The sequence below is a fragment of the Phytophthora cinnamomi genome (assembly GCF_018691715.1).
Source record: "Phytophthora cinnamomi strain GKB4 chromosome Unknown Contig60, whole genome shotgun sequence".
Lineage (NCBI taxonomy): Eukaryota > Oomycota > Peronosporomycetes > Peronosporales > Peronosporaceae > Phytophthora > Phytophthora cinnamomi.
In genome coordinates, this window is record NW_027150993.1 from 543,792 (window position 1) to 607,885 (window position 64,094).

Genomic DNA, 64,094 nt, shown 5'->3' on the forward strand with positions numbered 1-64,094 from the left:
GAAACCATTTGCGATTATTGTACATGCAAACCCATGGGCAGCTTGCGCTGTGCTGGACCAAGAGTATGATGGAGTTATACTTCCGGTTCGTTTCACTGGACGTGTCTTGCATGACCAAGAGCTCAGATACCATCCGGCTGAGAAGGAGGTGGTGGCGCTGATCAGAGTTCTCAGCGTTTTCTACACTATGCTGGCTGGGACGAAACTGATCAAAGTCTATACCCGACATTCGGTGTTGAAGTGGATATTCACGTCACGATCACTTGAGGGACGCTGCGAGCAATGGGCGACCCGCTTAGCACCTTGGCCTTTGGAAATTCACAAGGTCCAACGAGATGAGGACGGCTTGGCAGCGATTATGGGAGCTGGGATTACCCCCCGTGATCAGCTGGATCAAATAGCTGAGAACCTTATCCGGGCCAAGGGGCGAGTCATCAGAGCTCCTCCTATTAATCTTGAGATGCTCGAAGCCGATTATGAAGGCTGGTTGCTCAGCTTTGATGGAGCGGCTAAGCTATCAGATCGTCGAGGCTCAGCAGGATGTATTCTCTGGAAATTACCGTCCTGGGATGTGGTCGAAGCTTGCGGTTTTCATTTTGAGGATGCTACGGTGAATGAGGCTGAGTACCATGGGTTGATCGAAGGCGTGAAGATGGCATTGGCTAGAGGGATCTCAGAGCTGGTCATTGTTGGTGATTCTCGGATTGCAATACAACAGGCTCAGGGTCTCATCCAGTGTCTGAATTCGAGACTTCAGATGTTGCTCAACGAATTTGAGAATCTGCGCCCAAAGTTCAGATCAGTCAAGCTGGTTCATGTTAAGCGCGAGTTCAATGCGGTAGCAGATAACCTGACCACGAAGACTGTAGCTGCTCTGTAACAATTGATGACTCGGTCGAATTGGCTCAGCTGAAACAGCTGAATCGTATTCCTGAGAAGTTGGTCAAAGAACAGAGGTCTGAGGCTGAACAGCTCGAGCCAGATCTCGAGCAAGAATCCGAAGTCAAGCTGGATATTGTAGTCGAGCCTACGATGCTGGCTGAAGCAGCTGAACCTTTGTCGCCTGAAACTAGGATATTTGTTGTCACAAGAAGCCGTGCCCGGGCTGAAGAAACTTCAGCTGAAGCCAAAAGGGGTGATCCGGACTCAAATGCCGAAGGCGATTCTCGGATGGGAGCCGAGGAATCTTCTAACCGCTTTTCGCCCTGGGCTACGACACCAACTTTAGCGATTGCCGAGAGGTGGCGGCGAATATTAGCCCAGCAGGAAGCTGAGCCGTGGATCAACAGGCTCCGAAACTACTTGAGTGGGGATCTGACGGAACTGTCCTCTGCTGAAGCTGAAGATGTGGCCAAAATTGCTATTCAATTTTTGCTGGACTCTCGTGGAGCCTTGTATTACCTGAGCAGAGCTACGCCAAGACGCCCTCGGAATGCGGCCAATAGCCTGAGACTAGTGGTGCCAAGTTCGCTCCGGACTGAGCTGCTACACCTGAATCATGAAGACTTTCAGGGTGCTCATCAGGGAATCACCCGGACGTTTGAGCGGTTGCGCCAAGAGTATTACTGGCCTGGAATGTACGCTGATGTATAGCGCTTTGTCAAAGAATGCGTGGATTGCGTCACAGCCAAAGGAGCTCTGCCCAACCCTGGGCCGTCACCAGGAAATATCCTGGCGACTCGGTCGTTTGAGGTGGTCTCCATGGACTTTGCTACAAATCTACCAAGGTCTGATCGCGGCAATACGTTCTTATTGCTATTCCAGTGTCTGTTCTCGGGTTATGTGATTTGTAAGTCGATGGGTCCTACCACAGCTCAAGAAGTGGCTGAAGCCTACATGGATCGAGTGTTCCAGCGGTTTGGTGCAAGTGAGGTGATCCGCCATGGCCGAGACCCTAGATTCATGGGCGAGGTTTTCCCGAGGTTCAGAGACATGTTGGGAAGCCGACAGAGAGCTACGCTGGCGTACAGGCCTCAGGCTAACGGCCAACAGGAACGATCCGTTCAGACTGTGATCCGAGCTATCCGAGCTTACGTGGCTGAGCCAGATCAGAGTGACTGGAACGACCGTGTCCAGCTGAGAGGAGAGCGAAAAGCCGAGCTTTGGATCTCGCGTGATCCAGTAGCAGGGGTCTCGGGGAACCACCCAGAGACTCGGCTCGTACCAGATCTTCTTGTCGTAACCGTCGATCTTCTTCAGGCTGGTCATCAATTCCTTCCGCCTGGCGTCGAACTCGGAACCCCGCTCCTTGCGGTCTCGGTACATCTCAGCCAGACCAGGGATGCCACGCATCTCAGCTGAGGCCTGGTAGTTGTGACTGGGATCCATCGTAACCCAGTGGAGCCGCTCCCAATATTCGCGTCTCCAGCGACTCATGAAATTGGCGATGACCGTCAGTGCTTGGACCAGGCCGGGCTGCATGTCGTCATACTGGAAGAAGACAAGCGAGCGAACCCGGCCCTTCCACATTTCGTCCCAGGGAGAAGTCAGCAGGAGCCTCCAGTATTCGAGCGCCCTCCAGCGGAGGTGCAGGTGCTTCATCATGGACTTGACGGGCATGTACCGCGGAAAGCCGAAAGTTTTCTGGAGCAGCTCTTAGACCTTGATCCCGTAGTGGAACCAGCTACCGCGCCGAGGTCGCTCAATGACTCCGTCGTCCTCAGCGGGCTCAGGGATGTTTAACTTAGCTCGGCTGGTTTGCCCGGCTGAGCGCTGAGCCGAAGCCTTGGTTGCCTTGTCTGAACCGCTGCTGGACCCTGCTGAGCCGCGAGAACGCTTGCCACCAGACGAAGGCTGCTGCCCGCGAGTCTGTACTGCGCTGGGACCCTTAGCGGCCTTGCCCTGGAAAGTCATGTCGGTCTTGGGATCGTCCTCAGAGTCCGAGGAGAGGAACTCGAAGATGGAGTCGTCTTGGCTGGGCGGAGACCCCGGACTTGGTCCAGCGCGGCATCCAGGATCTGCTTCAACGCCGCCTCGTAGTAGATGCCTGGGACGTACGAAGTCCACGGTGTCCGGTCCAGGCCCTCCCAGTAAATGGTCGAGACCAACATGCCCACCAGAGCACGCTTGCCGAACTGGTCGTGGGGCATTTGGCGTTTGCGGACCTCATCGACGGCATCTCAGAACGTCAGCCCGTTGAGCATCAGCTCTCGAACGTCGGCACGTAGGTCCTCCCACTGATATGGCTTGGGAACGCCGCTGAGGGCCTTGGCCTCAGTGACCCGCGACGGAGACTTCTTCAGAGCCCGAACCTTCTGAGGCTTGAACATCTTCGGCCGCTGGTCCAGCCTGACATGGTCGACGTACAGCATCACTCAAGTAGAGCTTGGAGTGCTTGGCACTGAGTGGGTCAGGTCACTGGTTGAGCGGCCCGCTGAGCCAGCCCCTTGGCCCGCCGAAGTGTCAGCTTTCTGCGACCCCGGTGTAGATGGGCCCCCAGACAACGGCAACCTTGGTAGCTTGCGACTTGCTTTGCCGGACGAGGTCGCCGCCGGATGAGTCTTGCCGAGAGGTGTCCGCTCGTATCCAGCTTTAGCTTGCGGAGGCGATGTGCTGCTCGCCTGAGCTGACTTTGGCACCACTGCCTTGCTTTCTTGAGGCACGTAGGGGCCACAGTCGTCGGAGTCTTCGTCACGAGCTGAGACCTGGAGCAACGTCCGGTACTGAGCTGGGACAGTGTGTCCTCGCTGGTAAATACGAAGCAACTCGAGCAACCACTTCCAGTGGCCGCTGAGGTTAGCGTTGTCAGCCTAGAAATCCATCAAGCCATCAGCTGAGAGTGGCTTCGCAGCCGCGAGCCGGGTTTCAAGCTCAGCAATCTGCTTGTCCCGGAGGTCTTGCACAAGTTGGAGCTCGGTCACCTCGGAAGTCGACGCCACGAGCCGATCCTGCAAGTCGGACTTCTCGGTACTGAGGCGCCAAGCGACATCTCGGAGCGCGTCGATCTCAGCTTGGAACTTGTCCGACGTGGGAGAGCCCGATCCCGAGTCTGGGAGGTTCAGAATTTGCTCAGCATGAGCAGCTTCCAATGCCGCCACACTGGCAGCATGATCGGCCTTCTGCTTAGCGAGCCTGGCAGTCAAGCGATCGCACTCAGCCCTCAGACGGGCGGTCTGAGCCGAGGCGTCCGGCACTGAGCTCTCCTGCTCCACGGTCAGCAAGCGCTGGACCACGGCCTGCAAGTGCCGAGTCGTGTTCACCGTCCGAGTCGCAAGTTCTGCGACCCCGTAGACCTCAGCGAGTGCGAAAGCTTCACACTGCAATGTCACCTGGACTCTGAAGTCCGTGAGATTCGCCGGACGTCTTGGTTCGGGGCGCAGCACTTCAGCGACCGCGTCACTGCCGAGCAGAGAACTCAACCGCACGAGCTCCGTGTCCGTAAGCCGATGGATCGGGACCACTCGCGAAAGACCATCGACGGTTCCCGCGAGGACACTACCGCGATTTATATTTTGTATCGGGCACCGTCGTCGTTGTGGCTACTGGGATGGAAATTGCGGTACTGCTGTCGATGGAGGGGTCTGGCCGGATGAATGACGGCCCCGTGCGCGCGTAGCCACTTGCTGCCGCTGTCGTGAACTGCATAACGAGAGCAGACGCCGCACTCAACGCGTCGGACGATGGGAGCGACGCTCGCGACTCTCCACCGCCCGATCCTGGCCGCGGCCCCGTCGAAGAAGCGCCTGCAGGCGCCTGGGGCTCCCCAGGAGCCGCCAGTGGCGTACTGGTGGCCTCCGGCAGCTCGTGGGACGCCGCAGAGGCGCTTGCAGGTGCCGCCGTCGCGCTGGTTGTCGTCGCGAGGCTTGCAGTCGTCGTCGCGGCGGTTGGGAGCGCAGTGGAGCTGCTGCCGGGGGCCCGGAGGCGCCGTCGGGCGCGAGAATGCTTCTGCCGTGGCTTCCACCCGTTGTAATACTGCCGGATGTCGCTTGTGTGGTTGTGGAGGTTGCTGGAAGGTGCGCGGTGGTAGCAGGAGCCGCAGGAGTGCCCTGCTGTCCCCCACAGTCTCCCCAAGTGCTTGAAGAGGGCGCCAGAGGCGAGTGACCCCCTTTAATACTGCCTGGCATCTGTGGTTGTGCAAAGCGGAGGCGGCGGAGGCGTCGCGCTCGCTCGATGCTGGAATTTGCTAAATGTCCTGGTAAGACAGACCACAGGTTCGGCAGGATCCGACGAGGGCAGGACGAAGCGATTGACGGCATGCTTGGTTATGAGGGCTGAGCCCAAATCGTGATTGAGCTCTTTGGACTCGGTCCTCATAAGGGACGGTTGTAACGAGGCTCGCTCAGATCTTTCCGGCGAACCCGTCAATTGGCTGCCGCCAACGCACTCTATGTCCCACGCACGACCCTTAGTGGATGGGAGAGGGCAGCTGGCTTCAAGGAACCGCCGCTTCAACAAGAACTGGCTCGGAGACCATGGACACACTCTCGGCCGAAGCCCCAGGTCTCAGCTGGGAGGCTCAGCTATTTCGCTGAGACTATTGCGACTCTGAAGCCACGATGACTGAAGTTGACTATGGATTGGCTTGACTCCTGTGAAGTTTGGATAGCGGTCACCCCGCTGAGCTACGCTGAGCTCGAACGTCCCGGATAGACACCTGTTGATGGCTGGATGCGCGGCAAACAGAGCCGACCTGGTCTCAGCTGAACTCGCTGCGGCTCGGCTGAGAGTCGGTCAGCTTTGGTGGTGAAGGCGCTGAAGTCTCCAAGTCTCAGCTGGAAGAACTGAAGTCCTCGGGTCTCAGCTTGGATCACTGAGACTAGATGGTCTCAGCTGAAGCCAGTTAGTTTCAGATCTCACAACTCTGAGCTTGGGTGGTCTCAGCCGGAACAGCTGGAATCTGTATGTCTCGGCTCAGATGTTTCAGCGGGATGTGCTTGGGCACAGCGGACGCTCCGGAGTCTCAGTTTGGCGACCCAGGTCTCAGATGATGCGGACACTGGTGGACATTTATGCTGGGTGTCTCAGTTGGAATCTCGCCTGAGACTATGGGGGCTCAGAGTGACCGATGGGTGGGTACACGGTGAATGCGCGCTGCTGGAGGGTCCCGTCATCAATGATGACGGACTCATATATCAGCCGGGATGGGACCAGCTGTACCCAGGTTACGACACACTTTCGGCCAATGAGTCACCGGGGATCAGCTACTCCTCACTGAAGCTTCGTTGAAGATCTGCTGAACCCATGCCTGACCACGCTGGATTTTGCTGAGCTCGGCCCATTATTGGCTAAAACTCAGGTTGAAGCGCCGAATGCCTTAGGCACACTGGCACCTCTCAGGATGGTCTTAGCACCCTTTGTGGGTGCTCTCTGAACGGCGCTGTGCGCCCCCACTTGATAGGTCTTTGTTTGCATGTGTAATAATTGAATCAGAATCGAATTTGCCCCGAAGGACGCAAGTGCGAGTGTTTCCTTGTGTAAAAGGGTGCCGAGGACCGGTTCCATCAAAACTCAACCCCATATAGTCTTTTTGGGTGTGCCTCGGTGTGAGGAGGAGCTTAATTAGCTATTTTATATTATTACGTGATCTGGACGACATTACCGACACGTATTTCGTATTTTCGGGGAGTAAGTGACTCTCCTGAGGTTTCGCCGGAGCGACTACGCGGGGGCTGAGATAGGCTCAAGTCTTCAGTGCGGTTGCTGAATTTCGCTCATTTTGGAGCGTGGTGCGCGGGCGTCCCTGGGTGCAGAGCGAGAACCCAGACTACGGACAGGCTCAAACCGAGCCAATTTTCTCGGGGCCACTCTAGGTCTGAGGGGCGAGTGAAGACCTGTGGAAGCGGCTCTCGGCTGGAGCCGCCGGAGGAAGTGAAGAAGCTACGGAGACCAGGTCCGAGGTCTCGGAAGAGGTGGACAAGTTACGTGTGGAGTGTCGTGTTTTGTATTGGAGAAAACCGGGGGCAGATTGGGTTGGACACGTGCGAGCTGAGACCTGTTGAGTGGGGAGCAGGTTTCGTTTGGAGAGCGCTGGAGACATCTGAAGTGGGAGCAAGGTTGCTGTGGCTGGCTGACGTCTGGGCCCAAAGCGTAGCCCTAGGAAGAACCGTCAAGGGGATCGCAAGGGAGGTGCACACGCCGCGCCTGACCAAGGACCGGAGCTGGGAAGTTTCATCCGAGCCGTTGTTGGGCTCGGCTGAGGTATTTCAGCTGAGACCCCGAAGACTCTGAGCCTTCTGAGCTCTAGTCCGACGTTCGGTGGTCTACGTTTATTCAAGGTTCGATCTGGAAAGCCGGGAATTGGCCCGCACCTCGCCACACATACGCCGAGCGATACTAACCAATGAAGGTCCGCTCGAGCGAAACTCCGCGCAAGTTCTTCTACAGGTTGAATGCAGCGCAGACAAGTCCGGGATTGAATTCCAGAAGTCATCCAAGTATCGCGAGCGATACCTTCGTCGCTTTATCAAGAAGCTGAAAGACACCCAGCTGAAGACCGCGCTGCTATACTAGAAGTCCAAGAGCATCAGCGAAGTTGAGCATGCACTCAGGTGACACGAGGATATTTGGCGCGAAGAAGGTTACGACACACCTCTGCCGAGGAGCCGCGATTTCCACGCTGACAACGATCATTAAGGCCGCTTCAAGCCTCGCAGATCTGGCCGTGCGTTTGTCGTCCAAGACTCGGAGCTCGGTTCAGACTTGGAACCTGAGCGACATGTCCAGTTTGAAGAATTAGATGATGAAGGAAAACGAGTAACCCCCGCTGCTCGGGTGGCGTTGGCCCAGGGACGCGAGAATCGTGCAACCAAGGCCCCGCGTGCTGAACAGCTATGTGTTCAAGATCGAAGATGTTGCCAAGGAAGTCTACCGCGTCCTGGAAGCTGACGGATGGCGTCCCCCAACTCAGAAAGTTGACCAGCGTCCAGACCCGGACACGAGATTAAGGCCCATGTTACCGCGTTCAGGTAACGCGCCATGGCAGAGGACACGCAAGAATTGCGGGAAGTATGGAAACTCGAAGGACAGTTGCTGGGCGGACTTGATTTGTGATCGATGCCATCAGCAAGGCCATCCGACGGAAGCTTGCCGGACGATCCCATGTCCAGGTTGCAGACAGTTTCATCGTGGAATTTCGTGTGAAGATTGGAGAGCGGTTCAAGCCATGAAGAAGCTCACGCACCAAGGTGCACTCAAGGACCAGACCCTGGACGCCGTCCAGACTGGAGAAGGTGACTCTGGGGAGAAGTCGTTAAACTACTAAGCCCGCTGGAAGGGGTTCCAGAACGCGTCGGGCTGAAGAAGACCCCATAGTTAAGTGCCTTAGTGGGCGTCGGCCCAGAGCTGAGAAGAAGAAGAAAAGACCAAGATAACCAACAATGCATGAATGTATTTCAAGATTCATCCCATGACTCAGCCAACTTGAGCTCAAGCCCTGTGCATTCAGACAATGTACAGAAGGATACCTCGGGCGCGGACTCCTGGGTGGAGTGCCGACTACACCCAGGCAGGCGCTATGGATGGTGGGAAGATCACGAACCAGATGAAGCGCATGAGGTTGCCGTAGTGCACGGTGGTGTGAATGACTGTCGGACCAAGATACTCCTGGACTCTATCTGGTGCGTCAATTAGTATGCTGAGTTTTGACTTTGCACGTAAGTTGAAGATCAAGCTACAAACGCACAAGAAGATGAAGATTTCAAGACTGGGAGGTGTTCCGACATATATATCAGCACATGCCGAGGTCAAGATCACGCTTGGTCCAAGCGTGGTCTACGTTTTCAGGCTCTGGGTTGCGAATATCGGTGAAGGGGTGGATGTGTTGCTTCGTATGAAGTTCATGTACAGCGGTGGAGTGCGACGTTCGATACGAGAAGGTTTAGTTCAGCTTCCGGATGAGGACACGATCTTGATGTATGGCGGACCTGACCGCACCCGTGTGGGCCTGGGCCTGCCTGTGAGGCCAAAGGCGAGTCTTTACCTATGACCAGGGCAGAGTGCGACTATTCGGATTGACTATGGGCAGTCCAACCCCCAGCGTGAGGTGATTTGGGCCGGACGCGGTGATCGGTGGGTGACCAAGATCATCTACTCGGACGGATTGTGGCCGACTGCGGTCAAAGTGGTGAACATTTCTGATAGGCTGGTTTGGATTGACACACGTACCGATGTTTTGCTCGAATTGTGGAGGACGGTTTCTTCCCTCGTGCTGGCCGGTTCGTGCGTCCAGGCAAGAGGCAGTACCAAGAGTGGCATCAACTCATTTATGAGAGCACACTGTCTGTCCAAGCCCAGATTCAAGCTGATCGGCTGGCTCAATTATTGTACGACCAAGAGCCGCCCTGTGTACAGACGCCGAGTCATCCGTGGCCGTCCAAGACCATGCTACGAGCAACCCCCGGCACTGCTCAGGTTCGGATGGTGCGAGTAAACAAAATGCCGAGGAAGCTGAAGGTCACGTTTAGTGAGGTGGAGCCAAATGTGCGAGTACCTGCTGACCCTGGTCCAAGGACTAGGGACGCCGAAGTGCAAACTAATCCGGTCGTGGAAGTGACCCGCGCTCAAAGCGTAATCGCAGTGGGGAGTGCTCCTGTAGCCCCTGCAATTGCTGGAGATGAACAGCCTTTGAACGCGGAGGGGGCCCCTGATGCACCTTCAAGCTCTTCTGCCCAAGGTTTTGCGAATACACTAGTACAGCGATTGGAAGCGGAGTATGCACGAGTCATGCGAATCTCAGTGGAGGAGTTGGACCTGGAACCACCCGTATACATCCGAGAAGGCAGCGAGTTGATGGCTCAATTGCGCGATCAACTCACTTGTTGCCAGAGATTCAAGACTTGAGCCCAGAGTGCAAGATTGATGAAGCGGATGCCGGCGAGCCAGGTGTCACGACTCCTGAAATGGAGGCTCAGCTGAAGAAGACCTTGAAGTACCACCGCCGGATTTTCTTGGGTGATGGAAATGCAGCTCCCGCCCCTGCTCGTGGAGTCGTTTGTGATTTGGATGCTGGAAATGTGCGTCCAGTGGCTCAGCGCGCCAGGCAGATTGCCCCGCATTTGCTGGTCAAGGTTTACGAGTTGCTCAAGACACTCCGAGAAACGGGCCTGATTGAGCACTCTGAGTCATAGTGGGCTTCACCGATCGTTATCGTGCCCAAGAAAAGTGGAATTGATATCCGGATGTGCATTGACTGTCGAGCCGTTAACGAGTTTATCAAGTTATCACGGTACCCTCTTCCCCTCATGGATTATCTCCTTATTGGGTTCGAGCTGGGGATGTGGTTTATGCGCTTGGACATGACCAGTGGCTTTTGGGCGGTGTTGATGACTGAACGCGCCAAACTGATTTCAGCGTTCATTTGCCCGTTTGGGCACTGCCAATGGATCAGAATGCCGTTCGGACTGAAGAATGCGCCGCTCGTCTACCAGGCAGTAATCAACAACTGCTTGTGGGGATTTGTGCGTTTGCCGCCCGAGGAGGAAGCTTTCGTTGATCGTGATGTGTTGGAATTCCTGAAGCTGGGCATCCCCAAGCTCGATCGCACTAATGCTCAAGGTCTATGTGATATCGATTTTCATGACCAAAGTGCTGAGGTCGAAGTGGAGCTCTCAGCCGCGGTTTCAGTGTTGACTGACGAGATGACAGTGTTCAAGCTTAACATCCCTGCACCTCCTCAGATGGGTCCGGTACTCGGACGCAGCTCGTACATTGACGACATTGCGCATGGAGCACCGACATGGGACCGCCTATGCGAGGACTTGAATACGCTCTTGTTCCGTCTGAGATATTGGAACATCTCCGCGAGTCTCCCGAAGAGTGCGTTTGGCAAGTTGACCATTCCGTACCTTTCGCATGAGATCCGAGCAGAAGGGATCCGAACCATGCCCAAGATTGCTAAGTCCGTTCAAGATCTGTCGTTCCCGTCCACGCTCAAAGGAGTTCAGAGTTTCTTGGGGAGCTTGAACTACTACAACAAGTTCATCGAAGATCTCCCTGTGGTGGCCGCGTCACTTTACGAGTTAACCGAGGATCAGGTGCGCTCCGGACGAGACCTTGAGCGAGCGAAAGAAGCATTCGAGATCCTGAAGCGCAAGATCGTCTCAACTCCCATGCTACGTCACCCTGATAGCGGAAGGCAGTTCATCATCATACCACACGCCAATCCTTGGGCCACATGTGCAATCCTTGACCAGATGTATGATGGTGTGATTCAGCCTGTGCGATTTTCCGGCCGCATTCTGAACGAGTTTGAGCTACGCTACCACATTGCGGACAAGAAGGTTCTGGCGATCCTGAGGGTCTTTGAGTTGTTCAGACCATTGATTTACGGTTCGGAATTACCGGTGGTGCTCTACACTCGCTACTCGGTCTTGAGGTGGTTGCTGAATTCGAGTTCCGCTGAAGGAAGAAGCTTGAAGTGGGGACTGGAGTTGTCGAGATGGTCGCTGGAGATCCGTCGAGTCCAACGTGACGAAGATGGCCTCGCTGTCATATTGGGAGCGGGCATTACTCCCCGTGAGCATCTAGACGCGGTTGTCGAAAAGCTGATTCCGGCCAAGGGACACGTCGAGAATCCACCAGTGTTCAGCATCGAGATGCTTGAGTCAGATTACCAAGGTGTTGTCCTCAGCTTCGACGGTGCAGCCAAGACCTCATCGCGAGTGGGAAGTTGCGGTTGTGTTTTGTGGCAACTGCCCGGCTGGGAGGTCTTGGACGCGCGAGGTTTCATCCTCGAGGATGTGACTGTGAATGACGCTGAGTACCGTGGCTTGCTTAACGGTCTGAAAATGGCCTCGGAATGTGGAATCCAGGATCTGGTTGCAGTTGGTGACTCGAGGATTGTGATACAACAGGCTCAAGGTCTGATAAACTGCAATCAGCCAAACCTTCAACGCCGGCTCGCCGAGTACGAAGTGCTCAGGACCAAGTTCAAGACTGTGCAGCTGGTGCATGTGAAGCGCTTGTTCAAGCAGGCTGCCGATTATCCCACGACGACTTGGTGATTGGCAAGACCTGGCAGGTTGAGGATGCTGAAGAACGGCTGCATCTGCAGTTGGTGTCCAAGATCCCTGAAATGGTCAAGAAGCCTGCTAGTGGTGAACTCACAGCGGAGCTCACTGCTTCGACTCTGAATGCTGATTTGGAGGGAGTTCGTTCAGGGTTCGACTCGGCACCGTTGACCCCTGCTGCCAAGGTTCTGACTGTGATAACGCGAGCACGTTGACGCAGTAAAACGAGTTTTGCTGTGCTTGTCAGGCTCTGAGGACTAAGGAAATACGTATAAACCACAGTCAACTGAATCGAAGACTGTAGTGCTCGAATGTTATTGCAATAGTGATTGGGCAAGCGATCCTGAAACACGCAAGAGTACTATTGGATTCGTGTTCACACTGGCAGGTGGAGAAGTATCTTGGATGTCGAGACACCAGACTATCGTAGCTTTGTCCACGGCTGTGGCCGAGTATGTTGCTGGTTGTGAGACTGCAATGGAGGCGGTTTCGGAGAGTAACATTTTGCAAGAGATTTTTCCGCGACGAGAAGTGAAACTACACATTGGAATTGACAATCAAGCCGCAGATGTAATGGCAACGAATCCTACTTACAGTCGACGGGCTTGTCACATCGAGCTACGATGGCACTATGTGCGCGAGCAATTGAGAAGGGTGTGATTGACCTGCACAAGGTGAGTGGTGTTGTGAATCCCGCCAACACGTTTACCAAGCCGCTCGACAAGTTGCGTCTCAAGCGAATGTTGTCATTGGCTGGCATCGGAGATACATATTCGAAGCTGGCATATTGAGGGAGGCGTATTGGAATTCCGAGACAGATCCGGCAACTGTGACTTATGACAACTTGGAGACCGGGCAGTTGTGCAGAGTATAGTGAGATCAAGATACGCGGGTTTTCTGCGTGGGGAGCGGCTCAAGTCCGCTTGAAGAATCGTCAGAGCTCAGAAGCTGGAGTGATAACGATTCAATCTTACTTTTCCTTTTTCAACCTAGTGCAGACTCCCGGTCATACGTATCGAGTGCGTATTCGAACAGTACAAGCCCTGGTGGTAAACGGCCATAGATAATAAACACCAGTTCACGAAGAGCTGACTTCACCCGACCAAAGACATTTTTACCGAGTAGTACTGTAGTTTACGGAGTAGTAGTTGTCTAGCGGATAGTGCTACGCGGATTTTACTACTGTATTATCAGCCGGTTGCCACATGAGAGTTGGGTGCATGTTTCCGTTGTGAAACGCCTGTAGGTTTAAGTATCCGTCTTGTATAATTAAGTGAGGGAGTGCAAGTTTTCTATGGAACTTAAAGGGGTCACGCGCACTGCAACCTATATTCGACTGGTTTCAAGTTTCCATGGTTGCTAAATTGAGGTCGTCTCTTCGCAAAGGTCGTGCGATCTTGGGCATCTCGATCGATCTCCGACCAACAAGCTCACTCGCCAACTTGCCAAGTTTCCAACAGCACCAAGCGACAGGTCACAAAACAACAATACGCTGCGATGGTGCCCTCCAGACTGCAAAGTCTGTGGGTGGTTGCTTCGCTTGCAGCAGCTGCGTACAGGACTCAAGCCACTCCTCTTGTCCTAACAGCTACTGCACTCTACGCTGTGAAGACCGACTGCACTGGTGCTACGTCTGGACCCCCGGCGATAGTGACAGCCACGCCTACTGCATGCAGCAGCGGCGATCAAACGTGTGCGGTTGTCAACACTCTGTTCCCGGCGATTGTTTGCTCGTCTACTGACGGCACTGCGAGCGGTGCCTTGATTCAGACGGACCTCCCTGCTCTTTACGGCAGCAACCCTTACGTCGTCATCGCTGCTTATACCTCCGGTAAAAGCTGCGCAACTCAAAATGACATTACAACCATAACTGCCTACCTAGCCGACGGCGTGTGCCACAAGACCGACACATCGGCGAGTTTCATTGCCGTGAGGAAGGCGGACGGAACGGCGGCGGTCAAGACGTTCGCCGCCCCTGACTGCACGGGGACCGCGGAGACGACCATCATCACGGCCACGCAATTCACGGGCAACTCGTGCACAGCGGGTACCAATGGCATCGCTGACACCATGATCTACGGCGGCGGAACGACGGACGTGTTCCTGTCCTCAGCTGCAACTTTCGTCGATAATGCCGACACGTGCACTTTGGTGGCAGGATCTACGCTCACGGAGTTGGTGACGACCGTGGTGTCCACAGCATGCGTTTCGGGCACTCAGTGTGCGTCGGGGAGCGCGGAGCCCTACACCAATACGCTCTGCGGCAAGACTGCAGACTATGCTACCAATGTTGCCACTGTGTTCGGGAGTACGCCATACGTGATCATTGAGAAGTACACGGAGGGGGCCAACTGCGCGGTGACGGACTTGGCTGGTATCACGACTTACGTGGCCGACGGCGTGTGCCACAAGACCGGCACATCGGCGAGTTTCATTGCCGTGAGGAAGGCGGACGGAACGGCGGCGGTCAAGACGTTCGCCGCCCCTGACTGCACGGGGACCGCGGAGACGACCATCATCACGGCCACGCAATTCACGGGCAACTCGTGCACAGCGGGTACCAATGGCATCGCTGACACCATGATCTACGGCGGCGGAACGACGGACGTGTTCCTGTCCTCAGCTGCTACTTTCGTCGATGGTGTCGACAAGTGCTCGATGGTGGCAGGATCTACGCTCACGAAGTTGGTGACGACCATGGTGTCCTCATCATGCACTTCGGACACTCAGTGTGGGTCGGAGACCGCGGAGCCCTACACCAGCACACTCTGCGACAAGACTGCAGACTATGCTAGCGATGTTGCCACTGTATTCGGGAGTACGCCATACGTGATCATTGAGAAGTACACGGAGGGGGCCAACTGCGCGGTGACGGACTTGACTGGTATCACGACTTACGTGGCCGACGGCGTGTGCCACAAGACCGGCACATCGGCGAGTTTCATTGCCGTGAGGAAGGCGGACGGAACGGCGGCGATCAAGACGTTCGCCACCGCTGACTGCACGGCGACCGCGGAGACGACCATCATCACGGCCGCGCAATTCACGGGCAACTCGTGCACAGCGGGTACCAATGGCATCGCTGACACCATGATCTACGGCGGCGGAACGACGGACGTGTTCCTGTCCTCAGCTGCTACTTTCGTCGATGGTGTCGACAAGTGCTCGATGGTGGCAGGATCTACGCTCACGAAGTTGGTGACGACCATGGTGTCCTCATCATGCACTTCGGACACTCAGTGTGGGTCGGAGACCGCGGAGTTCTACACCAGCACACTCTGCGACAAGACTGCAGACTATGCTAGCGATGTTGCCACTGTATTCGGGAGTACGCCATACGTGATCATTGAGAAGTACACGGAGGGGGCCAACTGCGCGGTGACGGACTTGACTGGTATCACGACTTACGTGGCCGACGGCGTGTGCCACAAGACCGGCACATCGGCGAGTTTCATTGCCGTGAGGAAGGCGGACGGAACGGCGGCGATCAAGACGTTCGCCACCGCTGACTGCACGGCGACCGCGGAGACGACCATCATCACGGCCGCGCAATTCACGGGCAACTCGTGCACAGCGGGTACCAATGGCATCGCTGACACCATGATCTACGGCGGCGGAACGACGGACGTGTTCCTGTCCTCAGCTGCTACTTTCGTCGATGGTGTCGACAAGTGCTCGATGGTGGCAGGATCTACGCTCACGAAGTTGGTGACGACCATGGTGTCCTCATCATGCACTTCGGACACTCAGTGTGGGTCGGAGACCGCGGAGCCCTACACCAGCACACTCTGCGACAAGACTGCAGACTATGCTAGCGATGTTGCCACTGTATTCGGGAGTACGCCATACGTGATCATTGAGAAGTACACGGAGGGGGCCAACTGCGCGGTGACGGACTTGGCTGGTATCACGACTTACGTGGCCGACGGCGTGTGCCACAAAACTGGTGACACCGTGAGCTTCGTCGCCAAGATAAATGGAGCTGGTTTGGTCACGATCACCGAATATTCAGACGCAAACTGCACTACGGTCAACGGCGTTCCTTTTAATGCGACAGCAGACCAGATCTCTGGTAATTCGTGCACAGATGGACCTGATGGTATCGCTGACACCAAGATTTACACTAGGAAAACTGTGTATTCCGTGGTGGGGCTCTACGAGGGTGCTTCATGCGCAAAGCTTGTTGAGTTTACCATTACGAATGAGTTGACGTGCACTCCAGCAAGTTGCCAGGCATCAAAATCGAATTCCGTTGAGACCTTTTGCCCTGACAGCTATTTCGATCTGGCTGAGACCAAGTTCGACGCTGACAAGTATCTGGTTGCGGAGTTGTACTCGGGAACGAATTGTGGGGTCTTTGAAGGGGCAACTGTGTACTCGGCTGACACAAATTGCAACCCCGCGATGGACGGCACTAGCTACACTGTAACGCTGGCTGCTGGATCTGCTACTCTTGTTCAGTACACAGATGATGCGTGCGCTTCAGTGGGCAACACCACGACTCCGGTGTCCCCCCAGCAATTGTCCGACAACGCGTGCCTTGACAACGCGAAATACTACGCCTTCAATGCCCAGCCCCCACCTGATACGCCTGGCGGTCCCAACACACCGAACGGTTCCGGCACACTGGACGGTTCCGGCACACCGGACAGTCCAGTCACGCCTGACACGCCATCCAAGACGACGGAGACTCCTACAACGACCCCATCCACCACGACCGCCACGCCATCTTCAACGACGGAGGCGCCTACCACCACTAGCACTGGATCTGCCAAGTCTGACGCGGCCTCACTTTTCCAGGCATCAACGCTGCTGACTGCCTCGCTGGGACTGTTTGCGGCTGCGTTGGGGCTTCTCTGATCCAGCACGGGCTAACATGGCGTGGCGAAGATACGCTTGATTGAAGAGCCGAACTGTTCGTCGACCACGAAGCTCCATCGTCCTTGCCAGCTTCTTTATTTCATCTGGGGCAGTGGTGATCGCCACTGCACTGCATTTGCTGCTCATTTCAGGTCCTACGCCACATAAGCACAAAAAATGAATTTCCATTTGCCATCAACTTCCCCTTTCAAAATACCGACATCCTCTGCGATTCCTGCACACCAAGCATGCATGTATGTATATAAGTTAAAGTACCAACCTCGCCTCGCCGTCGATTCCTATCTACCGGACCCATTTCTCCATGCCCGCTCATCACACCGTCGGCGGGTTCTGCACGGACGTGGACACGCTGAGCCCCATGGGCGGCAGCGAGAACGTGACGGCCTTCTCCCGCAGCTTCTTGCTCACGCGGTTGCCCACCTTCTTGACCGCCTGCGCCCTGCCGAAGAGCGCCTTGGGCACGGCCACCGCGGCCGCGGCCGCCGCCGTGGCCCTCTGCTTCCTCAGCTTGTGGCGCTCGCCGTCGAGCCTGGCGGGCGGCTCGGGCGCGGACGTCTGCAGCGCCATCTGCAGCGCCTTGAACTGCGTCTCGAAGAAGACCTCGAGCTCGTCGGGCGCGAGTCCCAGCGCCTTGTGCTGCGGCTCGCCCCAGTAGTTGCGCTGCCAGGCGTGGATGGCGTTGCCCCAGGCCTTGCGCTCGCCCCACGTGGGCGCGCTCATGACCAGCAGCACGGGCGCGCCGTAGACCAGCACGCGGCCGTCGCGGATGCGCGAGCGCTGCAGCCGCACCGAGAAGCTGTAGGGGCAGTCGCGGCCGTCCGCGTCCGGCACGCCGCGCACCTTGAGCCGCGAGCGCGAGAGCACCACCTCGCGCACCATGACGCCGCGGTCGCGCCGCGAGTAGAACTGCAGCTTGCCCTCGCCCAGCACGCAGTAGTAGATGTGGCTGCGGCGGCCCTCGTCGTGCAGCAGCAGGAAGCCCTCCTTGGACATGCCCGCTGACTATTCCAGCGCTCCCGACTCTACTGCTGCTCCAGGCCTGATGCGGTTTCGGGATGGGATGGGTGCGCCGAACACACTGGGCGAGCGAGTGACCTGATTTTACTATGCCGCATCTCAGTGCCCCCCGCCGCCCAATCAGCGGCGAGAACGAGTGGAGGATCCGCTCTGAAAGCGCTACATACTGTACTGTCGGACGGATAGCTCCATGTCCATGTCCATGTCCATGAACCTGCCGCTGCTGCTGCTCGCGGGCGCGCTGGGGGCGACCCGCGCGCTGTATTTCAACGTGGTGGAGGAGGTGCGGCCGTCCTGCTGCAGCTGCGCGCTGGGGAGGAGCTGACGGGGTCTGTGCGTGTGTGTAGAACCACCGCTGCTTCCTGGTGGATGTGCCGGCGCAGACGGCGATCCGAGCCGAGTACGACTCGCCCGACACGACCGACGTCATGGTGAGAGGGGAGGAGAGGAGAGGGATAGAGATAAAGGGAGACGGAGTCGCGTGCTGACTGAGTGCTGTGAGGAGGGCAGAAGACGGTGATGGAGTTCTACGCGCCGGACCCGAGCCACGGGGGTGACGAGCACACGCTGGTGAAGAGCGAGACGACCAGTCAGAAGGTGCTGGGAGCAGTTTATTATAGGTGCTGGGGGGAGCTGGAGGGGTGCGGGCGGTGCGAGCTGACTGGGGGCTGTTGCAGGGGTCGGTCTCGTTCACGGCGCAGCAGAACGGAGTGCACTGGGTCTGCGTCAGTCTCGACTCGTCCAACTACGCGCTGCCGGACGACGCGTCGATGGTGCGGCTGGGTGGAGTTGTTGGGCGGGTGGTGGACGGGTGTTTAACTGGTGGGTGGGTTGTGTTTGCTGCGCTAGCGCTTCGCGTTGAAGCTCAAGATGGGCACGAGCCACGAGGAGTACCAGAACTTGGCCAAGAAGAACCAGATGGACGACCTGCACCTGGAGATCATGAAGCTGAGAGACCGCGTGAGCGCGATCCAGCGCAACCAGGACTATGCGAAGGTTGTTCGTGATGTGCTAGTGCTTGGGTATAGCAGCATGTCTGACTGGTGAGAATGCGTTTTTGTGCTGTCATTTCACAGGAAAAGAGCTTGACGCTTCAGTCGTCGATCGAGAGCAGCAATCAACGCGCAACCTGGGTATCGTTGTTGCAGGTAAGACTGTGAGCACTCGGTTGCATTTGCCGACTTCCGATTTTCGAGGACACTGAGTGCGCTTGCATTATGTAGATTGCCATCTTGCTTGTTACGGGCTTCTACCAAGCAAAACACCTGCAGGCTTACTTTCACAAGAAGAAGCTGGTCTAAATCTAGAGCCACCGATGCCAAGATTTCGTGTTCCTGTTGCCGACTTCGTCTAGGAGACATCGATGTGCTCGATATCATAATGATACTGCCAATGCATCGAATCCCTACTGCGGATTTCGCTCCACTGTCGAGTACAGTCTGTTCTACAGACACCACTACTTTTTGGCAAACTGATTTTCTTTTTCGAATGAGCAGTGTTTCTCGGCGGTACTATCAGCACTTCTCCGCTAGCATGGATTGTTGTCCAGATCGTCCGCGATTCTTTAATGAACTCAAACGTGGTCCAATGCTACGAGGGTGCGAAACAGACTGCTAAACCCCTGTGTTTGGAATACGGAGCCACCATAACGCTCAGTGTATCAGCGCAAAGGTAGAATTTACCCCGCGACTCGTACGTCTTGGCCGTTTCGAAGGTGGTCGAGCGCGTGAATGTGCAGGTTAGCAATTCCAAAGGATAATTCGGTGATCGTGGCTGCTGGACACTCGTCGCCTGCATTTTCGACGTATGAACGTTTCATTTTGTTCGGCGGAAGCGCTTGAGCCTCGAGTCGCTCAGAGCACTTTGCGCATCGTAAATCGGTAGAATGAGCATTGCTCTCTCGATACTAGTTCACTTTGGCGTCTTCGAGCCCTCCTTCTCCTCAAACAGCGCAGTAAATCCACTCGCCTACGTAATTTGCTCGACTTGATTCTGCACGATCGCGCTGTCGATTTATTGCTGTCCCCGCTCGAACCCCGTGCACGAACGAATCTCCGACGAGAGTTCGATCGGTGCTGCACTGATGGAAACGTCGACCCTTTGTGGGACAGAGCTGGAAAACTGGCGATAGGCAAATAGTTAGAGAACCTTGCCAGATCTTGGTCGGGTCAAACTTGTTCGCGTTGTTTCCCAACGTCGTAGGCGGCGCAGAATAGTCCGAATCGCTAGCGAAGTGGTCGGTACGTGCACTTAAGGCTATCTGGCGACGTCCACTCTCTTGTAATACTCCGATTTTCTGTTTGCCTTCGTCTTCAACTCGCGGTGGTGATGTTCACATAGTGCTGTAAAAGTTGCCAGTCGGAGCTTGGACACCACACAATAATCAACGCAAGCAGGAACCTAGTCGCTCCGACTTGTTCGGACTTGGTGTCGAGGAAGTTGCCGGTCGTATCATTGTCTTACACGCTGACCAACTTGACAGTATCGCAGGTTGCTTCGGAGCCACTGCCACCAGCAGTATGTGTGGATCTGTATCGGTGGCGTTACTACATGTAAGTCGCTGGTGCAGCTGGTGTATATTGCAATCTTCGCGCTAAGCACGCCAAGCGCTGCTGGAAGCATGGGGCGGATCGGTGAAGTCGATCACGGCCTCTCAGGCTCTCCGCTGTTCTGAGTATGCCGTGGTGCACGTCAGCGGCTATCCTAGTAGGCCTTCGTCGAAGACATCGCCAGTATTATCAGACCCGAAGGGATTTTTGTATTGTGGCACCGCTCCTCCACTGGTGCCTTGCTTGCAGGCGCTTTACGTTCAGCGTAAATCTACGATCCACTCTGCGAGCGATATCGTCCCCAAGAGTCTGCTTGCGAAGGGTTGTTCTCCGTATCGTCGCCGCTGTTTTGTCGTTTACTTTGTGTCGAGACGGCAGGGCAGACTTGAAAAATGCATCCCCAAGCCGAGTGCCTCGCGGCTAGCCTCATACGCCGATTTCGCTTCCCCCTTAATGCTGCAGGTATTATGTAAGTACTAAGTATTAATAATGCCTTTGGATAACTTTCGGTGACTAATATGCGGCTGGAAAAAGCTGTGGCGTGTCACTCTTAGGCAACCGGCATCAATCGACTGCATTATTGCATGCAGCTGATGGCAAGCGCCGTCGCTGGAAATCAAGGCTGTGCAGCCTTCTGTTTGTTTGGTAGCATACCCATTATCTTAGCTTTTATAGTTTTTATGTTAAGCCATGCATAACTTCGGCTACGTGAGAATGTGTACTTCATTTCATTTATGGTAAGCAAGCAATACTGTGTTTAACAGTTTTCTTTTTGCGCCTAACTCACGTACTACCTGCCAACCAGACCTCGGAAAAAATATTATTGAATTGCAATTACTCTATTTTTTGTACGGAAATATGTATTATTGGACCCCAAGGTCTCCAGTACAATTATTACTGAGACAGTAAAATCAGTAAATTGGATTTCCATACAAAACATAAGTATAAAGCATTTTGCTATAGAAAAATAATTACAATAAATATGTATTACTGAACATGAAATTATTGAAGTTATTATTATGGAATTTGAAACTTTGCAATTCAATACTATACTGTATTTTCCGAGGTCTGCTGCCAACTGAAGAGGCTGTATCCGACAGCTTCGCACTGTCTGCCTGCTTGGCGTTGCTAGAACATCGACTCAGACATGCACTGGCATATTTCTGACTGTCAGCAAGGATCATTTTTGAGCACGGCTGCATTGTGAGACTCACCTGTCCTCGAAGTCCGGGATACCCGGGCTGTTTTCTTGGGATTACAATGATGTTCTCATTCGCGTCGACTGTCGTCGCTACCGTCGCTCAATACGAATATCCACTTGCTTTCGCCACCACCAAATTCGCTCAACGCGATTAACGGTGACGCATTCGCTCGCGCACGGAGATGGGCCTCCACGCAGCCAATTCCCGTCTCGGTGTCCCGCACGATCCGGTTCTCCACATCATGCTTAGCTGACGCAATTGCGAGCTTACAGAACATCACCAGATGTCGCAGACACCACACGAGAACCACTAGCGAGTTGACGCCAATAAACGCGTTTGCCGCACAATACAGACCAAATATCGACAATGATGACGTGGGGAGAAACGCAAAAGCTAACGCGAAGTTAGCAATCTTGAGCACTGTCACCGCGTAAGTGGTGTGCTTGGCGCGTAAAGAACCGCTTGGAAATGGCTTCATGATGAACATTGCAACGAAAAACATGACATGCAGCGCGATGAGCAAAGTGAGGATCGTTTCACTGTCATCCAGAATGCCAACGCAAATCCCTATGCATATTTGTAGAGCAACCATCAGCAGAAAGAAGAGTCGGTTTCCGTAGCTGCTGTCCGAATAAAACGCTCCCCATACTGCGCGTGCACGAAGTTTACTTAAGTCTCGTTCACCACGGTGCAAAACGGCTCGGGTTACCACGAGGGTGATACCGAAAAGCACAATAACGATGATCGTGAAAGCGATCACAAGTGGCCAAACATCCAACGTCTGTGCCTTGAACTCCATCGATACCTCAAATGATACCGCCATACTCAGCGGGAGAAGAGAGAAGAACCAGACTAAAAGAACCAATCCCAAACAGCGCCAAACTACACCCCTTCTACCGTTCTTGTTGTTCCGATTGCGCCACTTGCTCCATAAACTAGCTCCCAGGACAATTCCAACGAAGAATCCTATGACAACCGCGAAGCCCGCAAATGTGTGAGTTAGCAGCTTCATTTCGTCTGTCCCGATACGATCGCCATAACCCACAAGACCTCCGAGAATAATAGTCATCAGACGCCGTCCAGACAAAGAATACTCGGTTTGAGCTCGGTACACGAGAAAGTTTGCCCACGCGAAAAGATCTGTGAAGTCCCAAAGGAAGTACGGCGTTTTCAGGAGCGTCAACGCCGAAATGACAGCTATTTGTTGAACGTACTGTGTGTAAATGATGAACTCCCACGAATTAGGAGCCCACACGGATCCTGAAGGTAAATATCGAGCGATGCCCTCATTAAGCACCTCAAAGTGGAAGGCCACGAGCAGGAGCACTGAGATTACGGCCGCTGCGCATACGGAAAAGCGCAAACCATTTTGAAAGCTCGAGCTGGCCGCATACAATCCAGACTTAGCCTCCGCCTGCCACCCACGCTTGCGCCCTCCGATCACAAGGGGGGAGTTTCCAGTGCCCCCTTCATCAAATATGCTGCTTCCGTCCTGGTAATCGATCCCAGTCATTGCTGGGTCTCCACGGACGTACTGCTTGGCATCCTGTGTTGTTGCATCCATCGTTTCAATTGACATCGCCTTCATCGTTGTCGGTTTGTCGTCACGTTTGTCGTAGGCAGCGTGCGAGGGTGACTTAGTATTGAAAGTCGGCTTTTCGAAAGTTGAAGAATCAGAGTTTCCTTTGACGAAAGGAATACTTGGTGACTTATCGCCGTCCTCTCGTAATGCGCTGTCCTGAATCTTCTCACTTTCCGAAGAGCGCTTGTTACTACCTTGAAGTCTCGTTAAACCTGTATCTTCTTCACTTCCACCCTGCACACTGTTTGTAGTCCCAAATGGTATCATTAGTACCTCAAGCGGTGCTGATGTGAGCAAAGAACTAACACCAAATGTCGCTACCACGGCCGATTTGCCATTGCCGTTCGACTTGTCCGCTTTACCGGCGGACTCGGATTTGCCGTGACTGGTTTTCGCGTCCGTCGCCGTCGAACCCGTCGATGAAGACGCGACCCCGGCCGATTTGCCATTGCCGTTCGACTTGTCCGCTTTACCGGCGGACTCGGATTTGCCGTGACTGGTTTTCGCGTCCGTCGCCGTCGAACCCGTCGATGAAGACGCGACCCCGGCCGATTTGCCATTGCCGTTCGACTTGTCCGCTTTACCGGCGGACTCGGATTTGCCGTGACTGGTTTTCGCGTCCGTCGCCGTCGAACCCGTCGATGAAGACGCGACCCCGGCCGATTTGCCATTGCCGTTCGACTTGTCCGCTTTACCGGCGGACTCGGATTTGCCGTGACTGGTTTTCGCGTCCGTCGCCGTCGAACCCGTCGAACCCGTCGATGAAGACGCGACCCCGGCCGATTTGCCATTGCCGTTCGACTTGTCCGCTTTACCGGCGGACTCGGATTTGCCGTGACTGGTTTTCGCGTCCGTCGCCGTCGAACCCGTCGATGAAGACGCGACCCCGGCCGATTTGCCATTGCCGTTCGACTTGTCCGCTTTACCGGCGGACTCGGATTTGCCGTGACTGGTTTTCGCGTCCGTCGCCGTCGAACCCGTCGATGAAGACGCGACCCCGGCCGATTTGCCATTGCCGTTCGACTTGTCCGCTTTACCGGCGGACTCGGATTTGCCGTGACTGGTTTTCGCGTCCGTCGCCGTCGAACCCGTCGATGAAGACGCGACCCCGGCCGATTTGCCATTGCCGTTCGACTTGTCCGCTTTACCGGCGGACTCGGATTTGCCGTGACTGGTTTTCGCGTCCGTCGCCGTCGAACCCGTCGATGAAGACGCGACCCGGCCGATTTGCCATTGCCGTTCGACTTGTCCGCTTTACCGGCGGACTCGGATTTGCCGTGACTGGTTTTCGCGTCCGTCGCCGTCGAACCCGTCGATGAAGACGCGACCCCGGCCGATTTGCCATTGCCGTTCGACTTGTCCGCTTTACCGGCGGACTCGGATTTGCCGTGACTGGTTTTCGCGTCCGTCGCCGTCGAACCCGTCGATGAAGACGCGACCCCGGCCGATTTGCCATTGCCGTTCGACTTGTCCGCTTTACCGGCGGACTCGGATTTGCCGTGACTGGTTTTCGCGTCCGTCGCCGTCGAACCCGTCGATGAAGACGCGACCCCGGCCGATTTGCCATTGCCGTTCGACTTGTCCGCTTTACCGGCGGACTCGGATTTGCCGTGACTGGTTTTCGCGTCCGTCGCCGTCGAACCCGTCGATGAAGACGCGACCCCGGCCGATTTGCCATTGCCGTTCGACTTGTCCGCTTTACCGGCGGACTCGGATTTGCCGTGACTGGTTTTCGCGTCCGTCGCCGTCGAACCCGTCGATGAAGACGCGACCCCGGCCGATTTGCCATTGCCGTTCGACTTGTCCGCTTTACCGGCGGACTCGGATTTGCCGTGACTGGTTTTCGCGTCCGTCGCCGTCGAACCCGTCGATGAAGACGCGACCCCGGCCGATTTGCCATTGCCGTTCGACTTGTCCGCTTTACCGGCGGACTCGGATTTGCCGTGACTGGTTTTCGCGTCCGTCGCCGTCGAACCCGTCGATGAAGACGCGACCCCGGCCGATTTGCCATTGCCGTTCGACTTGTCCGCTTTACCGGCGGACTCGGATTTGCCGTGACTGGTTTTCGCGTCCGTCGCCGTCGAACCCGTCGATGAAGACGCGACCCCGGCCGATTTGCCATTGCCGTTCGACTTGTCCGCTTTACCGGCGGACTCGGATTTGCCGTGACTGGTTTTCGCGTCCGTCGCCGTCGAACCCGTCGATGAAGACGCGACCCCGGCCGATTTGCCATTGCCGTTCGACTTGTCCGCTTTACCGGCGGACTCGGATTTGCCGTGACTGGTTTTCGCGTCCGTCGCCGTCGAACCCGTCGATGAAGACGCGACCCCGGCCGATTTGCCATTGCCGTTCGACTTGTCCGCTTTACCGGCGGACTCGGATTTGCCGTGACTGGTTTTCGCGTCCGTCGCCGTCGAACCCGTCGATGAAGACGCGACCCCGGCCGATTTGCCATTGCCGTTCGACTTGTCCGCTTTACCGGCGGACTCGGATTTGCCGTGACTGGTTTTCGCGTCCGTCGCCGTCGAACCCGTCGATGAAGACGCGACCCCGGCCGATTTGCCATTGCCGTTCGACTTGTCCGCTTTACCGGCGGACTCGGATTTGCCGTGACTGGTTTTCGCGTCCGTCGCCGTCGAACCCGTCGATGAAGACGCGACCCCGGCCGATTTGCCATTGCCGTTCGACTTGTCCGCTTTACCGGCGGACTCGGATTTGCCGTGACTGGTTTTCGCGTCCGTCGCCGTCGAACCCGTCGATGAAGACGCGACCCCGGCCGATTTGCCATTGCCGTTCGACTTGTCCGCTTTACCGGCGGACTCGGATTTGCCGTGACTGGTTTTCGCGTCCGTCGCCGTCGAACCCGTCGATGAAGACGCGACCCCGGCCGATTTGCCATTGCCGTTCGACTTGTCCGCTTTACCGGCGGACTCGGATTTGCCGTGACTGGATTTTCGCGTCCGTCGCCGTCGAACCCGTCGATGAAGACGCGACCCCGGCCGATTTGCCATTGCCGTTCGACTTGTCCGCTTTACCGGCGGACTCGGATTTGCCGTGACTGGTTTTCGCGTCCGTCGCCGTCGAACCCGTCGATGAAGACGCGACCCCGGCCGATTTGCCATTGCCGTTCGACTTGTCCGCTTTACCGGCGGACTCGGATTTGCCGTGACTGGTTTTCGCGTCCGTCGCCGTCGAACCCGTCGATGAAGACGCGACCCCGGCCGATTTGCCATTGCCGTTCGACTTGTCCGCTTTACCGGCGGACTCGGATTTGCCGTGACTGGTTTTCGCGTCCGTCGCCGTCGAACCCGTCGATGAAGACGCGACCCCGGCCGATTTGCCATTGCCGTTCGACTTGTCCGCTTTACCGGCGGACTCGGATTTGCCGTGACTGGTTTTCGCGTCCGTCGCCGTCGAACCCGTCGATGAAGACGCGACCCCGGCCGATTTGCCATTGCCGTTCGACTTGTCCGCTTTACCGGCGGACTCGGATTTGCCGTGACTGGTTTTCGCGTCCGTCGCCGTCGAACCCGTCGATGAAGACGCGACCCCGGCCGATTTGCCATTGCCGTTCGACTTGTCCGCTTTACCGGCGGACTCGGATTTGCCGTGACTGGTTTTCGCGTCCGTCGCCGTCGAACCCGTCGATGAAGACGCGACCCCGGCCGATTTGCCATTGCCGTTCGACTTGTCCGCTTTACCGGCGGACTCGGATTTGCCGTGACTGGTTTTCGCGTCCGTCGCCGTCGAACCCGTCGATGAAGACGCGACCCCGGCCGATTTGCCATTGCCGTTCGACTTGTCCGCTTTACCGGCGGACTCGGATTTGCCGTGACTGGTTTTCGCGTCCGTCGCCGTCGAACCCGTCGATGAAGACGCGACCCCGGCCGATTTGCCATTGCCGTTCGACTTGTCCGCTTTACCGGCGGACTCGGATTTGCCGTGACTGGTTTTCGCGTCCGTCGCCGTCGAACCCGTCGATGAAGACGCGACCCCGGCCGATTTGCCATTGCCGTTCGACTTGTCCGCTTTACCGGCGGACTCGGATTTGCCGTGACTGGTTTTCGCGTCCGTCGCCGTCGAACCCGTCGATGAAGACGCGACCCCGGCCGATTTGCCATTGCCGTTCGACTTGTCCGCTTTACCGGCGGACTCGGATTTGCCGTGACTGGTTTTCGCGTCCGTCGCCGTCGAACCCGTCGATGAAGACGCGACCCCGGCCGATTTGCCATTGCCGTTCGACTTGTCCGCTTTACCGGCGGACTCGGATTTGCCGTGACTGGTTTTCGCGTCCGTCGCCGTCGAACCCGTCGATGAAGACGCGACCCCGGCCGATTTGCCATTGCCGTTCGACTTGTCCGCTTTACCGGCGGACTCGGATTTGCCGTGACTGGTTTTCGCGTCCGTCGCCGTCGAACCCGTCGATGAAGACGCGACCCCGGCCGATTTGCCATTGCCGTTCGACTTGTCCGCTTTACCGGCGGACTCGGATTTGCCGTGACTGGTTTTCGCGTCCGTCGCCGTCGAACCCGTCGATGAGGACGCGGAATCGATCGACTTGTGGTAAGCGTTAGTGTGTGTACTCGGAGCTGTGCTTATTGTTGCCTGTGTGGCGAAAACGTTTGTTGTTGCGCTTTGCCGTTGAGCCTCCTGATTTGAGTTACCTTCAGCAATTGAGTTACGATTGTTATATCCAACCACGTTGTATCCTGTGAAACGTGATACGAGTTCGCTTCCTTGATGTGATGGCATTCTGTTGTTCGGCTTTTCGGCTTGAGATGTAATGTTAGTTGTGGCCGAATCACCGGGCTTCCCCTTGCTTGTTCTTGAACCGGAGAGTAGCTCGCTGTCCCTAGAGTCAGCGGTCATAGTTGAGGAAGTAGAACCAGCATTTTCCGTTGCAGCGGATTCAGTAATCGATGGCTGAAATTGTTCAGACGCGGTTGAGTATAGGTCGCCTCCTGTCCTCGATGCTGAAGTACTAGTAGTTGAAGTCGACAGCAAAGAACCTGACTTCTTTTCATCGTGCGTGCTTGTTTTCCAGTTGTGCGGTACTTTAGTCGATATGCTTGGTGCAGAGGGCTCTGCAGTAGTCGTTTCCTCTCCAAAGCTGCCCATTGAGTCTGCAATCGAAGACGCGTCCATTTTGTCGAGCTGTTGATGCTTAGTGTCCATCGTGGTAGCTGCAACAACGCTCGAAGCCGAAGCACTTTCCCTTTTCCAATTAGAACTTGCCAGTACCCGAGAATGCGATGTGGTTAGTCGGTCAACTCCAGCGCGAAAGAAAGACTGATCGGTATCCTCTTCAATGCTCGCAGCTTGTAGATACCGATCGGAGCTTGAGTCTGCCTCCTGGGCGGCTGTGGATGCGCGGTCTTCAACCCCGTACAAGGATGCCGTGTCCATGACAATAAAAATCAAGGCAGTGATCAAAACCCATCGTAGCAAGCCGCGTGTCCGTATCACCGTCATGATGTTGCACTGTTCGCAAACGCAGTGAAAGCGGAAGTGGCATTCGTCAGGTGAACAAACTCCATGGCAGGAAATAGCAGGAAATAGTCAGACCGCAGGAATGCTAGAGGGCTTTCTACCGATTTTTCGACGTAGTGAACCCATTTGAAACTATTGGTAATCCTCACGTCTTCCAACAAGACAACTAAATTATAAGCAGCAGTCCTGCGTTAAGCTAGTCCCAAAAAATATCTTCGTTTGCGGTGGTTTCCATGTCCCGCATAGCGCGCAAGCGGGTCAGATGCCGCGCCTGCGCCAACGATAGCCGCTCGATGAAGTTTGCATTGAATGACGGGGTCTGTTTCCTTCTCCCACTGGAAAGGAAGTTTCTGCCATTCCCTACGATTCCCGCGAAGGAGTTTATGCGCCCTTCAGACCTCCCAGACGTGCCGGCCCTGCTTGTCAAGGTCTCCAGGCGATCGCCGAGCCGTGCTTTGATCACTGCTGCCTGGGCCACCGTGCGGAAGCTCAACTTCTTGGTGTTCAGTATCTGCGTTGGTCTCCGGTTCATCTTTGACATTTTCTGGATGTTTTGCGCTGTTTGCATGCGTGATTCGCTGATGCGCCGAACTGCCAAGAAGAAAGTGGGGAACCTGTCCACAATCACCTCGAAGTTATCCTTGCTCAGATACATGAGCTCGCACATTCGCTCAGCCTTGACTTCGGCCGTCGTTGGTTGGCCTGTCAGTAGAGACGTCTCGCCGAAAAACGATCCCTCGCCCAGGTTACCCAGAGGAATATTGTCCACGAGTCCTGGTACGCATAGCGAGACTTGGCCAGTTTTGATGAAATAGAACTCGCTTGCAACCTCTCCGCACACAATGATGACTTCGCCGGGCATGGCTACGATTGGAACGAGGCACTGAACGATGGCCACGACACCTGAGTGAGATAGTGCCCGGAACAGCGGGACCTTGCGCACGAACTCGGAGTGTAAATTCAGCTTGAGCAACAATTTGAGGCGGTCAGGCAGATCAGCAAACAAGTTCTCGGTGGGGTCTTGCAGACGGGTGGTCAACGCGTAGTCGTAATACCGCCGGATTTTATTCTGCAAACCCAGCGGCACCTTCTTAAAACGCAGATAGTCATTGATCGAGTCCATTTGGTCCTTACGCGCGATTTCTTCTTTGTCCAGGTTTGATAGCAGATTTGCAGCGCTACCAATGATGCTGGCGTTGATGACGATGCCCACGAAGAGCATTACTGACGTGAACAACTTCTCAAATGATGTTTTGGGGCCGACGTCGTTGGCCGTAGTCACCATAATAGCGAAGTAAAACGCGTCGATGTATTGTTGCCCAAGCGAGTCGCTGCTTTGAACTTCAGGATCTGGCGCCCAGGTCGTATTGACACTCTCATTCATACTGATGTAGTAATACGTGCATGCGATGAGATGCTGTGAAACGAAAAAGATCACCGTCAATTTCAGCATTCGTAACATAGACGGATTCATCGAGCGGTCAATATGACCAGACACAGTTCGAACAAGCCCGGAATCTGATATTTTTGCCACACGAGCCACCTTCAGGATCTTCGAGAGTGTCAGCAATCCATTCGTCGTGCCTATCAGTGATGAGGGGAAGCTGCTAACAGCGTCCACGAGAAACCAGCTTTGGATATAGTTTCGTCGTATTTTGTCAAGGTCTTTGATTTCCTCGCCTGTCGCGTCGTCTTCGTAACTCGTGAAAAAATTCAGCGCCATTTCGATAAGGTAAATCACGTCCACCATTTCGTCGAGAGCATAGCTGATCCCCGTAGATTGCACCCCAAAACCCACCTTGATAGGTGTCATAGTAATCACGTATGCAATGGATGCGGTAATGACAAAATCCCACCAGTGGCGGAAGGTTGAGTGGATCGAGATTGTAAACTGGTTCGCTCTCCGTTTCTGGCTTTGCGCAAGCTGGCTAGCATTCAACACCATCACCTCACTGTCGACGAGTTCCGCTACTCGAGCCGATCGTTCTTCATCCAGCTTGATTTGAGAGGCCTTCTCAAACATCCGCGACACTGTCTGCTTGAACTTTGACACGTCCTCCATAATCGATGCTGTAACAGTACTGCGCCGTCGGCTTTCGAAATTGCTGTTCCTGCCAGTTGCGGTGCTGCTGCGGCGCCTACTTTCCGCACGACTGTTCCTTCGCTGCTGTACGCTTGATGGTGCAACAGAGCGCCGACCATCTGGCTCATCTAATACCACGGAGCTTAAGCGCTCGGCGAGTGACTTCCGCAATGATTTCTGGCGCGTAGTAGTTTCGGGGGCCTTCGAGTCCATTGCACTAGCAAGATCACCACTGCCAATGGTTTCCAGTTTATTGTCCACGTGAGGGAATACTTTTCTGGAGTTGCCGTGAAAACTGGACGAAGCAACCGAAGAAATATCATCTGCAGCACTTGCACCGTCCACATCCACATCCGACGTCAGCACTGTCCGTGCTTGTTTCTCTAGGTAACCTAAAATTTGTGTCTGGCTGTGTGATGGCCGACGTACCGACGTTTTAACGGATTTCAGGGTAGCATTTGCGTTGATAAGCGTGTCCAGTTGCTCTACGTGCCGAAGCACAGCTTCGCCGGCTGCTTCCACCTCCTGAATTCGGGTAGCTGATGGGCCTCTCATTAGCGGGTAAGCTTGGGTTGGCGCTATTGCTGGGTTTAGCAACGGAGATACCCCCGACATTCGCGACGCTGCTGTTTCTCTCGTGGTTGCCTCTGCCAATAAGCCTGCCTGCGGTGTAGCAATCTCAGCTACTGTCATTGGTGCACTTGGTGATGGCGCTGTCTCCATCGTTGTCACTGGAATTGGAGACTGTTCGGCTGCCGTAGCAGGTTCTTCTCCGCTCGTTTCAGCCATGACCGCCTCCTAGTTAACGTCGTCCCCACGCTGATAGTAAACCTCCTGTTGTGCTCACGCTCGAACACCAAGAGAACTACGTTAAATAGTTGTGCTCTCCGCTGGGCATTATCCCCACGACGTTATGTTCTGCGTACAATAGAAGCTTCTGGTACTAGCGCTCTTATCGCTGGAACCAGAACAAGTACAAAGTTAGTCGGAAAGCCGGGGTCACGACGGTACTATAAAAAGAGAGCTTGGTTCGCTGGGCCAGTTTCGTACGTGGAGACACTCGATCTAACTGACTCGAATCGTCCAGTGAATATGTTGTGGGCAATTTTATCACAGCCCCAGCGAAGTATTTGTACACACGAACTTCATCGCCTACATCAGTCACGTCAGAAAAAAAGTCTAAAAACAAATCATTGAGCCGGGTTACATGACATTACAGTCGGGTGCCGTAGGTGCAGTATCAAGCCTCATCATCAATCGGAGTCAAAATCGGAATCAGAGTCGCCATATCTCTTTACCGGAGGAGGCGGAAGTCCTCCAGCTGGTCGAGCTGGTGGCGGTGGTGGTAAACCTGGAGGAAGAGGTGGTTGAGCTCGATCCGCTGCTGGTGCTGCCGGTGAAGACGAAGCTGCGCCAGTCGCATTTGGAGACGGGCCTTCAGGGTCCATGCTGCAAGTGCGCAACAAAAAAAAATCATCAGACCAGCTCGTGATAAATGAGCAAATTGCATATACTGGCAACCGAGAAACATACTTGAGGATGTCTAGAGTCACACCATCCATCATCAGCTTGTGTTGGATTACGCCGTCTGGCATACCCAATTTCCGCATTTTAAAGTATCTGCCGCAAAAAAAAGCAGAGGAATGCATGATCAGGCTGGTAAATAGGCATTGCAAAAGATAAAAGCAAGCCAGCTCACTTTTCAAAGGCCGGGTCATCCTTCAGCTTCATCACTCCAGAGTCGGCAGCCGGCGGTTCATCCACAGCAAACTCTTCGATGTCGTCGTCACTGGAGCTCTCCATCTCGCTTACTGGCGGTGCAGGACGCCCAGTCGAAGATGGCGGTGGCGGAGGAGGGGCTGGGGGTCCATCTCCAAACAACGACGCCGGCCCACCGAAAGAGGACTGCGGTCGATACCAACATCAAAGAGAAACAAAATGTCATCAAATCAAGCAAATATTCACCCCACCACCAACAACAACAAAACATCACACGAACCGTTGGCGAGATCGGCGGTGGAGGCGGCGGGAACGGCATGCCAATGTTGCCCGACGGTCGGCGTTCAGCAGCGCGCGGCTCCGACAGCGACGGCGGCGGCGGGGGTAGTTCCATCCTCTCGTCATCGGCCGAGGAGCTCTCGTCCTCAGACCGCGGCAGGGGCGGGGGCATGATGGGCAGGATCGGGCCCGTGGGCTCCGCGTCCATTGTGGGCGCCAGTCCCCCGCTGGGCGAGGGGCCCTCCGGGTCCATGTTGAGGATGTTGGGGTCCATGCCATCCATCAGGAGCTTGTGCTCGATCACCTGGTCGGGGATCCCGAGGCGGCGCATGGTGAAGTACTTGGCGTACACGGGGTCGTCCTTCAACTTCAACACCGGGGGGGCATCACTCTGCTGCTCTTCAACTTCGCCTTCATCATCGTCAAAGTCCCCCATGGACGAAGGCGGGGGCGGAGGCATGGACGCAGCCCCGGGGGACGACGGCGGAGGAGGAGGGGGCACTATTAGGGCGCCCTCCATTCCGTCCATGGACGGCGGTGGAGGCGGCGGGGGCGGCAGACCCTCAATAGAAGCCCCCTCTTCCTCTGGAGGGGGTGGGGGTGGCGGCATCGGCGTCCCATTGGCTGCCGCGGCCTCCATGGATGGCAGGTCTTGGTCTGAGATGCCTAGATTCATCTGGTTCGCAGCTAAATTTAGACCGGCATCTTCACCCCCCGCGGCCGCCGCCACCTCCGCGTCTGAGACGTTCAGATCTGGAATGCTGTTGAGCTTGGCCTCCAAAATGGCCAATAGGATCTCGACCCGCGTCACGTTGTCCGACACGCGCGCGATCCGCTCCTCGCACTCGTGCGCGAAGTGGTTGAGGAAGCGCGTGGTGTTGGCCACGAAGTTGTTGATAAGCAGCAGCGACTTGGCCGCCGGGATGGACGGCAGCTGTGACAGGTCCACGGGCAGCTCGGCGTCCTCCTCGGGCGGCGGCGCAGCGGCGGCGGGGGCGGAGGCCTCCACGAGCGCCGAGGATGACGGCGCCATGCTTCAGCTCTCGGGCGAATTGAAGAATGAGCGAGCAGCCAATCAGCGATCGAGAATTTACTGAATGCTTTTTTATCCGGCGGTCGGTATAGTTTTATCCGGCGCCTAATTTAGTGTAGCGTACACAAAGGCAAATTGAAGTTGGTTGGGTCCAACGGGATATGTCTCTGCGTCTAGGAGCTCGACGCAGCATCGATTTCAGCTTAGTGTGTAAAACAACAGCAACCACAGTGCTTTGGACGCATCGAAGACGAACATGGTGAGCGGTGTTGAGTCGTAGTTGCCGAGATGATATTTCCAGCTCCGGTTTTCTAAAAGTGACAGGTACTACTGCAAAGGGAGAACCAGCCAGCTATGGATAGAAATGAAGGACCAACTGCAAGATTGCCAAGGGCGTGGACAGGTAAACCGGCATGAGAGACCTAAGCCCTATTTCTGGGATCTACATTCTTAGCTGCACGTTAGAGCGAGTTCGACACCTATAATGACTTGCATTCAATTCTTGACAAACGCGAATCGACAAAGGCGGGTCAACGTGAAGTTTTGAATTTGTGAGCATGCGAGGGCGGTTTTTCTTCATCTGTGCTTCATTGCTGTGAAGACACGGCATACACGACTCGATGCAGTGGGCAAAGATTATGCAATCGTTTCCACGCCATGCAAAGTTGATGCAGTCGGTAAAACTGCACAATCCGCGAATTGATTAGGATACGTTCATGTCATTCACGGGTGCGCGCGTATTCCAGCAAAGAAACGATTACTGAGTATTTCTGCTTCAGCTCACCAATTTCCATTTTTCAAAACACCAAGCCACCGACAAGTCAGCCAGAAGTGCCATTGAACAGCATGTCGATTTCACCCAAGCACGCGCTCATTGTCGGGGCCTCATCCGGCATCGGCCTCGCCATGGCACACAAAATGGCTCCGCTTGTGACCAAACTCACGCTTTGCTCGCGCTCCTGTCCCCCTGATCTGGTCTTGTCGATCAAAGAGAAGAACCCCAATGTGGAAGTGGAGCACGAGCGCTTGGACATGTCGTTGCTGCACGACGTGCGCCGGTTTACAACCAAGCATGCGAAAACCAGGTTTGACTGGATTCTCTTGACCGCGGGCATACTATTCTTTCGGGAGCAAAAGCAGACCTCCGAAGGCTTGGACGACAAGCTAGCCACCATGTACTACGCGCGGTAAGTTACTGTATTCCTCGTTGTATTTTGCGGCACTAGCGGATATTTTACGAAACGTGGCTGAACGTGAACAGGTTCATGCTGGTGCATGATTTGCTGCCAAACTTGAACCGTCCGGGCGTTCGCGTGCTGTGTGTTCTGGCCGCTGGACAAGCTAACATCACCCCGAACCTGGATGATCTGGATCTGAAGCACTCCTACTCGATGAACGGCGTAGCGCACGCCACTGTCCTCTACCTGTATGTCAATTCATGTGGCTCTTTACCTCGGCCAGTTTACTTATCATGGCGATTCTGCTTGGTGCCAATGCAGGGATCTGATGATGCAGGCGCTGTCGGAACACGCCCCCAACGCGACTTTCATGCATATCGAGCCGGGGTTCGTAAACACGAACTTGGTTGAGAACACGTGGTGGTACATCCGTATCCCCATGAAGATCGCTGCCTGGCTGGTGGCGGAATCCCCCGAGAAGAATGCGAAGGGGCTGCTGCAAGCGTTTACCAAGGACGAGTATACTTCTGGCTGGAAGCTGCTGAACAAACGCGCGGAGGAGGTCCCCAAAACCAAGTTTCACACGGACGAGCTCAAGGACATCGTGTGGAATCACACGCTGCAAACCATTGACGACGTACTCAAGCAGTGACACTTCCATGAGTGGAGTCGGCTTTTCTGCTTCAACTAGCGTTAGAAGCAACTCCAACGTTTTGACAGTGAATGAAACGGTGTGATATTGGTTTCACTACTACTTTTTCTTTGAACATCGATTTCACACGCATCATAACGACTGTTTCTTGTTGGCTTCAAACACAGATGAACTTACGGTTCGTCTTTATTCATCCATACCGTAGCGGTCAAAGTAGGTGCCTCTCCCTTCCCTACAGTGCACTCTCCAATAAAAAATGGTAAATTTAACGTGCTCCTTATGCAGACACGACAAGTGTTCGACCTACGAGAATGGTGCTTCGAGCAGAGGTCTATCTATCAATACCGTTTTGTATTGTATTGGGAGCACTAATAAATATTACAATTTTGCCACAAACAATAATAAATACTAGAAACTACTTATATCAATTTCCGACCTCTGACTTCGAGGCAAGTAACGTTGACAACGTTACGTTGTGCACGCTATTCCTGCTGCGCGTTTCACAACCGACGCTTGTTCGCTCGCTCTGACCTCTCTCTTTGGACATTCTCCAAGCAGTTAATTCCTCGAGATGGTGTGGCTGCTGCTGGTCTTCGCAGTGGCCGCGAGCATCGGATTTGTCACCACACAGGCATACCCAGTTGGGCCGAACCGATTTCTCGGCACCTGTCTTGACTCAGCATGGGTGAAGACAATGGAGACTGAGCTCGGCGTCTCCAGCACCGCCCGCGACTCCAGTGACCGTCTCGTCTATCCGTTTCTGCAGACAGCACTCAAGTACCCTCGATACACTGTACTTACCAGCTTTGTTTATCCTGCTCAGCAACGGAGGTGCTAATGACTTTGTCACACAGGTTGATGACCCTCGGACGGCTTCAGGGACCGCATTTACCGACAGCTGCATGCCTAAGGGCAACGTGTTTTATGGAGCCAACCAGGACGCGGACGGCAAAACTCGAGGTGAGGTGAACGGCACCCTCGTTTTGGACATTGGAGACTGGGACACGCATTGGCTCGCATCCTTGGTGGTGGCGATTCTCGCGGAAGAAGTGGTGCGTGTGCCCTAACTATTGAATGGGCTTGTAAGCGGTCTCACAATTTGGATATGTGGTACAGGTCGGCTATAAAGTATCTATCAGTGTAGGCGGTGAAAGCAGTGACGTCACGCAGCGCATGTCATCAGCGAAGACAGGTGTGTGCACCCCAACTCACGCGAACACCGAGGTCTGGACCTCCAGCTCGATGTCGGCTTTGAAAGTCTACTTCAACGAGAGCTATTTAGTTGGTGGGATCGGGTACTACGGGCTTTCCGGGATTTACACAACGCACAAACTTGTAGTTGACGGAGCTGCGGTGTCACCGCAATACTTTCCGGGCTTCTGGATGCACTACAAGTACAGCGATACTCTTATTAATGGACTGAGTGTGACGACGTTCATGAACAACGCGAACTACTACCCTCCGGCCAGCACGTACTGCCCAGATGACACTTTGGGATGCAAAAATAATTGTTCAAAGTCAGAGGCATGCACACTACGAGAAAATGGAGGCGGGATTTGTTTGGTGTTGGCCATGATGACAACTGGTTTTGATAAAGGTTATTTCCAAGCTGTGTTGTCCAACCTTGGTATTCCTGCTTACTTTTGCTTCATCGGATATGGAGGCGTGACCAAGTATGCATCCGACGCAGCCATAAGTGGTGATCCAGTACTTTTCTATCATTATGAACCCGATCTGTTCCATGTGACGCACAAGGGAAAATTCGACCGAGTGTTTCTGCCGCGCACAGACCCCGACCGAGTAAAGTTGTCTACGGGAAACTATGGCGAGCATGGCTACGGTGGCAAAACAGACAACCCTATCGATGTGGACTATCCAAGCTTGCCACTCTCTAAGTTTGCTTCCTTGATCATCAAAGACTTACCGATTGGATCTCTGTTTTCCAAGCTGTCGCTCTCAGATTCGGACATCAATGATCTTCTCGGTAAGTATAGTAATGCTTCTAGCGCAAGTGAGCCAGAGCCGTACTTCAGTGCAGCCTGCAACTGGGTGAAAACCAACTACGATATCTGGAGCGACTGGATGGATCGACTTCCATTGTGCACGTTCGAAGACCACATCATTGAAAATATCACCGGCTGCGAGAACGGTAGTTCAGTTCGCGAAATCCAGTTTGCCTGGAAGTCGCCAAACCCGGGAAATACAACATTGCCAAACAATTGTGACGGAGGCGTCGACGTTCTGCCGGAGACCATCGAAACGAGTCGTTCCTGTGACTGGATCTTTGAGAATCGACGGATATGGTCAGGTTGGGTCGACACCAAGCCTGCGTGCGACTCCACCTTCTACGACTATAACGTGTCCGAGTGCGATTCCAACGCGCACCGCACTGTGACCTACTTCTGGAAGCTCCCATATACCTCCAACGCTCAGTACTCCGCCGAGTGCTCAGGAGGAGACAGCTTGTCAGATCCCGTAGTGATCGATTGCGAGTACATGCCGACATCGTCACCGACGTTCGCTGCGCTGACGGTTCTTGCGGTGATTGTAGTTGTTATGCTCTTTGTGGCCATCATCGTCGTCTTCAAAGAGCGCAACGCGCCGATCATCCGCCGTTCCCAATATGAAATGCTGCTTTTGATGATTTTCGGTGGCTTCTTCACCACAGGCGCGGCCATAGCGTATGCTGGTCGACCTTCGCGTTTTCTCTGTGGGGTCCGTCCGGTCCTGATCTGCATGGGCTTTACCACCATCTTCGGCGCGCTCGTCATCAAATCGCTGCGCGTCTACCGAGTGTTCATGCGGTCCGCCATGAAGCGCGTCAAGGTGACGCTGTTCCGCATCCTGAAAATCCTCTCCATCTTCTACGTCGGCGACATCGTCATCTTCGTCGCTTGGTTCGGAGCCGACTTTCCCAAGCCGACCATCACCACGGAAGCAGCTACTGAATTCCGAGGCATTGTGGACCGAATATCCTGCAGCTCGTCCAGCTTCATCTTCACGGCACTTCTCATATTCTGGAAGGCCATCTTGCTCGTGCTGGGACTCTACTTGTCCTTCCTCATTCGCAACGTGTCGGTGGACTTCCAGGAGACCCCATGGATTTTCGGCTCCGTGCTGGTGGTTCTCGTGGGTTGCCTCGTGATCATGCCCATGACGTATCTCGTCACGATGCGCGCCTCGACGTATTACGTGTTCCTCGCGCTGGCACTGATGATCTGTACGATCCTGATCATGTGTCTCATGCTCGTGCCGAAGATGTTCCGCCTGAAGGAAGTCTCTGCATCTTCTGGCACGAGGACCGGGAATAGTATGAAGAGCAGGAACAGCATGATCCCGATGAAGCAGAACGGTACGAACGGTACGAACGCTACCAACCTTACGAATATTAGCGAGACCGATATCCCGCGTGATGCATCACGCAAGGCGTCGCAAAAGTACCAAATAAGACCTCTTCGCAACCTGAACTCAGCAACAAACAATAACGACTCGACGAGTGCTGACGAGGTAACTAACACGACCAATTATTAGCCATAGGAACACCACGAAAAATTTAATTTTCCGCCGTATTTCATGAAGAAGATGATTGAACAAGAAAGATCAACGTCAGAAGAAATCTACCGTTTTGGTGCATCAAAAGTATGGGTTCATGAGTGCTGGCCGCGTAGGAAGGTTTTGATTCTCGTCGCTCTTGGCACCATTGTCAAATAATAATGCGCATAAAATAACCGACAGAAAGTGCACAAAATCGTTATACTAATGTTTGTATAGAGTGAACCATATCTCGCCAGTACAATAGTACCCGATAGCAAAAAAATCAATGCTAGGAGTGTCAGGAAACTAAAATGTTTTGCAGTGTTCGAGTGAGCCGATACCATCGTTATGGAGACGGTGACTCGCCGTCTCCACTTCGTCGTTAGTTCTCCCTGCGGAAGTCTTAGTCGTGTTTCGGAAACTTACAGTAAAGTCGAGACTGCAGAATGAAGTTGAGAAGCTGTAGGGCACACATGTATTCGTCAATTGCATGCGTCTGGCAAGGACAGGTTGTTCCAAGGCAGCTAAGCACACTGCTAGCTGTCCTTATGCTTCATTGGCCTTTGTTAGATTCTCACAGTGTCACCAAGGCAAAATGGCGGTACACAACTTGTATCCTATATGAGGCTACGGAACGCTTACTCGCGCGACACAAACAGCGGACCAAATACCAGCACTGTCGTGGACAGCAGCTTGATCACCACGTGCAGGGCCGGGCCAGCTGTGTCCTTGAACGGATCACCCACCGTGTCACCAGTGACGGCAGCCTTGTGAGCCTCGCTGCCCTTGCCTCCGAAGTTGCCAAGCTCCACATACTTTTTGGCGTTGTCCCAGGCTCCGCCCACGTTGTCCAGGAACAGAGCCATCATGATGCCAGTCACCGTGCCGAACATGAGGTAACCCGCAAGGGCCTCGGCTCCTAGCAGCGGCTTGCCTTGGTACTCTCCAATCTACTCATAAAAATATACACAAACGTTCAGCTTCAACCTTACTACCCATCAATAAAAGCGAGGCGATGAATGAAAACGTACCACGCGGAAGATAATACCAACAGAGACCGGCATCAGCACAGCCAGCAGGCCCGGGAAACGCATTTGCTTCAATGCAGCCTTGGTGACGAGTGCAACGCACGTGCGGTAGTCGGGTTTGGCCTTGTACTCCATGATTCCCGGATAAATCTCAAACTGGTGGCGCACTTCGTTGACAACCTCGCCAGCGGTCTCACCCACAGCGGCAACAGCGAGGCCCGTGAAGAAGAATACCATCATAGTGCCCAAAAGACCGCCAACGAGGACCTCGACCGTCGCAATATCCACAGTCTTGAACTCGCGCCCGGCGAACTCGGAGAACTCATCCATGAATGCACCAAACAATACGAAGCAAGCCAGGGCGGCCGAGCCGATCGAGTAACCCTTGGTGATAGCTTTAGTCACGTTGCCAGCAGCGTCCAATTTGTCCGTGGCGTCTCGCACATACTCCGGTTGACGGCTCATTTCAGCAATACCACCAGCGTTATCGGCGATCGGTCCGTAGTTGTTCATCGCCAGCACAAATACCGCAGAGGACAGCATGCCCATAGTTGCCACGGCCGTTCCAAAGAGCCCCGCATGACGGTTCCCCTGGCCACCGATACCGGATCCGGCACCCAAGTGGTAGGCAGAGATCACGGCAAAGCTCACCATGAGTGTAGGCACAACAGTAGACTTCATGCCCACGGCCACACCGGTAATGATATTCGTGCCGTGGCCCGTGGTGCTAGCCTTGGCAATGCTGCGCACAGGCGGGTGGGCGTAGTCCGTGTAGTACTGCGTCGATTTGACAAACACATAGGCTGTGAGCATTCCAACGACACCGCAGAGGAAAAAGTTCATCCACGCCGTGGGGTACTCCGGTGTGTAAAGCAGCCAGCGCGTCGTGAAAGCGAAGCCCGCCAGCGCTAATGCCAGCGACACATTGTATCCAGTCTGCAACGTAGCCATCGGGTTGTGGTCGGGACGCGAAGCCTCGACATCCGAAGGTGCTCTCACCATCAAAATGCCAGCGCTGCTCACAGCAATGTCGAAGGCGTGCACAACCACAGGGAAGAAAACAAATGCGATAGGGTACGGCAGCTGGGCTTCGCGTGCCAGCGTGCCACCAAGAATCATGGCGCCAATGATCTCGGCCGCGACGGACTCGAACACATCAGCACTGCTGCCGACGCAGTCGCCCACCATGTCTCCCACCAGGTCGGCGATGACCGCCGGGTTCCGCGGGTCGTCTTCGGGGATGCCCACCTCCACCTTCCCCACGAGGTCCGCGCCCACATCGGCCGCCTTGGTGTAGATGCCGCCTCCGAGCTGCATGAACAGCGCCACGAAGGACGCGCCGAAGCCGTAGCCGACCATGAGCAGCGGGATCTCCGTGGGTCGCAGCAGCGAGCCGAACAGCACGTAGAGCACCAGGTAGAGCGTGCTGACGCCGCCCACGCAGAGCGTAATGTCCAGCACGGCCGAGAACGCGCCGCCGCGGAAGCACACGAGCAGCGCCTCGCCGTAGCTGCCGCGCGCGGCGCTGGCCACGCGGACGTTGGACCTTGCCGAGACCCACATGCTGACGTAGCCGGCGGCCGCGGAGCACACGGCGCCGACCAGGAAGGCCGCGGAGGCCACGAGCCCGAGCGTGACGTTGCCGAGCTTCTCGACGCCCGAGCCGAGCGCGCTGCTGGGGCGCAGGGCGTAGCTGAAGAAGATGAGGCCGGCGATGGCCACGGCGATGCGCGCGATGGCCGAGTACTGGATGCGCAGGAAGCCCTCGGCGCCCTGGCGGATGGGCGTGGCCACCTCCTTCATCTCGGCCGAGCCCGCGTCCTTGGCCAGCACCCAGTGCGACAGGTACAGCGCGAAGGCGGCGCCGTAGCCGCAGATGGTGAACACCAGGAAGATGGGGCGGAAGCTGCCGCCGAACAGCAGCAGCAGCGCCCCCAGCGCCGAGATGCCCGCGAGCGCCGGCTGCAGGTCCAGCGACCGCGCGTAGGCCAGCGCGGCGGACGAGCCGACGCCCATGTCGTCCAGCTCCGGGTCGTCGGCGCCCGTCAGCGGGTCGGACGCCGCGGCCCCCGCGAGGCCGAACTCGATGTCCACGGCGGTCGGCGGCTTCTCGAGCATCTTGTGAAGGGTGCAGCAGGCGTGGGTGGAGAGAGGGGGGCTGGAGGAGACGCTGGAAGACGCTGGAAGACGGTGGGAGGCGTCGACGGAGATGACGAATGGAGCAAGTCCGACCTGCCTCGCGTTGATGTTGCCACGTTTAAAACCCCCTCCAAACGGTTTGATGCGCGTAGTTTGATCACTCCCGTCGTCAGCAGCTGTCGCGAATCAACACGTTTGATACGTTCCGTTGAATGTGCCCGTCACGCGAAATGTGTATGCGGGTTTGTATACCTCGGAGGCAAGGGGACTTTTATTGAGGACAAATAGCTGTTTTTTATGGCTACATCTAAAGGTTCGAAAGGGCGCAGAACCCCTCGACGCGCAACCTGATGTCATACCTAGCTTCTAGTTCGCGGGCAACGGGAACAGCGCTTCCTCTCGGGAAGGCGCTAAACCATCGAATGAGAGCACCGCGTCTAGCGTGCGAAACGGAGCCTCCGCTTTCGAAGGCGAAATTGGGGCCGGGGTTCGCGAAATGCAGCCTTTCAGGATTGCGCCTGATTTTAAAAATCTGCAATAATAGGGGTTATGTTTGGTAGCACAGTGAAATCGAGTTCATTTTTTATGAGGTTGCTAATTGAGTGGCTGATCAACTATTATAATACAAGTTGCTTGAGACCACTTTTCGGTCTCACCAAACAATTCAGTTTGGTCAACCAAGTTTGATGACTTTTTTGATACACCCTAACCCTCGTGATCAAACCATAGGGTGGGGCGACTCCACTAAGTGCGATCTGATTTCGAGGGTTGTGCCACTCGTACAACCCTCGAAATCGGATCGCATTTAGCGGAGGAGATAGCTTCAACCATATGGCTGCATCCAATCAAATTCGCTTGACGACAACTTCAAGCTGCACCGTCGGGCAACATCGGGCGACACGCACTCAGTCTCCATCGCGCCGCCTCGAGCGCAGGCGTATCACCCGCATCTCTTCGTGCCTGCTCGTCGTATCTGCCGATGCTGCCGTCCGTCGCGCTGCGCCTTCGCTGCGCCAGCCGCCGCCCCCTGCCGCTCGCCGCTGCGCTCGGCCGCCGCCTCGAGTCGACGCTGGCGCCGCTGACGCAGCTGTCCGAGGACGAGAGCATGTTCAAGGACACGGTGGCGCGCTTCGCGGCCGACGTGGTGGCGCCGCACGCGCGCGCCATGGACTCGGCGGGCGAGATGGACCACTCCATCACGCGCGGGCTGTTCGAGAACGGGCTGCTGTCCGTGGAGGTGCCGGCCGACTTCGGCGGCAGCGAGGCGTCCTTCATGAGCCTGTGCCTGACCATCGAGGAGCTGTCCAAGGTGGACCCGGTCGTGGGGCTGCTCTGCGACCTGCAGAACACGGTGGTCAACAACGTCTTCCTGCTGCACGGCTCGGACGCGCAGAAGCACAAGTACCTGCCGCGGCTCAGCGCCGACATGATCGGCAGCTTCTGCCTCAGCGAGGCCGGCTCCGGCAGCGACGCCTTCGCGCTCAAGACGCGCGCGGAGCCGTCGGCCGACGGCAGCTACTTCTCGCTCACGGGCCAGAAGATGTGGATCTCCAACGCCGAGTACGCGGGCGTGTACCTGGTCTTCGCCAATGCCGACCCGGCCAAGGGCTACAAGGGCATCACGTGCTTCATCGTGGACAGGGACATGGAGGGCCTCGAGATCGGCAAGCCCGAGGAGAAGCTGGGCATCCGCGCGTCCTCCACGTGCACCGTCACGCTCACGGACGTGAAGGTGCCCAGGGAGAACATCCTCGGGGAGCTGGGCAAGGGCTACAAGATCGCCATCAGCACGCTCAACGAGGGGCGCATCGGCATCGCGTCGCAGATGCTGGGGCTCGCCCAGGGCGTCTACGACCAGACCATGCCCTACCTCTTCGAGCGCCAGCAGTTTGGCACCCACATCGGGGAGTTCCAGGCCATGCAGCACCAGTACGCCGAGGCCGCGCTGGATATTGAGACGGCGCGACTGCTAGTATACAACGCGGCGCGGCTCAAGGATGCGGGCCAGCCGTTCGTCAAGCAGGCTGCCATGGCCAAGCTCCACGCCTCACGCGTGGCGGAGAAGACGGCGTCGAAGTGCATCGAGTGGCTCGGCGGCATCGGGTTCACCAAGTACCTGCTCGCGGAGAAGTTCTACCGCGACGCCAAGATCGGCGCCATCTACGAGGGCACCAGCAACATGCAGCTCACGACGATCGCGAAGCTCGTCGCGGAGGAATACAAAAAGTGATCAAAGACCTCACACAAGCGACCGCAGCAGCAATGCCAACTACAAAATCAAAGCTCTTGTATCACCTAGTTGTTTGTGTCTGTGGTGTCATCTAGAGCTGCGAAATTGTTCAGTGCCTTGACGCTCCCGCTGCTCATAGGCTCCACTTGATACTTCGCCTGTGACATCGTGCGAGCGGCGGTAGCATTGGTGACAGTATTGGTGGCGGTATCACCCCCGTTTGTCTTGGCCGCATCGCCCGGAACTAGACTCGCCCTACTCTTCGCACTACTTAAAGTGCTTGACGTGGCTACCGCTTTCAAGCGGAACATCTTAGGAACATGATCAGAACCGTGCAGAAGAGCAGTGCACAGGCCAGTAACACGTAGTACGCCGCCGCTCGCATCTCCACGAGATACGGCATCGGGAGGATGACAAGGCAGCCCACAAGAACTACGCAGACTGAGCCGAATACCCACGGCGTCTCCTGGAAGTCCACCGACACGTTGCGGATCAAGAAGAACAACTACATGCTCGCCATGAGTTCCAGAAAATGAGCAGTGCTGTGAAGATGAAGCTCGAGGGCTTGGACGAAATCCGGTCCACTGAGCCTCGAAATTCCGTAGCTTCTTCCGTAGTGACGGTGGGCTCGAGGAAGTCGGCAGCGTACCAAGCGATGAAAATGACGACGTAGAAGATGGCGAGGATCTTCAGGATGCGGAATAGCGTCACCGTCACGCGCTTCATTGCGGATTTCAGGAATACTCGATACACACGAAGCGATTTCATGATGAGAGCCCCGAAAATGATGGTGAAGCCAAACAAAACTAGCACCGGTCGAACTCCACAAAGAAATTTTGTGGGACGTCCGGCGTAGGCTACGGCTGCACCGGTTGTTAGGAATCCACCGCAGATCATCAATAAAAGCATTTCGTACTGCGATCGGCGGATAATAGGCGCGTTGCGCTTCTTGAATACAACAACGACAGCCACAACGAGAAGTACTGTCACGACACTGCGAGCACCGCTATCGTTGCAAATGTGGACGACGGGGTTGACATGTACTCGCAGTTAATTTTCATGTCATTCGGTAAGCTTTCTCCGTCCTCACATTCGCCCGAGAGCTGGTCATTTGAGGCGTTTGGGAACTTCCAGAAGTACTCGACGACACGATAGGCCTCCGAATTGCACGCGGAAACGCTATAATCGTAGTAAGATGAATCGCAGGTCGGCTTCTGGTCGATCCAACCTGTCCAAATGCGATAGTTCTCTGCAATCCATGCACAGGGGCGACTTGTGGTGATCGCAGCAGGTAAAGACGTCACACCACCATCACAGTCATTCGGGAGCGACGTATTTCCAGGATTTGGGACCTTCCACGCACACTCAATCACGTGCACCGCGCTATCGTTGCCGCACCCAGTTGAGGGCCGTTCTTAACGGAGCGGGTGTGCGGTAGGCTCGGTAGGCCCGGGTAGGCTGCGCACCGGCTCTGTGCAGCAGTCGGGACTACCTCGAGGGAATTTTCGATCACGGATCGGTAGGATCCCTACGCCCACCACGAGGGGGGGGGTGCGCTGTCCGTGGTAGGCTGCCCAGATTCAGACTCCCCATCCAAATGGATCGCCCTCGAGAGTTGCTGCGCACCATTGTCTAGCCCAGCGCGAGCTCCTCTGAATAATCTTCTCTAAGGGCAAGCGCCTGCGTCGCTGCAGCGACACACACGGCAATGTCATTCATCTCTTCATCACTGGACGAACTGCTCCATTCCTCGTCGTCCGAATCGACTAGCTGAGGGAACATACGTAGTATCTGCCACACTGTGGCCCACAGGGGGTTCGGGGCGTTTTGTGAATGAGACATTCTCTTGAATTTGTTGGCGTCTGACTTCCTTTTTGTATGAAAACTTTTGCGTTTCTTGTGCGTTTGTGCGCACACGAATTCGTTTTACCCCTGGCGACTTTTCGATACAACCACTGTTATTCTGAGCGACAATCCAGAGTTCTCACGAATTTGTTGGCGTCAGATAGCTACTGTAATACACGAAACTCAATACCACCCCGTATTACAAACGCTGGACAAACACGAGCACTGCCTCGTCGAGCAGCATCCGATTAAACGCTACTGAAATGAGTAAGCGGTGCGTGTGACGGCAGGAAGTCAAGGACGGACATCGACATGGCCACCTGCATAACCCCAACGAGGTTACGATGTCGGCAATCCGCGCTGGTAGAAATGCATATACAGCGTCTAGCACAACCACCCAGCAAAATAGTCGCGACAGGTAAGACAAATTCGATTCATGCACTCCTGTCTACATATTGAGTAAATCTGTTGCTAAACTATGTGTCGCGACTCGATCTGCGACGATGTTGCCGGATTTCATTCAGGGCACTAGACCATTTGAGTTGATCATTGCGCCTTTTGACAGTTTGGTGGCGTGACATCGCTGATCGGAAGCTCTGCGATCACACCTTCAAACATCTCGCGCGCTTGTTGAACGCTAGGTGTTGCTATCCAGGAACTTCCAGGTATTTTGGCTTGTACCTCCATCATCATACAGCGATAGTTTGATAGTTTTTTTTTTTCGCATCTTACTGGAGGTGAGGTCCTGCCATTGCAAAACGCGGTACGGACCAACTTGCCCAGATGGGTCGCCACAGCACCAGTGCTCCCAACCACACATTAACGTCATGCTGGGAATATCAAATTCGGGTTGTACTCGTGTAAATCTTTCGTTCACAAAAGAAAGATTTGTTGTAGCAGTGTGAGATCCGTGGCTAAGTTCTCTGGCGGAGATTCATCAGGTTCGACACTGCGTTCTAACTGACAAGGTAGATGATTTCGAACGGATTGAACAAGATCGAATATTCCGCAACCCGAAAGCGCCCGCGATACACTTGCGGTGGCTCTCGGGTTGACACAGAGTTTTGACAGCGCGACATTTCTGACTTCATTAGCTCCACCACGGTCGGCGCTAACCCACCAACAGACAGCGATAATTGCTGTAGTTGTTCCGCTTGCTTCTCCATCACTACCAGCAAATGAACGTGCGGAGGAACCCCAGTGGGCCTCATTCGGTCCGATGCACGTGCTGTCGGACAAACCAGCCGTTGTTGCAACTGGGACACGAGCCTGGCGTTTTCGAAAAGGGCATTGCCGAACAAAGGGTGCAATGCACTCAGTGTTGTGCGTAGATATTCACTGTGATAAACTAGAGACGTCATAAGAAATCCTCCAGTTCGTAATAAATGAGGTGGTAATTTGTTAAAGCACAAATGAATACTATCGCTATACCCAAGTCGGCATTCTCCAAAGCACCGGCGCGCAAAGCATCATTGAAACCATCGCACAGGACGCTTCTCTGGTTCTCGTAAAGCCACACCACGTAGCGACATATTCCACGGGTGTACATCTTCACAGTCTTCTCTCCGATAACATTATCTTTCACCGTCTTCACCTGGCTAGCAAGGTCTTCAGCATCCTGCTCCGTCGCCATGTCGGCAAATAGCTTCAAAAGTCGCACACCACTCCGATTAAGTGCGATCACAAGATAGTCACACAAATTCTTGCTACATATCAATTTCTCGGACACAGGTACAGTCTGGTACAGCGGCCTACCGCCCTACACTCCGTCATTCTTAACGACGACGCGCAGAGTGGTACTCTCTACGCACACCGCACACCCAGCCTACCGCTCCGTTAAGAACGGCCCTGAGGATATGAGTTTCGATTGTGCACAGCGGCAGCCGATCTAGCCACTCGCCCCAAACATCGTAATTCGTTTTCACCCAGTTGCACGCCGCTCGAAAATATGGCTGCGACTCAGTCTTATCGCTTAATACTGTGCTGTACTTGCTCAGCAGATGGTTGATATCTGTGTTTGAGAGCGTGAGCTTGGAGAACAGCGAGCCGACAGGTAGATCTTTAACAAGTAACGAGGCAAACTTCGCGAGTTGCAAGCTTGGGACGTCGACATCGAGAGGGTTGTTTGTATTGTTGCCATATCCGTGTTCGCCGTAGTCCCCTGTTGAGAGTTTGACGCGATCTGGGTCGGTGCGTGGTAGTCAAATAATCCTTTGTGCGTCACATGAAACATGCCAGGCTCGAAATGGTAGAAAATGACGGGTGTTCCAGCCTGTGCTGCATCTGAAGCGTATTGACTCACTTCGTAGTAGCCGAGGAAGCAGAAGTAAGCTGGAACACCAATGTTTGAGAGCATGGCCTGGAAGTAGCCTCGATCGTACCCAGGTTTCATCAACGCCACCACCAAGCACGTTCCGCCTGCAGCCTCTCGTGTGTATGCCTCAGACCTTTCGCAATTATCTTTACAGCCCATGTAGCCGTCCGGGCAAAGGGAAGTGGCTGGAGGATTGTAGGCCAGGTTGGCCTTGAAAGGGACTACACCGAGTTTATCAATGAGAACATCACTCGACTTGTAGTGCTTCCAGAAGTCGGGGTACTATGGTGGTGTCGAGTTCGTTCCTTCCTCCACCAAACTGTGCGAAGTGTAAACCCCCGCTAGCCCAAAGTACCCCACCCCACCCACTTGGTAGCTCTTGTTGAAGTAGACGCGCAGATTCGACATAGTACTGGACGCCCACGCCTCGATATTCATGTGCGTTGGATTGCATACTCCCGTTCTGGCGGATGACATGCGCTGGGTGATCTCCACGGTCGGGCCACCATAATTGATTGAGACTTTGCAGCCGCTCTGGTCACAGCAGGAGGAGTCAGGTACCTCTTCACATTAGCACTGACGACTTACTCAAGTTTGATTTACCACTTCTTCTGCGATGATTGCCATGACCATGGTTGTGAGTGTCGATGCCACTGATGAGAGTGGCACGAATCCGAGTCAGAGATGATGGCTCGAGGCAGCGCTGATGACCCGAGGTGCTCTGTAGGTACAGGTAGGACGAGGGTGAGCAGGTCAGTGGGAAAACTCAGCGGTAACTCAGTCCTAAATTCACCACCTCCACGACAGGTTAACAGCCTCCCTTGCTTGTTGAGCAAACGGAGATGTCCTCGCACAGCTCGAGCGAATACGAAGAAGTTGACCGTGAGCCTGAACCGCAAACGGAAGAATGCTGGGAAGCTGGCCAAGGCGGGGAAGCTGGCCAAGGCGGGGAAGCGGATGAAGCCGCCGTGGAGATCGCAAGTGAACCTAAGTCGAAGATCAACGTCAACCTCGTCAACCTCGAGAACTTCTCGGGTGCGATACGGGATGGCTACCTTGACGCTGGTGCTCACGAATGGTTGAGCGTCTACAAGATGCACAAACTCTCAATGGGTGTACGTGGCCGGTACCGGTCAAGTGCAGCGTCCTATCCAACCATCTCACGGGAACGGCGAGTACCTGGTTCATTCGGAACCGCAGCACGCTCCCGTGGAACCCTTTCCGCGATTTTGGGCGTGCATTCCTCCAAACGTTTCGCAGTCGTCTCTCCGTGCAAAGCCAAGGCGTTTTCCTAGCGACTACTACCAAGCTCCCTCACGAGTCATACAATGAGTACGCGCACCGATTGTCACAAATCGCGACTGGAATGAATCATGGAAAAGCGAATGACTACACTGAGCAACAGGCCCTCAGTACGTTCGTCCAACTGGCATACCCTCGCTATCGTGCTACTCTGCTTGCCCAGATTGACGTGGAGGCGGACGATGCGTGTGGCGAGATCGAGAAAGCAATCAACTTGCTCAGTCGGCTTGCAGGCTCAGACGGCCGTATGAAGAACGTCGTTATGATGCAGCTTCAGAAGGCACCGATCACGGCAAGCGGTCGCGCACAGGACACGCAGCTCTTGCAGCCATCAGTAACCAGAAGAAGCCACGCAACCGATGGGATTTTAGCAACGCTCTGTGTAAGATTTGTGATCAGCGCGGGCATACAGCCAACTACCATGACCGCCACGAAGCCGAGCAGCAGCGCAAGCAGTCCACCAATCAAACCGCTGGACACGCCGCAGCCGTAGTGCAGTCCTCCGATGAAGAATGAAGGCGCGGGGTGTCGACAGACACCGCGCCCAACCATTCGATCCCGGCAAGACCTTTGTGGAACTCGTTGTTGACTCTGGGCTTCATTTCACATGACTGGAATTCGAGAAGCTCTTTCTGAACATTGCGCCTTGTGATGATCACACCATTCAAATGGCTGATGGGCATATTGCTGTAGGAACAGAAGCCGGCGACCTCAAGATAGCCGACGGACCTCTTGGTATTGTACACAACGTGGTCTACATACCATCGCTCGCTCAAACGCTCCTCTCCGTGTCGGTGCTTACTGCAGATGAATACAAATGTGATTTCGGTGATAACGGATGTACCGTGTACGGACCAGCTATCTTTCGGAGCGCTATTCGTGGTGGAGTGTACGTGAACACGAAGACGACTGCAAGTGGATTTGCAACGACATCGCTCACAGTAACTTTCCCGGCAGTAGCAAAAGATTTACTTGAAGACTGGCATAGCCGATTGGGTCATTTGCAATATCAAGCAATACTGGACATGGAACGTGGTGGCCTCGTCCAAGGACTCCGCATCAAAGGTTCGAAGACATTTCCCATGTACCCATGTGAAGTGTGTGCACTTGGAAAAGGTCACAGCAGAGCAGCATCCCGACGCAGCCTTCAAACACAAGAAGAGAAAGATCGCATCTGTCACGCTACTGGCAGGTCCGTTCCAGCATAGTGTTCATACTACATGGCAGTGAAGTGGAAAAACTATACTCACGTCTACTTTCTCAAAGCGAAAAGTGAAGCCGTGACGAAGTTTCGGCACTACATTCATTGGGTGAAACGACGAAATGGCGACGCTGATTTTTGTGTGCTTCGCACGGATAATGGCGGCAAATTCATTGACAAAGCTTTTGACGACCTGTGTGACGACGAAGGCATTGAACGACATTATTCTGAGCCGGATAAACACTACCAGAACGGAGTTGCTGAACGGACTAACCGCTCGTTGGCGGACATGACTCGCTGTTTATTATTGCAGGCAAATGTCCCTCACAATCTGTGGGAATATGCTGTTCGTACTGCTATCTACATGCGCAATCGCGTAGTCACGCGCAGCAACCCGGGCACTACGCCGTACACTCGATATCACGGTAGTCGTCCAGATCTTAGTTATTTGCACGCATTTGGTGAGAGCGTCGTTGTCCAACTCAAACCGACACAGCGGAGCACAAAGTTTAAGTTTCGACCCACTTCACAGCGTGGGATTTACGTTGGGCCTGATCATCAGCGGAAAGGATACCTTGTGTACATCCGGGAAGGTGGATATCGGATTGTTCACAGTTGCGACGTCACATTCATGGGCCTGCAGCAACGGCCTCCTAGACCATCAAGCGCTCTCGACCCTTTGGCCATTTCACCGGACACACCTGACCGTTCTTTTAACGCGGACGTTTTGTCTTCGAGCAGCTCGATGCGGGGAAGTGACCAAGCAGAACCTCCGCCGACAACTGTGGAGCCCCGAAGTGCAAATCCGAACCTCACGCAGCTGTATCAGAGATCCTCTTTTTATGTTATGTTAAAACTATAGAGTCCTGAATTTTCTGTAGGCTGAACCTAATTGAAGCATTGTCTGGTGGCCGTCCTGGGCTTGTAGTGCGCATCAAATGCTGTCTGAGGGAATCTTGGATTCTTGGAGAGAGGCTTGTAAAGTCAAAGTTTCGGAGGGTAGTACTCTCTTGGTCGCAAGCTTGAGTATTGTCTTCGTTATTGATAGTTCCTTCAATGTTGTGTGCTGCCATGTGAACGAATTAAACTCGTCGAAGAGTTTTCGATTTGCCTCCGAGTTTCTCTCATGTGTCGTGCTGTGTAGGACAACATGAGCTATGCTGGGTAATATCGTCGCTTTGATGCGGTGCAGTGCCATGCCGATGACTCTTTGGTTTACTTCTGTTGCATTGCTTGTTCCCGAACTTGAAAGTATTCCGATCGCCTCAAGACCTACTGGTTGTAGCGCATCCGGTCTCCATAGAGCCCATGCCCCCACGAATCCTTGATTTTTCCTAATGATGTGAAATTGTAATATCCAAGTTTGCAGGAACAGCGGCGATTCCTGAGGTTCGATTGCCAGGAATACACAGTAGCACTCAGCTAAAGTGATTCCTTTCTTGTATGTTGCTGTGTTCGATGTCCATGTTTGAATTACTATTGTTGTTTGGAAATCGGCCGCATTCCATGCAAGTTGTTATGCTGTTCGATGATGTACCAATTCATTCTCAAAAATTTCTTTGTTTCTGATTCTCCAAAGCACACATTGTACGCTTGTCGTCCAGACTGTCCATAGGTCTTGCATCGCTTGGTCGTGTTCGTTCGTCCATTCACTTATCGTTGCTTGCGCTGCTTTTCTGAAGTCGTGTTATAGTTGGCGCCTGGCGCGCTGTTATATGAGGTAGTAGTCTCTGCATCTCTGCATCATTTACCTGATGCCCAATCCAAGCTGGTAGCCATCGATGCCATACCTGCTGAGTTTTCCTAGAGTCCCAAAGGATGTTGTCAATGCTTTCAGAAGCACATTGACACTCAGTCCATGAGCATTCCCGCTGATTGAGCCAACCTGCATGGTACAGGTTGAGCGTTCTGGTTGCTATCCGGTATACCGTCGAAAGTTGATAGTCAGTAAAGGTCCCTTCGGCTTTCCATATTTGAGTTACACTTTGGTTCTGCGTCGCATGTGCCCATTAGCTGTCTTGTGCTACTTGATCCATTTTGACTAATATATGCTGAATGGAGTACTTCGACTGTTGCGCGTTTGTCTTGGCTCTTGATTTTCGAATTGATCCTCTTATATTTCTCGCTAGCGTTTTGCTTGGAGCTGTCCATGGTGTGGCATGCAGTAATGGATGGGATTCACATGCCATACCTGCCGTCCGTTAAATGTAATGAAGTGTTGCAGAATCTGAGTCATATTTATGAGCCGGGTGTCGGTACACGAGCTGCCAAGTCCAGCCCTCCTCATTTTGCCTAAACGTTAGTACTGCCTCTCTTGGTCTGGTGATTGTATATGCTGTCACTTCATGATTCCAGGTGGGTATCCATTGGTAATCATTTTTAAGTGGTGGGACGTACCAGGGCTGAACTGCAGCTATTGGTGCTTCCCAAGCCAGATCCGGTATGCATCCAAACACACTTGCACACCACCGACGTATTTGGCGATGGTGCTTCATCTTGAATGGTCTCTTGACGAGAGGCGGAATGAACAAAACTTTTCCCGGCCCGATTCACGAAAGTTGTAGGTTTCGTAAGGAGCACTGATAAAACAGTGAGTAGTCTTTGGTTCTTAAGTGGTTGTCCATGTTTGTCAACTATGCATGCGTTGTTATACCACGATGCCTGTCGTAAATATTCAAGGGCATTTAGGCCAGTTTCTCGTTCGGTTGGTTCTGGGATCGCACATTGCAGAGCTCCACTTGAGTGCCAGTAGCAGATTATAGACTCTGTTAGGTATTTAACTCGTGTGGCTGCTCCTTCGTCAACTTGTAGTTTTAGTCGATCCGTTTGCTCCGCCCAGACTTCCAATCGGCCTGCTTCTTGAACTGTGAGTCTCTCCCTAATTTTTCGTACTCGTTTTCTTCCATGTAGTTGTTTTATCGAGGTTGGGGTAAACTGGCAGCAATCGGGTGTTGTTGGCTGATTTTGTAGTGGGTCTAACTTGACTCACTACTTTTGCTTACACGTTGCGCTACGTGTATGAGGAAGCGTAAGTACTTCGTAATTACTTAGGTTAATTATATTTGAATACACAAATATAATTTAAATCAGATAAGACTCCAAGTGACTTAGATTAGGTAAAATGATAACTGTATTGTTTGTAAATTGATCTTCCTTCTAAAACTGCTAAAACTGTTTATCATCTATAAAAGGGGTTGCCAGCGGCTAGCTGTCAGAGCCCCGCCAATATGCACGTCTCTAATTGGTAGGAAGATGCTGCTTTCTACCAATAGGATCTTTGGGTAGGTGTGGACCACTCATTGTGGTGGTCCACTTCAATGTATCCATCGGTGTGTTTTACACCAATGTGAGGAAGTATCCAAACCTTTTAACAGATAACCTATTTGTTAAATTCACAAGTGGCTTGTAGCCACTTGTGCGTGTAACCCCGTTACACCATCCCCCCCTTAAGGTTAGACGCGCGGGGTCCCCGCACGTCAATCTCTGAATTGACCATTCGTCAATTCTCCGCGTTTGGAGAAGAAACCCGCGCTCATTCAACGATGAGCGCGCCCCAAGAGAAGAAGAACCCGAAGGCGGTGGAGAGTCATCTCTCCATCGATGACTACTTCGAGCGCCAGAAGGCGAAGTATGGCGACGTCGTCAACTTCGACGACGACGATGAAGACATGGAGGACAAGAAAGACTCGTCCTCAAAGCGCAGAGACTCAGTGTCGAGCGAATCGCTCGACCCCCACGCTAAGAGCATTCGCCCGCGTGAAGGGGACGAATCGGACGCTTCGAGCTCGAAGCGTTCGCGAACTGAGAGTGATACCCCACTCGCTTCCGCTGGGGCTCTCAGTACTCCGCGCGCTGCTGCTGCAGCGCGTGATTCCAAAGCTCAAGGCTCTCCGCGCGCTGCGCCTGCAGCGCGCGATCCGTGGATGCCGTCCGCGTCCGAGATCTCGGACCGGTATGGGAACTCGGTACCTCCGAATGAGGTGCCGTTATACATATGCAGCGCCATCAAAGATGACGCCGTGGCTGCCGAGCTGCACTTTGATGCGGAGACGCATTAAAGGCGCGATTATTACATCGGGCTCTTCCATGAGCTCCGATGGTTCCAAAGCAAGAAGACATCTTCTCGCAGCAACGTGCCCGAGCGGGAGGCACTTTGTCAAAGTTGGAATGCTTTTGTTGAGGACTTCAACAAGAAGCCGAGTGCTTACCGTGATCGGATTTAGCAAGCGCGTGATCGCTTTGAGACGTACTCGAAGCATGGAAAGTTGGAGCAACTCCACGTTGCTGCGGATGAGGCTAATGTGCCGTGCGCTGTGCCCGAGGGCTTTCAGTGCGCGAAGTGTTTCCCAGGCGCGGCCAGCTTGAGCGACCGCGACTTGAACGGGTACTCGTCATTCCGTGTGCCCGGGAGTCTCAAAGAGCTCCGTGCTAAATTCTTAGCACGTGAGGGTTCGGGTGCTGGCGATGACCGCAGCGCTCGTACTACTTCCGCTGCACCAGCGCGTACTGTTCCTCGTACGCCCTCACCATTTCCGGAACGCCCTCCAGCAAGACGTTCCGCGGCTCCCATGTATCTTGATGGGGAGGAAATCCTCTCCAACGAATACGAAAACGAGCCCCTTGAGGGTTCGTTTTCGGGATACTATGGTCAACAATCCGCTCAACAATCCAGCGGGTTGAGCCGCGGGCGTCACGGATCGGCGGTGGCGGGGGTGGGAACACGCCCCGGGTATGGTCAGCCCCGGGATGATCAGTATGCGCCTCTCCACGACCGGGTGACCGCCGTGGAGCGTTTGCAGGGCGCTAAGTTCGCCGCCCTGAAGCAGGAGCTGACGAACCAGAAGGCCCAAGTCGCTGCGGTCTCGCAGACCGCCTCGAATATCCAGGTCGAGTTGGGGGCCCGGATGAAGGGGTTGCTCCAGCGCGTCTGCGCGCTGGAGGAGAGGCTGCTCGTCGCCGAGGCCAAGGCTTCCGCTTCTGCCTCGGCCCCTGCCGAGGCTTCGGGTCAGCCGAGCTGGATGGCTCGTGCTGCAGGTATGGCTTCAGCCGTCCGACGTAAAAGGTCGGATGGAGGCGCATGCTAGACGGTATGTCTAGCGTGTATGCGGTGCCGTGCCGTACCAACACAGTGAACGGCCCGATGAAGCGCGGAGCAAGCAAGCTTGCTCCGAAATCCGAAACTGCATGTTTAGGCAGGTTTTGCGTAGCTAACAAAACCAATGAACTAACCTTGAATTCATTTGTGTTGCCTCTGCCCACATTGTCTGCGTTCAGCTTCTGTTGGCCAACAGAAGCTGCTATTGTGTCTTGGACAAACCGAATTACGGTTTGTCTTTTGGTGATGAAGTTGATTGCATCCGAGCTGAAGTCATTCAGCTCGCTCTCCGCTAGAGGTCCGGCCTCTGCGTGGTTCTTCGCGGTGTCTGCGCCCTGCGCAGACCCGTGGTCTTTGTCCTTGTTATTGGGGGAGTCTGCGCCCTGCGCAGACTCATGTGGTTTGTTCATTGTTGCAGCTGACACTGTGCAAGTGTCAGCGGTTTTCTGCGGCTGCTGTATTGCAGTCGCAGATCCCACCCCCACTTAAAGTGGGAGCCATCACTCCGAGTAAACTCGGTAGACGTGGATGCCGCATGGCATTCACGTAGAACGGTGTATGCCCGGTCGAGGCATGCACTGAGTTGTTGATGGCAAACTCTGCCATCGACAAGCACTCGCTCCAGTATTGGAACGAGTGAGCGTAGCTCTTCAAAATGTCGACGAGCACGCGGTTCACGCGCTCGGTTTGGCCGTCCGTCTGCGGATGGTCCGCAGTCGACATTGAAAGTTGGTTCCCAAGAAGTGTAAACACTTCTTGCCACAGGCTCGCTGTGAAGCACGGGTCTCGGTCCGACACAATGTCGGTCGGCATGCCATGGTGGTTGAACACCATGTCGACGAACAGACATGCCGTCTGCTTCGCAGTCACCTCTGCCGGCACCGCAGCAAGATGTACCATCTTGCTGAAGCGGTCGACGAAGAGGTATTCCCTCCGCTGTCCGGGGGAAGACCAAAGATGAAGTCCAATGACATGGACTTCCAACACTCCGACGGAGTCGGTAGTGATTGCAAAGGAGCCTGTGCGAATGGCGCAGGCTTTACGCGTTGGCACACCTCGCAAGCACGGACGTACTTGCGCACCCACTTGTACTGGTGGTGCCAGTAGAAGTCACGCGTGAGAAGGACGTATGTCTTGTCACGTCCGAGATGTCCCGCAGACGGGGCATCATGGTATTCGTACATGATCCTGAGTCGCAGGTCATGGTCATTCGGTACAACAACGTGGTCCGCGTTGTCGTCGACCACTTCATAGAGGAGCAGTCCGTCGTGCACCCGATATCGGTGTGCACGCACACGAAGGTGCTTGGGCAGCTTCTGACGGGACTTGTCAGAAGGCGCTGTACCATAGGCCAGCAAGAGCTTCGCGTCCGCGTCGTGCGCGTACGCGGCCTTCACATCATCCAACAGGGACGATGTGGGTTTGCTCGATCGCATGACGTCAATGACATTGACGTTAGCAGCTTCTGCATAATTCGGCCGACGTGATAACGCGTCGGCCACCACATTCAATCTTCCGGGTTTGTATTCGACCCGAAGTTATACTCCACAAAGAATGAGAGCCATCTCGCCATTCTTTGTGATATGTGTGGCGACTTCACTGCAGTGCGCAGTGATGCATGGTCGGTGTAGACCACAAACGGTCTACTTCCAAGTAAATACACTCGGAACTTTGCGAGTGCATATTTCATGACAAGGAGTTCCTTGTCATGTACCGGATAATTACGCTCAGCTGCTTTCAGCTGACGCGACTGGTAATAGACGACACGATCACGGCCCTCGTGATCGTGCTGCATCAACGTGCATCCGATCGCGAAATCGGATGCGTCACACACTACGTGAAATGACCGATCTTGGTCAGCCACTGCCAAGATCGGTGCCTCAGTAAAGCTCCGCTTGACTGCATCGAATGCCTTTTGGCAATCGGGTGTCCACTTCCACACAGCTTCTTTCTTAAGAAGTTGTGACAGCGGGCGGATCTTGCCCGCATAATCCTCCACGTACTTGCACAAGTACGTGGTCAAGCCAAGGAACTGCCTCAGTTCCTTGACACTTGAAGGCGTTGGCCATTCGTTAATCACTCTGACCTTTTCCGGGTCAGGGCGAACTCCATTCTTCCCTACGAGACACCCGAGGACGGGTATCTCGCTCGCCCCGAAGATACACTTCTTCAGGTTCGCGTAGAGCTTATGCTTTCGCATAAGCTCAAGTAGCTTCCGGAGATGCACCCTGTGCATCTCTACGTCGCTCTTCCCGTCCACAGCCCGGCTGTGGATGAACACATCATCGAAGTAGCTCGGCGCGAAGTCGCGCACCGAGCGCAACAAGTGCGTCACGCACCTGTTGAAGGTCGCAGGGGCATTCTTAAGCCCCTGCGGCATTACTAGCCATTCCCAGAGCATGCCACTTGGCGTGCCCACTGCCGTGAGAGGGATGTCGCTCTCACGCATTAGGATCTGATAGAATCCATCTCGTAAGTCGAGAGCACTGTAAACGGTGCTCCCGGCCATCGATTCGATGATGACATCTTTTCGTGGTATCGGCGTCTGTGCCGGTACCGTCGCATCGTTCAGCTTGTTATACGCATGAACGATGCGCCATCCGCTCTGTGGCTTTTTGACACAGAACGTCGGAGCACTGTGCGGGGACTTCGATTCCCGCACTTGTCCAGCTTTGCGATGACTTTCAAAGAAGTCGTCGATCGCCTTGACTTGCTCTCGCGGCAGTGGCCACTACCGCGTGACACAATACTTTGTGCCCGGCACGAGATCAATCTCGTGCTGAATGCCCTTATCCTGCGGAAGCTCCGCAGGAATCTCTTCCGGGAGTACGTCTTTGTACTCCCTCAATAATTCGTAATAGGGACTCGACTTTAGCGAGTCCCAACCCTGTTCCTCGAAGCGCTCTCGCTTCGTCTTCGCACTGAGAGTGTCTTCACTCTCAGTGGTACTTCCCATGAAGAGCTGTCTCAGCTCTTCGCTCTCCGTTCTTTCGCTGTCCGAAAGAACGCAGACTTGCTCGATGCGTTCATCGTGCAAGTCGCGCGTGAAGCGCTTCCAGCTCATGACTGGAAGCGAAGTCAACTCCGACGCCGTCGTCGGAAGATTAGCGAGTTTCATCTCCTGATACTGGAATCCAGTATCGGTGCGCGTCAAGACGCTTAGCGTCTCGACATCCGGCGTCACCGCCTCAGTCTGCCCAGCAGACTGTTCTTGTTGCGTTTCGGTCCCGGACCGAGACTTGCGCAGCGTTCTCCGCATGCGCCGCCTTCTTGTTGTGCGGAGCCCGGCTCCGCACAGCTGTTCTTCTGGTCCAGGCCCGGCCGTGGACAGTTGTTCGCCGGCGGACCCTGTCCGCGGGCGCGCGGTATCAAGCCTGGCTTGACCGCATGTTCCTTCGTGCAGCCCGGCTGCACGGAAATGTGTTCCTTCGCCGGCAGACCCTGTCTGTCGGCGCGCGATATCAAGCCCGGCTTGATCGCATGGCGCTTCGTCGTGCAGCCCGGCTGCACGCCAGCATGCAAATTGTGTCAGTGCGGTACGTTTGCAATCGCCCGCACTGTTTGCAGCGTCAACCCCCGGATTCGACGCGCCTTTGTCACCTCGACGCCATTCATTAGCGGAGCCCCTCATTACCGAGGGTGCGTCGACTCCGGGAGTCGCACTTCGTGGGCACTCCGGGACAGCAGCATTAAGCGCTATCTCGACTGGTAAACCGCGCGCGCACCTGCTGGTGCGTGCGCTGCGGTAATAGGGCCATCGCTCTCTGTTCCGCTGTCGCGGCCGAAGCGCACGAGCGTGCGCTTCTTCTAGTCTATCACGGGATCATGCCGTGCAAGCTACGGCATGCCCATAACAACGTCGAACTTATCGTCCAGGTCCAGGACGATAAAGTGTTCGACAAACACCCGTTGTTTGTATGAGAAGCGCACGTTCACGACGCGCTTCTCGGGCTTCACGATGGCACCTGTTGCCAATCAAACTTCCAGAAGACTTCGAGGTACCTTTACCTCCTCGAAGTCAAGACTCGGTAAACTCCGCAGTCGAACAAAGTTGTTCGACGCGCCCGAATCTACCAGAGCGCGAAGAGAGTTGCTCGCTCTCTTCGACGTTACCTTCAAGATGACCAGGTTCGGCCTGTCATCTTGCTTCTTGCAGCGAGATCTGATCTCACTGGGGGCTGCAGTCCTCAGTGTCGCGTGCCCGATGTCGGCACGCGTGACTGCATTACCAGTAGGGCGCCCCGTTCCTACTGGATGTTCGCGTTTTTTGTTGGTCCGCGGTGATGCCTAGCATCGCCACGACGGCCACCTCCAGGGGGCATGGGAGCTGTGCACTCCTGTGCAAAGTGACCGATCTTTCCGCAACGGAAGCATCGCACATTGCCACCATGCTGCTGGTGGCCAGCGGTCGTTGCATTCGAGAGGTCCATTGGTTCCGGACCTCCCGTGCTCACTACCGGACGCGGTTGCGGCCTCGGCACGTTTGCATGCAGTTTAGCCTGCCGCAGGCTAAACCCTTCTTGCATGTCAAGGGCGATTGTAGCTTCGAGAGTACTCGGGTACACTCGGAAGAGATAGGTCTTCACAGGCCCATCTCTAAGTCCTTTCATGAACGTGACGACCTTGGTCGCCTCGTCAATCGGGTTAGTCACGATATTTGATACCAACTATCGTGCGCGCTGTGCGTAAGCATGGACGTCATGCTTACCCTGCTGAACGTCGAGGAACTCTGCCCTCGACCGGAACTCGTTTTGCGGGGGCTCAAACGCTTGTCTGAGCTCCTCTTTGAATACTTCGTACGTGCTGAAGCACGTAGGATCGGAGAGTCGGCGCCCATACGCCCAACTCCTTGCGCGTCCGCCAAGGCAGGACATGGCGAACGCGACCTTCGACAGCGGGTCGACGATGCGTCGAGCCGGTATGGCTGTGTCGAGCTCGACAAGCCACCGGAGGAAAGGCTCGCCCTCTCTTCCCACGTAATTGCTACGTTCAATTTCAAAGATTGATCACGCGGTGTCGTCCCTGACGACGCCGTTACTGAGGAAGCAGCATCACGCTGCTCCTTCATGATGAACCCCAAAGCAACACCATGTTGCTCTGTCGGCGATAGCGTACGCAGTATCGTAGCTGTCGCCGCATCCCCAATGACTGTTGACAGTCGTTGGAGGGCCTCCCACTCTGGATCTGACAGGTGGGGGCAGTTCGCGCGTGCAACATGCGTTGCAGGCGTGTTGGAGCTCTCCATGGGAACCTCCGTGCTCATGTGGTTCGCCAGAGCACTGTGAGACGTCGGAGCCGTGTTCACTTCCATCTTCGCTGTTGCTGACGTCATTATATCGGTGGCGCGGGTGCTGCAGATCACTCCGACCGTCCCCCATGTTACGTCCATGAAGTTCGGCGATTATGTTGGCGACAGATGCTTCAGCTAGGTTCACCCGAGGAATGTTGCGTGAGTTGTAGTGACGGCGTTCATAACCTCGTTCGCGTCGGTCGCGACGGTTGTAGGCATCTTGCGAGTCGTCGCGGTGGCGGTCATCACGTCGGCGAGTGTCATCCGAGCGTTCGTGGCGGCGCGAGTCGTCGCGACGCCTGTCATCACGTTGTCGAGAGGCATCACGAGATCGGGAGTGAGACAGCGACGACTGGCGGGACGAAATGCGCTCGTCAATCTTCAATATCGCTTGGATCATTTCCTCCAACTCATGGATATCCGAGATACGCAGATGGCACAGACGCCGTTCGAGTCCTCGGTCACCGCAAGTCTCGAGGAACCTCTTGGCATGCTCGCGTGCTTTGCGGCCACTGCTTTCGAACCGGATTCCGGCGTTCCTGGCATAGCCATTGAGCCGGTTTAGATAGTCGCAGACATGTTCCTTGTCTTCACGCTTGGCAGAGTAGTAGCGAGTCTCCGCTGACTGGCTGAACTGGGAGCAGTAGTACTTGATGAAGGCCTCGCTCAGGAGACTCCAAGTTCGCTTGGTTTTCTTGGGCAGTTGTCGATACCAATGCAGAGCGCCGTCCCGAAGACTCAGCTCGAAAGGCATGCACCACTCATTGGATGATGCTCGCGTCCCTTTCATCTCGTAGACAAAGGCGCGAAGCCATTGCATCGACTTGTCGCTCTTGTTCCTGGTGCCCGAGAACGCTTTGATCTGCCCCAGTGGGCGATGAGTTGCCACTTCGATCCTTGGAGTTGCGTTAAGCAGCTCGGATTCGGTCACTTCATGGATTTGACGCTGGTATTCGTTCGTCTGTCACCGGTGAAGACTGCGTCTTCGTCTGACGAGTCGTCGGTGGACTGGTAGCGACGACTCTTGCTCCGTCCTGAACTGCTTCGCGTGCTTCTGTACGGTTTTGAGTCATCGGTGGTGCGTCTAGCGCGGTCTGAGTTGCCCGTAGGTGGTGGAGTCGCCATATGGGAGTCTTGAAAGTACGGGGATCGCTCCCCTGACGCGCTAAACACCCCTCCGGTGGGTTTTCGGCTGGGTTTTTCGCGGATTGCCCACTTCGGAGTCGTCGGCAGCGATGCGCTAGCCGGGTTGACCACTTCGCGGGTCGCACAAGTCTTCCGCGAGTCGTCCAGAGTGAACGAATTCACACCAAAGGCTGTGCGGAGTCGCTTCTTCCATTTCCAGAGCTCCGCGCCTGCTTCGGCCGGCACCCAGCACTCCAGAGTCGACGGCGAAGGGTACTCCAGAGGCCGAAGACCCAATGCTTTCAGGAATCGTTCGGTTTCCTTCACCACTTGTTCGATTGTTACCGAACTCACTGGGCGAGCCAACTCGTGACACAAATCGGCCCAAACCGCCTGGCGAGTCATCGTTGGCTCGAATAGCTCACCCCAGTCGCTCTTCTTCATCTCTTCGTAGAGGCGACCGAGAACCTTGTTGGCCGCCTGCGTGTCACCGTTGAGTGGCGGACAGTTGCTGGAGGCTTGCTCGGTCACTTGCGTCGTCAGGACCGGTGACCTTGAGTCGTCGTCGGCGTCTTCAAAGTCTTCCAAGTCGTCATACGCTGGCCCTGGGCCATACTCATCATCCAGTTCATCCGTGAGGTTGCGCGTCACGGAGCGCGCGTCATCGTCAAGCTCAACCGCGAGGTTTCGTGACAACGATTGCGTGCCCGCGCTGCGTCCCGCAGACAGCACTGCATCTTCCGGAGTGTCGGGTGTCACCACCGCTGGCGCAGGCGCCTTCTGCTCCTGTTGTAACACTAATCGCTATTATCGATTCGCAATGGACAAGTGCAGAGCAACGACAACGCCGATGGATAAAAATACACTGCTGTACAAGGCTGGCGAAGGAGAGGAAGTCGCGGAACACGTCCCGTACAGCCAGGCAATTGGCGCCTTGCTGTACCTCAGTCGGGTATCTCGCCCAGACATATCCTTCGCTGTAAATCAAGCAGCGTCGCAGTGCAACAAACCAAGCGTTCGACATTGGCACGCATTGAAACGGATACTACGCTACGTGTCAACCACGCGATCCATGGAGTTAGAGTTCCGACGCACCACAGAAGCCCCACGCCTACAGTTGTTCACAGATGCGGATTGGGCAAACGATACAAGCGATAGAAAGTCGATTTACGGTCAGTTATTGCAGGAAGACAGTGACGACGAGAAGCTGCAACCATCCCATGAGAGCGGAAGTTCGGCACGGATGAGGCGAATCCTCGGTAGCCCAAAGCGACGCCTGAAGAGCCAACCGACCGTCAAATGGTGTCCCCCCGGCGGACCATTGGCCTGCGGGTTGAGCCAATCTTGACTCGTCGAGGATATTTCATTAAACTTAGGAAGA

At 54.8% G+C, this 64,094-nt stretch overlaps 9 protein-coding genes across 9 annotated transcripts; 5 read left to right on the forward strand and 4 right to left on the reverse strand.

Moving 5' to 3' along the window:
- Positions 1–13,442: 13,442 nt before the first annotated feature.
- On the forward strand, positions 13,443–16,805 carry IUM83_14074 (uncharacterized protein; the record flags this gene model as incomplete). Its single annotated transcript, XM_067938795.1, has 1 exon — positions 13,443–16,805. The coding sequence occupies one exon, from the start codon at positions 13,443–13,445 to the stop codon at positions 16,803–16,805; it is 3,363 nt and encodes a 1,120-aa protein (XP_067787454.1).
- Positions 16,806–17,138: 333 nt separating this feature from the next.
- On the reverse strand, positions 17,139–17,819 carry IUM83_14075 (Leucine-rich repeat and guanylate kinase domain-containing protein; the record flags this gene model as incomplete). The annotated part of the gene is made up of 1 exon (XM_067938796.1): positions 17,139–17,819. One exon carries the CDS (start codon positions 17,817–17,819, stop codon positions 17,139–17,141), a length of 681 nt encoding a protein of 226 aa, XP_067787455.1.
- A 214-nt stretch (positions 17,820–18,033) lies between these two features.
- On the forward strand, positions 18,034–19,144 carry IUM83_14076 (transmembrane emp24 domain-containing protein 4; the record flags this gene model as incomplete). Its single annotated transcript, XM_067938797.1, has 7 exons — positions 18,034–18,126; positions 18,191–18,274; positions 18,354–18,440; positions 18,521–18,616; positions 18,693–18,839; positions 18,920–18,991; positions 19,067–19,144. 7 exons carry the CDS (start codon positions 18,034–18,036, stop codon positions 19,142–19,144), a joined length of 657 nt encoding a protein of 218 aa, XP_067787452.1.
- A 9,718-nt stretch (positions 19,145–28,862) lies between these two features.
- IUM83_14077 (Voltage-gated Ion Channel (VIC) Superfamily) lies at positions 28,863–31,304 on the reverse strand (the record flags this gene model as incomplete). The annotated part of the gene is made up of 4 exons (XM_067938798.1): positions 28,863–30,083; positions 30,210–30,981; positions 31,059–31,072; positions 31,179–31,304. 4 exons carry the CDS (start codon positions 31,302–31,304, stop codon positions 28,863–28,865), a joined length of 2,133 nt encoding a protein of 710 aa, XP_067787453.1.
- Positions 31,305–31,547: 243 nt separating this feature from the next.
- On the reverse strand, positions 31,548–33,780 carry IUM83_14078 (putative coiled-coil protein; the record flags this gene model as incomplete). Its single annotated transcript, XM_067938799.1, has 8 exons — positions 31,548–31,583; positions 31,676–31,707; positions 31,800–31,901; positions 31,967–31,995; positions 32,154–32,198; positions 32,283–32,369; positions 32,449–32,654; positions 32,749–33,780. 8 exons carry the CDS (start codon positions 33,778–33,780, stop codon positions 31,548–31,550), a joined length of 1,569 nt encoding a protein of 522 aa, XP_067787444.1.
- Positions 33,781–34,626: 846 nt separating this feature from the next.
- Positions 34,627–35,610, forward strand: IUM83_14079 (putative oxidoreductase C19A8.06; the record flags this gene model as incomplete). The annotated part of the gene is made up of 3 exons (XM_067938800.1): positions 34,627–34,967; positions 35,042–35,206; positions 35,280–35,610. The coding sequence occupies 3 exons, from the start codon at positions 34,627–34,629 to the stop codon at positions 35,608–35,610; spliced, it is 837 nt and encodes a 278-aa protein (XP_067787445.1).
- Positions 35,611–36,181: 571 nt separating this feature from the next.
- On the forward strand, positions 36,182–39,141 carry IUM83_14080 (G-protein coupled receptor; the record flags this gene model as incomplete). Its single annotated transcript, XM_067938801.1, has 3 exons — positions 36,182–36,403; positions 36,465–36,662; positions 36,727–39,141. 3 exons carry the CDS (start codon positions 36,182–36,184, stop codon positions 39,139–39,141), a joined length of 2,835 nt encoding a protein of 944 aa, XP_067787504.1.
- A 641-nt stretch (positions 39,142–39,782) lies between these two features.
- Positions 39,783–42,290, reverse strand: IUM83_14081 (V-type H(+)-translocating pyrophosphatase; the record flags this gene model as incomplete). Its single annotated transcript, XM_067938802.1, has 3 exons — positions 39,783–40,094; positions 40,176–40,352; positions 40,440–42,290. 3 exons carry the CDS (start codon positions 42,288–42,290, stop codon positions 39,783–39,785), a joined length of 2,340 nt encoding a protein of 779 aa, XP_067787503.1.
- A 1,000-nt stretch (positions 42,291–43,290) lies between these two features.
- On the forward strand, positions 43,291–44,541 carry IUM83_14082 (Short/branched chain specific acyl-CoA dehydrogenase; the record flags this gene model as incomplete). Its single annotated transcript, XM_067938803.1, has 1 exon — positions 43,291–44,541. One exon carries the CDS (start codon positions 43,291–43,293, stop codon positions 44,539–44,541), a length of 1,251 nt encoding a protein of 416 aa, XP_067787502.1.
- Between the last annotated feature and the right edge of the window lie 19,553 nt (positions 44,542–64,094).